This window comes from Spermophilus citellus (assembly GCF_964194105.1).
Source record: "Spermophilus citellus genome assembly, chromosome: 2".
NCBI classification, from domain to species: Eukaryota; Metazoa; Chordata; class Mammalia; order Rodentia; family Sciuridae; genus Spermophilus; species Spermophilus citellus.
In genome coordinates this window covers 3,790,677-3,848,033 of record NC_138183.1, presented here as the reverse complement: position 1 = coordinate 3,848,033, position 57,357 = coordinate 3,790,677, and the positions used below count along the sequence as shown (strand labels likewise).

General features: G+C 58.4%; 2 protein-coding genes across 14 annotated transcripts in view; both read right to left on the bottom strand.

Moving 5' to 3' along the window:
* Positions 1 to 2,799: 2,799 nt before the first annotated feature.
* Positions 2,800 to 44,958, bottom strand: RALGDS (ral guanine nucleotide dissociation stimulator). Of its 4 annotated transcripts, none has more exons than XM_081272852.1 (18): positions 44,651 to 44,958; positions 14,463 to 14,573; positions 13,424 to 13,617; positions 12,847 to 12,942; positions 11,855 to 12,063; positions 11,238 to 11,689; positions 10,358 to 10,573; positions 9,989 to 10,092; positions 9,516 to 9,600; positions 8,109 to 8,177; positions 7,584 to 7,670; positions 7,153 to 7,185; positions 6,840 to 6,961; positions 6,559 to 6,654; positions 6,069 to 6,270; positions 5,651 to 5,893; positions 4,554 to 4,668; positions 2,800 to 3,822 (listed from the first exon to the last, which is right to left on the bottom strand). In XM_081272852.1, exons 1-18 carry the CDS (start codon positions 44,666 to 44,668, stop codon positions 3,647 to 3,649), a joined length of 2,628 nt encoding a protein of 875 aa, XP_081128978.1. In that variant the 5' UTR covers positions 44,669 to 44,958; the 3' UTR covers positions 2,800 to 3,646. The 4 variants fall into 4 exon arrangements, with proteins under 4 accessions (XP_081128978.1, XP_081128975.1, XP_081128976.1 ...); XM_081272849.1 differs by lacking the exon at positions 44,651 to 44,958 and adding an exon at positions 22,569 to 22,870; XM_081272850.1 differs by lacking the exon at positions 44,651 to 44,958 and adding an exon at positions 22,569 to 22,870 and having other exon boundaries at positions 12,847 to 12,906.
* Positions 44,959 to 48,065: 3,107 nt separating this feature from the next.
* GBGT1 (globoside alpha-1,3-N-acetylgalactosaminyltransferase 1 (FORS blood group)) overlaps positions 48,066 to 57,357 on the bottom strand; it is a 9,819-nt gene continuing 527 nt past the window's right edge. Inside the window, exons 1-6 of one of the 10 annotated variants that reach the window (XM_081272894.1) lie at positions 57,147 to 57,278; positions 56,897 to 56,962; positions 50,931 to 50,981; positions 50,822 to 50,857; positions 50,244 to 50,378; positions 48,066 to 49,257 (exon numbers count right to left, since the gene is read on the bottom strand). In XM_081272894.1, the coding sequence (XP_081129020.1) occupies positions 48,573 to 49,257; positions 50,244 to 50,378; positions 50,822 to 50,857; positions 50,931 to 50,981; positions 56,897 to 56,962; positions 57,147 to 57,265 (1,092 nt within the window). In that variant the 5' untranslated portion in view covers positions 57,266 to 57,278 and the 3' untranslated portion in view covers positions 48,066 to 48,572. Of the gene's footprint in view, positions 49,258 to 49,717; positions 49,809 to 50,243; positions 50,379 to 50,787; positions 50,982 to 56,896; positions 56,963 to 57,146; positions 57,279 to 57,357 lie in introns of those variants that run through there. The other 9 variants (XM_081272897.1, XM_081272896.1, XM_081272898.1 and 6 more) reach the window with 9 other exon arrangements.

Genomic DNA, 57,357 nt, shown 5'->3' with positions numbered 1-57,357 from the left:
CTAATTGAAGGACATCATGGGGTTCCCCATGATCCCGTCTTTGACCTGCTGGCTGGTTGTTTACAAGTGTGTTGTCTGAATTCTACAGATTCACCATCAGCCCAGCTCCTTCTGCCGTTGACTTCTCGTTTCTCCCACTCAACTTGGAAAGAGACTCGGCATGCGTCAATCCTTTAGATGTACCCGCTGTTCCTGGCCTCACACACGTGTCTGTCCACATGCATCTGAGAGGACGCACCCTCTGCCGCCGCTTAGGTCCTCTGAGGGTTAGGGTTCATCATCTTGCTCAAGACCTCTGTTCCTCATCCACCTCTGGTTGGCTCTTCTATTCAATATTGGAAGTGAGGCATTGAAGTCTCCCAGTCTGGATTTCTCCCTTCAATTATGTCCATTTTGCCTCTTATATTTTGTGCATGTTATTAGTTGTGCATGTTTCAATTTTATCTTCTTGATGAAACTTCTATCGGTATATACAGACATTCCTTGTCTATTGCTACTTTCTGACATAAAATTTTACCTGATATTATAGCTGTTATTAAAATAAACTATTATTATGGAATATCTTTTCCTATCTTTGTGTCAAAGTGAGTTTCTTTGAATACAGCATGCTTTTCTTTTAAAGCTCATTCTGCCCATCTCTGCCCTTAACCCATTTATATTTACAGCAAGTATTGAGAGGGAAGGTCTCATTTCTGCCATTTAGCTATTTTTTTTCTGTATGTCTAATATGGTCTTTGCTCAGTTCCTCAAATACTGCTTTTTATGGACTTATTTATTTATTTATTTATTTGTGGTGCTGGGAATTGAACCTACGGTCTCTGGCATACCAGGCGAATGCTCTACCACTGACCTACATCCCCAGTCCCTTCAGTTTTCTGTTTTTTGTAATTAACAAAGTATTTTAATGTGTATGTATTTATGTATTTGTGGATGTATTTTTTTTTTGTAGTGTATCTTTTGTTTCTCCTTTTCCTTTACTTCTTTTAGTCATTTTCCTAGTGGTTATCTTTGGGATTACAATTGATTTCTAACCATCTCTTTTCAATACCAACTCAGTGTCAGCAGTACACAAATCCTCATGGATTTCCATTCTTCCCCTTATATCGTTATTGTCATGGACTACATATCTACGTCTACTCACATGGATTCATAATCAGTCTGATGACTTCTGCTTTTAAATCACATATAAAGGAAGAGTTAAGGCCGAGGGCAATCCTGCTGTCTTTTCTGGTCACCTATTGGTGGCTTCTGCCAGCTCTTTATTTCTTTAATGGCTTTGGGTCACAGTCTAAGCCTTTCATTTCAGCCTGAAGGACTAAAAGCCTTTCTTGTAAGGCACCTCTTCTAACAACAGTCTTCCTTACGTGTTTTCATCTGGGAACACCTTCAATTTCTCTTCTATTCTCAAAGGATGTCTTGCTTCCTCTTTCAGCACATCTTGGTCATGTTGTTCCACTGTGTCTAGACTAAAATTGGCTGCTGACCTTACGGAGGATTCCTTGTATATGACAGATTGCTTTTTTCTTCCTACTTTCAGGATTTTCTCTTTTGACAATCTGTCTGTAGTGTGTTTTGGTGTGGATCTCTTTGAATCTACAGTTTGAAACTTACTGAACTTATTAGGTATGCCTATTTACATACTCCAGCAAATTTGTGAATTTGAATAAAAGTTAATAAAAGAAATAAAGGAAAAGGAGAATCAAAATGATACACTACAAAAAACTATTCGAACACTTGGCATGCTAGTTTCCCTCATTCTTTCCTTTCTGCTCCTCATACAGAAGAATTTCAAGGGCCTTATCTTCAAGTGCACCGACTCCTTCTTCTTCCTACTCGGATGTGCTGTTGAATCCCTCCAGTGCATTTTTCATTTTGGTCATTATAGTCTGCAGTTTCAAACTGGCTCCTTTTTATCCTTTCTATCTCCTTATTGAATTGCCCATTGTTATACATAATCCACTGATTTGGGGTCCATGATTCATTGAGCTGACTGAGCATATTTAATGCAAGGATGTGCTATCTCTGGCTACTAATTCCTCAGGAATAGTTTCTATCAAAGCCTTTTTATTTTTCTTCCTGCAAGTGAACCATATTTTCCTTTCTTTATCTGTTTTGTGATCTGGGGAAAACTGAACACTGAGTACTATGATGGGATTGCTCTGAAAAGCAGATGGTCCCTCCCCAGGAGCTGATTCTGTGGCTTGTGGAAGGCTGTCTCCTGTTTCCACCGCGACTCTTGCAGACTGTTTTTGTGAGGACTGTGTCCCGTGTTGTGTGCAGTCTGTCAGTTTTCTGTTCCTTTGTCTCTGGGGTTACCTGTGGTGGAGGTTTCCTGAACTGTTGAATCTCAGCGGTGTCTTCCTTGGTCACTGTGTCTGATCGTGTTCCAAAGCAGGGGATTTCAGTAGTCCCCTCCCACCCCCAACTTGACAGCTGTTTCCCTGGAGAGACTGAACCCTGGAGCTTCCTACTCTGCCATTTTCTGTTGCAAATGCTATTTGTAGACACCAACATTTCAGAGGTTGCTCCACACTCTGTGAAACACCCCGATCTCTAGTCCTAGGAGTTCTCAGGGGCCCTCAGCACACGACCCAGCTTACTGAGACTGAGATGAATGTGTGCCCCATGTACGCTACACACGTTGCCTTCAGCATGCCTGAGAAGAGCGGCTGGCCCTTCTTACATCTACAAAGAATAAACTGAGAATCCCGTGAGATTTCCTATTTCAACATGAAATGTGAAAGTCTGTCCCATTTATGTCAATACAGGCAATGAAAGAACAAAACCATAATGACCAGGTTGTAGTAGAAACAGAATTTTAATATAATATTCAAGTCTAGCATTTTCTATTTACAACAAATAAATATTGCCCCAACCCAATCAGTAAACTTTTTTTTGCTTTTTGCTTTTTATACAAATATTCAACCCCTCCCCCTCCCCCCAAGCCCTCCTTCTCCCCAACCCCGTCTCACGTGGTCTCTAAAGCCCAGGATGCGGTGGTGAATGGCACTTTCAGTGGCAGGAGATTCGACACCCATGGAGCTGTCCTCATGTGCCAGGTGAAGAGTGTGGCCCATGAGAGGGCTTCTCTCTCCGCTCCCAGGGCGGGCGGGGTGTGTGGTGGGTGACACCCTTACTCTCAGTTGGCCCTGGAGGTGGACTCTTTGGTGCAGCCTGAGAAAGGCTAGAGTGGTGGGAGGAGGGGCCGGGACCCCAGGATGGTCACAGGCGAATGCCTGTAGGCACCAGGAGAGAACTGCAGTGGTCAGACCCGCTGGGTGAGGGGTGCCCTGGGGTCCCCGCGGGCACAGGTGGTAGTGACTTGCACCTGAGAAGGTGTCAGGAACTGTACAGAGGGCAGTGGCCAGGGGCAGGCAGAGCACCATGCCCACTGGCAGCGCTTCTTAGCCAAAGTCAGCTAGTCCTCTGTCGCAGAGAGCAGAAGGCACCTAAGGCAGCGGGTGGTCCACGGAGGCCAGGTCAGCCTGTCAACTGGCAGGTGTCAATCCCGGCAGCAGGAGAGATTCAGGTGAACTGGAGTCTGGGGGTGGCCTGGGCTGGCAGGTGGGTAGAAGGGGGCTGCTTGTCCTGAGCCACTCTAGTCTCTGTGCTCAGCCACTGGCCAGCCCACCCGAGGGAGATGTCCTTAGAAGATGCCCTTGGCAATCCTGAGCCCTTTCTGCTTCATGCGAGGGAGGGTGGAGCTGGCTCCGTGCTTGACCTTTGCCCCCTTGGAGAAGGTCCGCTTCTTCAGGACAAAGTCATAGTTGGCGGTGGAGTTCATGGCGTAGAACACATTGGCGTTTTCAGGGATCTTTAGTTCTGGTGAGAGAGGGGCAGAGGGGTGGTCATGGTATTCACAGGCCCCCACAGGATCCACTACCTGAGTCTCCTTTAGGACAGGCCTAAGCCACAGGCCTGAGATCCCCCAGTCCGGCTCCAGGACCACCAGGGACCCCCTGGATGCTCTCTGCCTGAAGACAGACTTTGCCGAGGCCCTGATGGGATCCTGTTTAACAAGGGTCTTGATCTCCAGAATGCCGCGGCTGGGCCTAGAGCTGGCAACGGGTCACCCCATGCCGCCCACAGAGCTGCCTCTGTGGTCCTGGCCCTCCCTAGAGCAGGCTCTGCAGACCCAGCACCTCTCCCGGGTGCTCATGACAATGGCCTCATCCCAGGCCCCCTGTCACCCCACGGGACCCAGGCTGCCAGCAAGTCCTCCCTCTGGGCTGTTTCTTGCCAGTCTCCTCTGGCCTGGAGCCTGCTCTCAATCCTGCTGGGCCGAGTCGTGGGGCTCTGACTGTAGTCCTGGCCTCCCCAGGCCTCAGTCTTTTCCGTAAGGCAGGGGCGCCCCGAATCCTGCGCACCAAACCAAAGTGGTGCGAGGTGCGGGGAGAGGGTCTAGAATGCGACCCGCGGGGATGATGGGTGTCGCTGCTGACTGGGCTAAGGCTGGCGGGGATGTGTCCAGGGCCGCCTTGGGGCAGGCACTGTGTGGCCTGGGGCAGGAGCGGTGCTACCTGTCCCCCCACCCCCGCCATCCTGTCACTCACTGCGGTCCCCTGAGATGATCTGCAGCAGCTCGTAGTCATCGGGCTCCTCCTCGTCCAGGTTGTGTTTGTCCAGGGCCTTGCGAATGACAGTGGGAGCCTTATCCTGGCTGGTCACCTGGGGCAGAGCAGGGGACAGTCCTTCAGGGCACAGGCCCTAGAGTGGCTCCCCAGAGTGCAGTGGCCCCCCAGAGTGCAGTGCCAGGGACCCTCCAGAGTCTCCTGCGCTCTAAGAGCAGGGGCTCACACTTTCATCCCCTCTGGTTCCCTGAGGGTGGCCTCCTTGAAAGGAAGGATGGTCCTTCCCCGCTGTTCCTAGCTCCCTTCTCCCACAACAGAGACTGTTGTGTCCCCCATGTCCCCTGGGGAGCCGTGTGAACCCCAGGGATAACAAGATTGACACATCTGGGGAGCAGATGGCCTCTAATCCAACCCAAGAGAGCTGGGTCTGCTCTGGGCTGGAGGCTGGGGGTGGGTGGCACAGGTCAGAGGCCTGGAGGCCTGGACCCTGAGGGCAGCCAGGGCACAGGCAGGGCTCAGACAAAGGTCATGCAGGTGAGTGCTTACTGACAGCCAGGATACCTCCTGGCAGCAGGAGGCTGGGTGCAGGCTGGCGTGCCATGGGGCATGCCTGACCCAGCAGGGTAGAGGTGGCCGACGGCTCCCTGCAGCCAGAGGCCTGAAAGGCAGACCCCACTGGCTCTGGGTTCAGAGACATCCAGACTCGCACTGCTGCTGGCCCCTCCATGGCTGCCACCATGTGGCTGCCCCCACTCTCTTGGCCTGGATCCCTCCCTGCCCCTTCACCAGCCAGTGCCCCATGGAGGCACCCAGAGTCACTGGTGCCTCCTCTGCTCCAGCCTCCAGAGCTGTATCTCCTTCCTTAGCAAAGTCAAGGTCAAATCCTGCTCCTGTGGGCCCATTCCTCCCCTCCACTCCCTGGGATGAAGCCCTTGGCATTGACCACTTCTTCTTATTCCGTCTCCCTTCTTGGCCCCTAGAACACCGACTCCAGGAGGGCTTGGGATGGTCCTTGGTGCTCAGCATGTCTGCCACCTGGCCAGGTGAGCGCGAGGGGCCACCCCAGCCAGCAGGCTCACCAGGATGCTCTTGTACATGTTGCCGTTGTCCACGTCCAGGCTGACTCGGACGATGCAGCAGTCGCCCACCTGCTGGTTGTAGAGCGGCAGGGAGGAGCTGTAGCTGCAGACCCCCGAGACGGAGCGCTTGTGGGTGCGAGTGGTGGCCACGGGTGTGGTGCAGGCGGACGATGAGGAGGTGCTGCTGGAGGCCGAGCTGATGCCGGAGGTCTCTGGGGAGGACTGGGAGGCCGACTCCCAGAACTGTGGGGGACGGTGACATCAGCAGAAGCCCAGACCCTGTGGGGCACCTGGAGGGCCACTGGAGGGCTGCCAGAGCCGCGTTTGTGAGATGGGATTTCCCGGCCCTCGTGTGGATGCGGGGAGGGGTGGGGATGCTCGCGCCAGGAGGCAGGGTCGGGGACGGGCAGGTGGGCACCTTCTTTTCCTGGCCATCAGGGGACTCTGGCACGAAGCTCAGGTTGATCTCCTCCACGTCGGAGCTGGAGGAGCCGGCCGAGTGCACGCTGAGCGCATCTGTGATGTCCCCGCTGCTGAGGTAGGAGCCACACCTGAGCTGGTCACACGACCTGGAGTGGGAGCTGCTGCTGGTGCTGAGCTCTGTGCTGGGGGCCTGGCGGCTGGATGACACGGCTGGCTTACCAGGGGCCCCTCGTGAGGGACACATCCCACCCTGTCCCTTTCCCCTGCTGCACTCTGTACAGGGGGTACTAGCGAGAGGCTTGGTCAATCACCAAGACCCACCCCTCCCACCTACAGCCGTCTGAGACCATTCAGCAGCGCTGGTTTCCCAGAGGGGGAAACCGGGGCCCTGTCACAGAATGGTCAGAGACGGTGCAGCTCAGTGCTGGCCTGTGTGGCTTGGCCCTGAAGCTCCTCTGGCCCTGGCTGCTGGGTCTGGCACCTACTCGCTCCAGCGCTTCACAATGGCAGTGCTCTTCTTGGTCTTGAGGGTGTTGCTGGCAGACTCAGACGGGGGCTCCAGCTCACAGGACAGGCTGTAGCTACAGGCAGGGACGGTGGTGAGGCCACCAGGAGCTGCATGCGGGCCTCTTCCCAGGACCTTCCCAGAAGCTGGACCTGGGGGCCACCGCCCTCCTGGTCCGACACTGACCAAAATCTCAGGTCCCAACCTCTTGGGAGCCAGTCCAGGCCACCCTCAATGTCCCCAGCTCCTGCCCAGCCTCACCTCTCAGCCTCACTGAGCCGCTCCATGGCCCGGAACCAGGACCCAAAGTGCTCCGCGGGCGCGATGCTGTAATTGTTGCAGGCTGACTGAAGCAGCTTGATCTGCGCAATGACCTCAAACTCCTGGGCAGGGGGCGGACAGGAGGGTGAGAGGCCCTGTCCAGGCACAGGGCAAGGCAGGGGCTGCCCTCTGGGACTTTGCTTGGGTCCCTCTGCCCCTCCAGGACCCTCTGTATCCCACAGCCACTCCTTGGCAGCCAGCCCAGACCCAACTCCTTCCCGCCCTTCTCAGTCACCAAACATGCAATGCTCACCTTCCTTCTCTTCTCGAAGTTGATCAACCTCCCCTGCAAGACAGACAACCAGCATCCCTCAGGGAGCTGCCCTCCACCTTTAAGGCCTCCTGCCTCTGCCCCCCACGAGAGCCGCCAGGAGACGGGGCACCTGCACAGGCACAGGCTCTGGGGATAAGGAGACCGAGGCTTTGGGTGAGGAGGCCCTACGTGGCCACCGCAGGCTGCTGACCTTCACTCATGCCCACAGCCACCCCAGAGCTATTCCGTCCACACCCCACAGCCAGGCAGCCTGTGGCACACAGGAGGGTGGTGCGTTCCCCTGCACGGGGCCACGAAGCTCTCAGCAATACTGCGGGCTCAGGGGCCAGCAAGGGCTCTCTCCTCCCAAGCCTTGGCACCCAGGACCCCAACCCAGTTCCTGCCCTGCCCCCGGCCTTGGGCTCACTCACATACAGATAATCCTTCATGGCAGTGTCCAGCATCACCAGGTCAGTGAGAAACGTGCCCAGGTAGGGGACGGTGCCCTGGATGACACCCTGTGGCATTGGGTGGGGGGTGATAAGTAAGGCCTGGGGCCCTGCCCTGAAGGCTTCTTAGCCTGACCCTAATCCCACGTGGCCTCCCACTGGGAGCAGTCTGGGAACCTTAAGCCACTTCTGTCCCAAGTCCCCCTCCTAGACTCTATGAACCCCAATCTGTCTCTGTGCACCTCCCTGGCTGGCAGGTGCCAGATGCCCAAGGTTATGTGACTCCTGATCACCCCTCCCCACCAAAAACTCTGCCAGACCCTGGGTCTGGGGCTTCAGCTCATTCCCCATGATGCCAGCTGGTCAGGGTGTGGCCCCGCCTGGGTCCAGAGGAGATCAGGTTCAATGGGGCTCAGGGGCAACAGGAGGGAAGGAGTACGGGAGCCCCTTCCTCTCCAACTCCCCCAGCACCCACATCCCTCCCTGGCCTTGGACATGGTCACTCACTGATTCCTTTGGCCGCCTCTGGGTTCTCTTGGGATTCATCTCCAGGGTAGCAAACTTGGAGGTCCCCTCCTGCCAGGGTGGAGGGTGGGGTCAGAGCCTTCCCCTTGCCCCTCATCCATCAGTACCCTGACCTTGGGCCCACGGGCTGGTGCCAAGTTCCTGCTGCCCCAGAACTCACTAGTGGGGACCCTGAGTTGGCAGCCTGGTCTCTCTGTGCCAATTTCCTCATCTACAAAGTGGGGACAGGACTACACCTGGCTAGGGGGCAGAGAGGGCTCGGTGCCACGTTACTGGCACCGGTGCTGTCCCGACTCGCCCTCGGCAGCACAGTCTGCTCAGAGCCCACATGTTCCTTTTCCTCTTGAGCCTCATCACCTCGTGAATTGGCATCTATACTCCTCCATTGGCCAGATGAGAAAACTGAGGCCCGTGGGGGGGTTGGTGCTTGGAGGGCAGGCCGTCCACACCTCTCTGGCCAGTGACGGGGTTCTGTCTTTCCCTCGAGAACACTGACGAGGCTCCCGACACTGTGCTTTCATGCCACACACGGGGATTTCAATGTGGGATGCTTCTTCCTGACCTAGCTAGAAAGCGTCCTTTCTAGGGGCCCTGGGCCACCCTGTCCCACGGAACAAGCCTTTCTCTTCACTCCTCGCTGATCTTAGCTTGCATGCCCAGGGTCTCCAGCTGAGCTGAACCTCAAGTGGGGAGAGGGACAAGGTGTCTGGGTTCCTGCCTGCCCCAGCCCCTAGATGGCTCCCGTCTCCACAGGGCCCTGGCAACATTCCCCTGCAGAAAGCTGTCATTCTCCACTAGGGACTCCTGGGGGCCACTGCAGACTGACCAGGGGTCTGGGGCGGAGACACTCTGCTTTCTCCTTTATAGGGAGGCTTCTGAGGTGGGCTACTTGGCACCTGCCCCTGCTCCAAGGAGTGTGCAACCTCTTGAGGGTTCTATGACCTGTCAGCAGCCTCCGCTCTAGGGGCAGAGCCCAGCGCCACCAGGGCAGCCAGATCTGCCTCTTGAGTCTGAATGTCAGGACCCAAGCCTGGCGGCCCCTTTGGTTGGCTGGCCTGGGCACCCCCTGCAGATTCCCATTCTTGGCAGACCTCTCCCCTGGGTGTGCATTCACGCAGAAGTGGTGGCAGGGGCCTGGGTGGCTCGAGGAAGGAAGCCTTGCCCTCGGTCCACCCTACAGCCTGCGTGAGGCCACATCCCAGCAGACAGCTGCAGGCCTGCTGACCCTGCCTACTACTCCACCCTCAGGAACAGTGGGTCCTCCTGTCTCGAAACAGACCCTCTTCCCTCTGTCCAGAGAGACAGGACTGGAAGTTTTCAAGGAAGCGTTTGATGAGGATCTGACCCCCAGCCTGTCTCCCCCTCCATCCACCCCAGGACCCCCCTGACCTTGATGAGCAGCTCTCTGCTCAAGGAGTAGTTGTTCTCATCAGAGAAGATCTCAGATAGCTTCTGGAATATTCGGAAGCTGTCCCTGTAGGAAGAACGAAGAGGAGATGACACTTGGGAAGGGTGGGGAGGGGTGTGACAGCCTTCCAACTGCCTGGGAAAATGGGCTGCAGATGGGATCCAGGGCCTTACAGCCTGGGGAGGGGAGCTCCTGGCTGGCGCAAGGGGGACCCCATCCATTTCTGCTGAGCAGTGTTTTCATCTGTTCTGATTTCGACTGGACAAAGATTCTGTGGTTACAGGTAAAAACCTGAGCATTGCCCTGCAGGCCCCACCTGGGGTCTGGCGGAGGAGGAAACCAAGGCCTGATGCAGAATGCTGATGGGTCTTGAGACCCTCGGTGCCCGCCAGGGCTCCCGCCCTCAGGGCTGATGCCTGCCCCAGTTCACCGAGCTCCTGGGGAGAGCGCCCACCTGGAGACCTCCTCCCACGTCTTCTTCAGACGGTGGATGGCGTTGCTCTGCAGGGCAGAGAGGATGGCGTAGAGAGAGGAGAAGTTCTTCAGGACTCGGCACTCCTGGGGACAAGGACTCTGTGAGCCACGCCTGGAGCTCCTGCCAGCTCCTGCTGGACTCCTGGGCTGGCCCAGCCCCTGAGATGGTGCCAGGGGAGTCCCTGAGGGATGCCTGGGGTCCTGGGGGAATGAGTGCCCAGGCAGACTCAAGGCCAGCATGGCCCTGGGGAGGAGCGGCCTGGGGTCCATGCAGGGGCTCAGACCATACACCACATTCTGAGAGCAGATAAAGGTGAAGAGGTGTCCCTGGGCTCCTCTCACCACATACCCTGGCCACTTCGACCCAGTGTTCCACCACCCGGGCCCTGTCTGAGGCCTTCATGCTCCGGTCCCCAAGGCAGGTAGTGATGACACAGTTGGCCACACTGTTGAACTGGGTGACGGTGGCACGGATAGTGGGTGCTAGGTGCTCCTTGCCCTTCTTGTCCCTCTGGGACCAGATGGAACCCAGGCAGTGGTAGGGCACCACCTTCTTGAACAGCTCCTGGGGAGGAAGGTCAGGGTCACCCACCTGTGTTGCAGACCACTGTCCCCCAGGCCTGGACTGGAGCCCTGTGGTCAGGGCTGGAGCTCAGGAAGTTGAGGATGTGGCTTGACCTTGTGGGAATCCCTGGGTTTTGTTCCCTGACCACCGAGGACATCCTGCACGTGAGGAACCCAGGGTGAAATCTCAGCAGGAAAGCAAAAATAGCATTTTCTCTGCCAGTCTCTGTCCAAATACCAGGAAGAGGCTTCAGCCTGAGGTCCCAAGGCACCCTCTGCCCTCCATTTCACATGCCCAACTGGGCTTTACCCAGAATCTGCTAGGACAGTACACATCAGGTGCCTAATAAGTGCTGAGGCTGGCAAGGCCTCCTGGGCAGACCCTGGGTGACCTGTGGGCCTGGGGGCTCCATAGTGAGCACCTGTCCTCCCTGAGTCAGGCCCACCAAGCTGTGTCCTGTCTCCTTGTGTCCTTGTATAGTCACCTTATGGAAAGCAGGGGTGTCCCATGGCCCCGAGGGAGTGGGCCTAGGGCATGTATTCTGCACAGGTGGAGCTGGAATTAGGATCGGAACACAGCTCTGGGGCAGGGGATGGAAGGTCTGTGCGTCTGAGGACAGAAGGAAGGCCACTCCCTCCTGCCCAAGCCACACTCAGCTACTCACCGCATCCATCAGCGTGAACTGCTCTGCCACCAGGTCAGGAGGGAATGCTAAGAGGTGAGGCTTCTCCTGGCTCAGCCCATTCTCCGTGGACACAGGCGAAGGCCAGCAAGGTTCCACTGACAGCGCAGGTGCTGAAGTGGGCTCTGGCTCTAGAGTCTGTGACAGGGCCGGTTCCCGTTCTGGAGCAGGTGATGCAACGGGCTCAAGCTCTGGAGCTGGTGCTGGAACTGGCTCCTGATCCAGAACGGGTGCTGGAGCTGCCTGTAGCTCCGAGGCTGGTGCTGCGGACTGCAGCTCTGGAGCGGATGCTGGTGCTGCCACTGGACTGGGTGCCAGGGCTGCTGGTTCTGGAGCTGGCTCTAGCTGTAGCTCTGGAGTTGGTTTCAGAGCCAGCACTGGAGCTGCTGCTAGAGCTGCAGGAGCACAGACCCTACATGACTGCCTGCCTGAGCCTGTCCAAAGACAGAGACATCCCGAGCCCACACAGGACGACCTCCCTGACTGCAGTGCATCCCGACCAGCAAGGCTCATCCTTGCTTCTGGTCCAGCACCAGCCCTGGAGCCTGCTCTCCATAGTGCCCAGCTTGACGCTTCCTCATGTGCCCTCAGACACTCACCCCAGGTCTCCTCGCCCTCGGGCTCAGCCTCGCTGGGCTCCAGGTCCTCCAGCTGGGCCAGAAGAAGGTGGGCACGGCGCTCCAGGTCCGAGCCAGGCATGTTGAGCTGCACATAAGCCACCAGCTGCTTGAGGCAGGGAAAGTCCGGAGGCTGGCAGAAATCCTCCGAGTACTGGTCCAGCCAGGTCCCCAGGATGGAGGAGATGGCGCTGGGGACCGGAGGGTGAGCAGCAATCAGAGGTCTGGCCTCTCCTACCCTATGGCCTCTCACATTCCTATGGGGCTGGGCTCCTGCGCCTCCCCTGTCCCTCTAGAGGCAAGTCCAACCCAGTCCAATCCAAGTCCCTTTGGCTGTACAGGTCACCAGGCAAGGTTACAAAGAACTTCCACTAGAGGGAGCCCTGGGACAATGATCAGACCAACTCCCCTTAAAGGTCTCCAGGGAAGCCTGACACTCCTCTGTCTGCCTCCTACCCCACTCCCCAATGCACACTCCACCACCTCCTTCCAGCACTCACAGGGCCCCATCGACACCTCAGCCTGTGGCTCGTGCTGCCACGCAACCTCATTTTCTGTGAGCTCTGTGTGGGTCTTGTCTCCCGAAGGGCATGGCCTGTCCCCTGCAATCTCTGAGTCCCCCTGGGGACCAGCTGAGAACCCATTATCAAGGAGCTGAGCATGGTCAGCTGTTCCCCAACCCTCCAGTCCAGCCTTGACACAGGACAGGTGGGCAGGCCCGGCTGGGCTGGACTGGGCCAGGGTGGGGATGCATGGCCACAGGCCAGCTCTGGGCCCCAGCCTCCCCTCTGTTCCCAGGGGGCCTGGGACCTCACCCACAGCTCTGTCCTCCTCCTGCAGGCAAAGCCCCAGACCTCAGCCTGCCAGCAGGAATCAAAAGTGGGAGCCAGTGTTTGCCTAGCCCTCCCAAGGCACAGCCTCCGACACCCCCAATTTGGAGACAGAAGCCCTCCCTTGACCCAAAGCTCACTCACTTTTTAAGTTGCTCCTGAGGCCCGCCGTTCTCACTGGAGTAGGGCAGGATGCAGCCATATCTAGGGGAGGCCGTGAGGGCGTCACATCTACCGTACCTGCTTATGACGTCTAGGGTTACTGGCTGACCCCCGACAGGAGGGGCCAGGACCGCAGGGGTCTTCCTGCTCTTTTCACCAGGTGATGCCCAGTGCCTGGAAATGTACTTGCACACAGCAGGCACTGCATAGATGTTTGCTGAATGAATGAGCCCAACCAGCTGCTTCTCCAATAGCCCAGGGGTCCCTGCTGTGGCTACATCTAGTCCCCCGCAACCAGATGGAATCTGGACCCTCCTTTACAAATGGGGAAACTGCTTTGCCCCAGGCAGCGAGCTTCTTCATGGGGGAGGGGCACTCACAGCCCTGGGCGGGCACTCACAGCGCCAGGCTGGGCAGGCACTTCAGACTCATGCCACTTGGTCCTCACTACTCACGAGGGTGGTGCTCTGAGTACCCGCGTTTCCCCAGAGCAAACTGGGGCTCAGAGAGGAGCAGGCGTTCCCATGACCCCGCCTTTGGGCTTGGAGGTGGGGCTCACCTTTTGAAGAGCAGGTCCAGCACCTGCTGGGTAGTAGTGAAGGCTCTGTAGGTGCACAGGAAGACGGTGACATAGGAAAGGTCGCTGCCCTGGAAGGCGGGCACCAGGTGCTCCACCAGCTTCTCCAGCGTGCCCGCCTTCACGGTGCGCACCTTGCAGGTCTCATAGAGGTTCAGCGCCGACTCGTTCTCACCCTGGACAGACAAGGGAGGGGCGGTCTGTGGTAGCACAAGCCTCCAGAGTGGATGGAGCTTAGGCCAAACTCCCAAGTACTCAGCAGCTGTGGCCAGAGTTGGGACAGGAGGGTCTCCAGAGGAAAAGGGGTCTTGGCCTTAAAAGTAGAATTTGAAATGTGGGAGTGATTACAACTACCGATTCCTTTGGGCCAGTGTGAGGGATGTTCACAGCCTCAGATAATGGTGGGCCTCTCCGAGGGAGTCCTAAGGAGCACCCATCCAGAGAGAAGATGGGACTGTCCTAGGGCGGGGGACAGCCTGTCAGGACACACAGGCGGTGTTCCCTCGGTCGCAGAGGGAGGTCGCCACACGGCACAGGAGCACGGGGCTGAACAGCTGCAGCAGTAGCCTCCCTTCTGGAGACTTAGGAGCCGAGTCACACACCCACCCCCATTGACCTGGTGGGGTCTGGGGATGTTCTCTGTGAGGTGGTGACGTGCAGGAAGCGTATGTGACAGCTGTGCCTGTGCTTTTTAGGTGAAGACAGCTGCACTAGGTGTACGAATGCAGGGCTGGGAGAAGGTGCAGTGAGGTCAGCTGACAGCTGTGGGGACACCTGGGAACACGATGCAGCCTGACGAGAGGTGGGACAGAAGTGAGAACATCTTCTCCCACACTTGGCCGCTGTAATCAGGGCCTCGGCACCTGATCAGGTGCTAGGGAGCCCTGGGAGGGATGGGGAGCAAAGGCCCAGAGTCTTCTCAGGTGGGACAGGGCCCTGGTGGCTCTGGGAAGGAGCCTGGCACAGTTGTCATTCGGGATCTGTGTCCTGGGCTTAAGTGGAGACCCTGGCACACGCTTACCCCGAGCCAGCGCTGGCCTTTGCTGGCCCCATGATGCAGCTGCACCTTGCGCAGGGAGATGGAGTAGATGACCCCATTGACCAGCTCCTCACCGATCTCCTGCGTGGAGCTCTGCAAAGACAGTGCCCGGCAGGCGGGCCCTGACGTTAGGGGCCTGCCTGGCCTGAGTAGCCTTCTGTCTCCAAGAGGAGGCACAGATACATGGCCATGCAGACCTCCAGCTCCAGGTAAAATAAAAACATCAGGGCAGGGGCTGCTGCCCCACATTCCCCTTCTCACCCAGCCAGTAACACCCTGGGGTGTGGACAATGGGCCCCTGGGCTCCCAAGCGCCCCACCAGCTGCTCAGGACAGGCCATCTCTCGCTCCATCCTCTCTCCAGGATGGGCACTGTAATTGACCACTTCAGAGATGGGCAGGTGCCGCTAAGAGGAGCAGCTGACCCTTCACTGAGCTGCCTCAGGTAAACAGTGGCTAGAACCCCAAGGCCCTACTTCTGTGGCCCCCCAAGAAGGCAGCTCCTCAGGACAGGGGTGCTGCAGCCATCCTGCTCCCACTTCTCTTCTACCCCACCTGGGGTCCCCAGCTGACCCAGCTATAGTGAAAAGCTGTTCCTGGCCCAGCCCTGGGTCAGCAGCATGGGTCTGGGGCAGGTGTGTGGCATCTCTGAGGGCTACGTCACAGCCACTTCCTTCCCCTCTGCTCATTTATGCCCTTGTGCCCACGTGGGCGACCAGGCGTTCCTATCTCTGTTCCTCTTCGTGGGAGCGTGGCAGATATGAATGGTGGGGCAGATGGGACAGGGGTGGTGCTGGGGTCCACAGAACCCCCTAAACATGGGATATCGGCTGGGGCGGAAAGTGGGGTCCTCTGACTGCTCCCAGGCCCCAGGGAAAGAAGGAAAGGCTTTTATTTTAGGAGCAGACTCTGCCCACCGGGCGGGCTAGCTCAGGGGCTACATCCTGCTCAGCCACGCCACCCCGGCCGCAGGGTGAGCACCCACCTCACTGTCCGGGAAGCGGTGAGCTTGTGCTGGGAGCAGGGACTAGAGGCTGACCCTGAGGGTAGAGGGAGGAGCTGGGAAGCGAGACTGGCACATGGCCATGGATACCCAAAGTCACTGCTCAGGTGGGCGTGGAGCCCGGAGGACCCATGGGAAAGAGCTCTTGGCCCGCCTCTGCAACCCTTCTCTAAGGCCCACACACCATGTGCTGGAACCCGGGCCCTGTGACTCTTGCCCACCCTCAGAGAGACAGCTGTGGACATCACACGGCCTCCTGACCCTCTTCCTCCCTGCTGAAGGGGACTTCCTTTCCATCTCAGGAAAATGAGACAGATGTTCTCCCTCCCTGCACACAAAACTGCCTTGGAGGAGATGAGTTTCAGAGGCCAGGGGTCCTGGGCCCCGACCACCCTGTCTCCTCAGGGGTCCTAAGAGGTCAAGGCTTGGCTGGGGAGTCTCCAGGGATTTTAGCCATACCAGGTCCAGCTGGGAGTCAGTATCTGAGCACCCATCAAGGGCAACAGCTCGAGGATCTCATGTAGGACCCACGTGCCATGGTGCACTGAACCACTCAGGAGCCCAGCACAGTGCCAGTCCACAGCAGGTCTCAGAGATGGGTTCCATCAGCATCTGGTCGGCCAACCCACAGGAGAAGCGGGGCCAGGTGGCCTTGGCCATGCCAAAGCAAGTCTAAATAGCAGCTCCTCAGTGAGCCACTGGCCTGGGCTGGCAGCCCAGCAGCTGGCCCTGGCCCTGTGCAGTGTCATGTGATTCCTGCGCCCTTCCCCCAACCAAGGGGCCTCTCCTGTCAGCTGGGTGGGGGGTGGGGGTGCACGTTGGCACCACACATGCCTGCCCTAGGGGTGTCACCAGTCAGGGGCACAGATGGGGAGCTGCTGCAGCCCCTGCGGAGCTGACCCTGAGCTCCAGGAGGAATAAAGCAGATGCAGGAGCAACGCTGGGCCTCCTACCCCCTTTACCCAGCAGAGACAGCAGCGGGGCCTCCATTCCCTGCTCTGACGCCTCTTCCAGGGACAGAGAGAGAAAGCAGTCAACAGCCCTGGGATCTGTCCCCAGGACCCTCTGGGCCACCAGGCACCCACAGGCCATCCTTTTCTAGCAGAGCTGAGAGCCCATATGGGCAGCCCAAGCCCCCAGGGATCTGGGAGGGACAGGAGGGGAGTGGCCCAGTAAACAGCTGAGGCAGAGAAAATGCCTCCCAAGGGCAGCCACGGTGGGAGGAAAGAATGCGCCAAGGCTGGCTGTTGTGGCCTCAGGGGACGATCTTCCTTCAGCACGCCCAATGTCCCCAGGGCCCTAGGAGCCAGTCAGGAGCTTTGCCTCAGAATAGATGTGGGTCAGTGGACAGGGCAGCGATGCCCTGGGGCCCTGAAGACAGGGCCCCCACACTCTCCTGTCTGTTGGGGCACAGACCAGGGCCCTCGGGACAGGGAGAAGAACAAGGGCCTTGGTGGTTAGTATGTCACCTGACCAGCTGTATCTCCAGCTGTCCCGGAGGGAGCTGTGGCCGGCTGAGCCCCGCGAGCCAGACTCCCTGGAGGTGGAGTCATGGCGGCTACAAGGGGAGCCACGAGGGGAGCCACGGCAGCCCCAGCTCTGTCCTCCCCACAGGGGTTCACGTCCGCACACACTTCAGCCCTGCAGCTCAGTTTCCTGCTCCAACGGCTTTTCCTGTGGAAGCTTCCAACAGGGGTTCCCAGGCGCCTCGGGCCTGCGGACGCTCATGGGGCTCTCTTAAGGAGGCCTGGCTGAGCAGGGGGCTGAGGCTCAGGGAGGAGGCCAAAGCCTGAACCACTGTCTCCTCTCTTCACCTGGAGAGGTCAGCTCCACTTGGGCAGGTGGCACTAAACCCTCAGGGACCCCATTACAACCCCTGGGCTGCTGTCCAGGGCCAGCGAGTCATCAGGGCCATCCTGGAGCCATGGCCAGCCTCTAGTCAGCATCCTGAAACTCTGGGAACACGAGGCCCTGCCCCAGGGCCCACCAGACCTGAATGCCACCCCTCACAAAGAGCCCCGACTCCAGCCAGGTCTAGTGGACGGGGAGAACAGCAGCTCTCCCACAGGTGACGGAGGGGTGGGATTGAGGGCAGGGCCTGGCAGTGTGGGGGGTAGCACCTGACCCGCCACAGCCCCCAGGAGTTGGGAATAAACCCTGGGCAGGAAAACCTCAGGGAACCTGTGTGAGGCCCCCTGAGGCTCTGGAACCTTGTCTGACCCCTGTGCTGGGGCAGCTCCTGGACTTTTAGCCTTTGAGTGGGACGCAGCAACCACAACCAGAACAGAGCAGAGGTATCAGAATGCCAGGCTCTCCAGGTCCTCGGTGGCCAGACACCCTCCTCACTTTATGGGCCCGGAGACAGAGGCCCAGGGGGGCGGGGACGGGCTGTAGAACACATCCGGGTTGGTTCAGTCCCAATGAGGGAGGGGGACCCCAGCATCATGACCCTCCACCCTGGGCCTGCCCCTAACTCTGAGGCCCAGGGCATGAACAGGACCTCAGCAGGGATGTGGGGTCAGCCGCACTCCAGTCCCCACACAGAGCCTCCACGGGCATTACACAGGGTGCCTGGCTGCCATGGCAACAAGTGAGCTGGGCCCACGGCTGCAAAGGCCATGAGGCAGCTCCATGACCCCAGACACTGAAGTCTGGTGACCAGCCTGTGCCGAACCCCCAAAGAGACTGCCCCGCAATCCCAGGACCCTCTCTGCCAGCCTGGGCCCCATGACTTGCCTTGTTAGCATTGGAGACTAAAGAGGCCTCCAGTGGGGTAGGGGAGACCAGCCTTCCAGCTGAGTGTCCACGCTTCTGTCTGTCTGCTAACAGCCAGCTTCTGACTGTCAGGCAACAAGCCACCAGGGCCAGAAGGAGGACTGCAAGGGGACCGAAGGTCCAGATCACCACCACCACCACCACCACCACCATCACCACCACCACAGACCACAGTGTCCAGCACACGTGGGCACTTCTGGTGCCAGGCCCTTCCCGCCCTCATTGCATCTAATCCTCCCAGCACCTCACCTGACAGATGAGGAAACAGCTGGGCAGGGGTGCGCCCAGGTCAGGAGCCAGGAAACGGCAGCCAGGACAGGGATTTGAACCCTGGCCTGTGCAGACACACCCAGGCCTGGTTGCTATTCTGACCACGGTTACAACCTTAAAGCAGGGCCGGGCCCCTGTCATGCACAGGTGGAGGAGGGCAGAGACAAGAAGGGCTCCCTCAGGTCACTCTGCAGGTCAGCGTGACTAGGTCAGTGCTTCACACTTGCACCTCTGAACGGAGATTTGTGGACACCGGGAGAAGGGCTAACAGTACCACAGCCCCAGGTCAGCTGCAAGTACCCGGACTGGGAGGCTCCATGCTGATGGGCCAGTGGTGTGCCCCGGGAGTCCAGGGCACTGGGCAGGCTCGGCTGCTGGCCTGGCACCTGCTCAGGAAACCTAACTGTGGCCGCTGTTGCTTGTCCAGCTCTGATACTGGGCCAGGCACTGTGCAGACTGCTCGTCAGGCCTCCTGCCTCACACGTCCTCACGGGGACCCTGGGGGATGAACCTGCATCATGTCTATGGTATAAATGAGGAAACCAAGGCCCAGACAGCAGTAGGTCAGCTCCAAGGCGCCAGGTTGGTGTTCGAGTGCCCGTTCTAGACCTCAGAGGAGGAGCGCTGACAACACCCACGGTCCAGTGCCCACCAGACAGGCTCCGATCCCCCTGCCTTGCTCATGGACTGTCCCTGCCCTCATCCTCTCCCTCCCGGGGGAACTGGGACTGCTGAAGGCGCAGCTCCTTCCAGGTGGCGGTTTCCAACTTCCATCTCTTGGAGTGGGGCTGGGGAGGGTTGCACCTTGGAGGTGCATCTCTAGGAACACGGCTTTTCTGGGCCTGTGAGGCTGGAGGCCCAGCCCTGGGACAAGGTGGCCATGGTATGGTGGTACTACACTGTGGGAGCCGTCTAAGCAGCTGACCAGTAGCCTCTGGGAGCCTGTCCTCAACTGCCTGGGCGCAGCCTCCTGAAACCTCCCCACTGGCTCCTTCAGAGGCCGTCTGCTATGGGGCAGTGATGAATCTACCTGGACCCTTCTTGCCTGCTACACAGGCAAGGCCTGGAAACTCTGTTCCATCTCCTGGTTGAGGGTCAGGCTCTGCCCTGCCTGCATGCTGCCCGACATCTCTTGAACTTGTCAACAAGGCCATCATCTCCAGAATACCCTACGCCTCCTGGGAAGAGCCCTGCATGCCCAAGTGTCCTCAACCTGGAGCAGGAAAGGGGACCCAGGCCAGCCAACCTGCCTCCCTCCTTCCTCTTTTCCTCAGTCCCCCAAGGAGCAAAGTAAGAGCCAATGGGGGGGGGGGGGTCCTGTGGTTTGTCAGTCCCCTCATGAACTAGATGGGTGATGAAGCTGGGTCTTTGGAAGACTCCTGGAAGACCACAGTACACAGGGGCCCTCAGACTGTGCCCCTGGCTCTCCAGTGGCAGTACTAAGGAGCCCTGGGGTTGAGCTGTAGAGCTGCCCAGTGTGACCAGCTGGCTACACAGCAGGGGAAGGAGGGGAGCATGGGGGAGAAGCCCCTGGGAGTGGAGAAGCCGGGGCCCTGCCCTGGGCCTCCCAGGAAGGCTCCCGGGGCTCCTCTGCCTCCACCAGCTTGCTGCCTGCTGCAGTCTAATTAGTTGTTTCATCTGTCAAATGGGCTATTAATAGTCTTGACCCCACAGGACAAAATGCATGCAAATGACCTAGCACAGGGCCTCCCAGGAGGCACTGCCTCCTTCAAGCCATTTTTTTTTTTCAAACCTGTGGGTCTGATGTGGCCTGCTTCCTTCAGAACCTGTCCTGAGGGTCCTCTGGCCTGCAGCACTTCCACCTTCCTCTGGAACATAAACAACCCTCTCTGCCCCTCACTGACTGCAGTCCTCGGGAGCCCTGGGAGCCCCCAGGTCATGGTCCTCCAGCCAGCTCTGCCCTATGGTGACAGGATTCCCGCATCTCCTACACATGGCAGGCACCCACCGGGGCACAGCCCATGTTCGAGTCCTGGCTGCCACCCTTGGCTGCGTGTGTGACCAGGCCAAGGGCTTCACTTCTCTGCCCCTAGGCTCCTGGAAGGTGGGGTTGGCGCCTTCTGAAGTCTGGTGCAGACTGCGGGAATGACCCACTTCTCTGAATCCTCCCAAACCTTTACAAAGGGTGTTGCACACTTTCTAATCAGGCAGAGATGAATTGCATCCTGGGCCCGAGGGCCCTGTCCTCTCACTGCCTGGACACCTGGCCCCAAGTGCCAGAGACTGGCTATCCCACCTCCTCCGCTGCCCACAGCTCGTAGGTGCTGCAGACCCTCACGCTCCTCTGCCAGACCAAGCAACAATGGATGGCCTCAAGGTAGAGCCTGGACCTGGCGGCCTCAAGAAAGCATGGAACGGCACAGGTCAGACTGGGCCACTGACGGCTTGGCTAAGAGTCAAGAAGACAGGTGGATGCCCAGATGTGCAAAGACATCTGGCACCCCTGCGAGGGAAAGCCCGGCAGAGGCTTGGTGGGAAGAGGGATGGCAGTCGGGAAGCAGCCTGCCTGGTGGTTTCCAGACAGGACAGTGGCCTCAAGCAGGGCTGCTTCGGCTCTGGCACACTGCAGCCACCAGGAAATCAGCCCCAGGATGGGGGGGGGGGTTGGCAGGAATGACAGGGACTTCCCCACCCCCTCCCCAGGCCCATGCTAAATGGTCATTGTGTTTGGTTTCCGGCAGTGGCCTCCTCTCCTGCCAGGACCCTGGCTTTCCTGCCCCAGCCAGAAGCTTCCCCTCTGATTTCTAAACAGCAGCTATGAGCTACACCTCAGTGCTGAGGCCCAGGGAGGGAGAGCGAAGAGCCGTGGACAGCCATGAGGGATGGAGCTCAGCTCTGCCTCTCCCGGGGCTCCTCAGGGATGCAGATGGACAGAGTCAGAGAGAAGCGGCCCTACCCTAGTCAGGAACCTGCCCAGCCCCTTCGAGCACTCTGGCCAGACCCTCCCAGCACACAAAGCCCCAGGCACTGCCAGATGTAATGAAAGCCAGATGAGTGCTGGGCTGGTGTCAGGCCTCCCACCCCCACGCTCCCAGGGGTCCTGCTCCAGCTGACAGAGGACCAAGAGTGCTGGGTGGATGGGGGTCAGGCAGCACGCCTAGCCTGAACACCAGCCAAGCTCTGGAGTTCTCCGGGTCCTGGGGTTCCCCCACAGAGCTCCCAAGTTGGGCAAGAAAACATGCTTTGTCCAGGCCTTGTCTAGGCAGAGAGGGGTGAGGGGGCTGCTTCTCATTCCACTACCCCTGATGCACATCAGGTGCAGTCAGGCTGAGGCAGAGGACATCACCCACTGTCCCAGTGCCCTGCCCCTGTTCTGGGCACATTAGAAACAGGAGTGCCAGCCCTCACCCAGTACTCCTCCTCTATCCATGATGGGCCAGTGAGCCCCCTTCTCTGAATCCTCCCAAATCCTTGTGGATTAAGGATGTAGGCATGTTATCTAATCAGGCTCAAATGAATCACACCCTTGGTCAAGGGTCTTGTCCTCTCACTGCCTAGACACCTGGTCCCACAGGTTGTAGACCAGCTAACCACGCCTGGTTCCCCTGCCTGCTGAGCAGCGCTGATGGGTTCCAGGAGGCCAGACCCATATCTGCTCCAGAAGGCCCCTGCAGTCTTAGCCACCTGGGGGTTCCAGGATTCAGCCACCCCAACCCTTTGCTGGGCACTTGCACTGTGAAGTCTACCAATGTGGAGCAGGCCCTAGCAGGCCAGGCCCCTGCGGTTGGCAAGTTCACAGGCCACAGACATAAAAAGGTGACAGTGCCCAGGGAAAAGGTTTAACTGAGCTGCGGGAGCTGGGGTCGCCACACTGGGCTTGAGCAAACCCAGCTCTTGACCTGAACTGCTAGACAGGCGTGCCAGCAGCCGCCATGCCCACCTTGCTGCCTTGGGGATGAAAAGAGGAGTGGGTTACTGCAAAAGGAACCCCCAACCCACGCACCTACGGTGAAGGAAGGTGGCCAGCTAAGGACGCCGGGCCGCCGTCCAGTCCTCCCTTGAGAGACACAGCTCACCCACCTCGAGGCGCGGCAGATCTGGGTCCAGCTGCGTGAAGCTGTGTAGCACCACCGGGCAGCTGTCGGGGACGCCCACCTCCAGGCGCACCGCGTCCCACACACTGCGGCTTCGCCGGGAGCCCGGGAACAGCGGCTCGGCGCCGCCCGCGGGCCCGGCCGACTCGGCCCACATGCGCTGCACCATGGACTGCTCGTGGCGGCGCGGGCGGCCGGCGGGCCGGGAACCCCGGGGGGCGCGGGCGCGGGCGCGGGGCCGGCCCGGCGCGGCTCCGCGCTGCCTGCGCTCTGCGCCCGCGGCCCGGCCCCGCTGATGTCAGGCAGGGGGCGGACCCAGGAGGAGGCGGACCCAGGAGGAGGCAGACCCAGGAGGGAGGCGGGACCGGCACGAGCGAGGGGCGGGGCCGGCCAGACCAGGCACGTGTGCCAGAGCACCGTGGCACTCGGCGGTGGAGCCAGCCCGCGGGTGCGCGTACGCGCTGGCGCAGTGGGTGTGCTGCATGCGTGAGATGCGTCTTGCCAGGGTGTGCTTAAGTCAGCCCGGCTCCCCCGAGTCCAGTGAAGCCCCTCCCTAGTGTGGCCTCCCCCACCCCCCAGTTGCTTAACCTCGCGGAGCGCGGAGCCTGTTTCTTTTTCTGGAAAACTTGGGTACCGAGAACGACTTCCTCAAAGAGCGTCTGGGAGGGTGGCATTGGGTCATGACGTGCGGCACCGGGCCGATGCCTGCGCGTGGCGTGGCTATGTGCTCACAAGAGCAGTGGAACTGTGGCAGTGGCCTCGGTACACAGCAGCGTTGGGCTGTGTGGTGTGGGGCTGAGGGAGGGCGGTGCCCTACCCTTTCTAGAAAAAGGTCTAGCCCCTTTGGGTATTATGGCCACCCCAGAAGGGGTCCAGGTGGAAGGGCAGCCAGGGATCCGGGAGAGAACCAGAGAGTGGGCTGAGGCCTGCAATACCCAAGGAGGGAGGGATCTAGAGCTACAGATGCCTGGCAGAGCCCCTGGCCCCTGGCCAGGTCAGCTGGAGCTGCTGGTGGCTTAAGCATTCATGGAACTGGGGCAGTAGTTCCCTGGCAGAGCCAGGGAGCCTCAGCTATTCTTTCTGGCAGGCAGGGAGGAGGGAAGCAGGACCAGGCCAGGTTTGGAGAACACGTGTAGAATGGGTGAATGAATGGGTTCCTTCCTCACATTCAGTCTCCTCCTGGCACCTGTGCCATCTTCACAAAGGTGAGGATCTCTGTCAGCAGCCCTTGCAATGTCAACCACCTCTCCACAACTGTCCCAAACCACTGGGCCTGTTTCTCTACGTGTAAAAGGAGAGAGCAGGCGAGAGCAGACCTTCCACAAGCACTCCCTGCACACCTACTGTGCCCAGCCCCACACTTCTGTTGGAGCTGTGAGGCAAGGAAGCCACCCTAGCCCTGTGACCCCACAGACTGGCTGGTTATTTCCAGGTGGGGCTGAGTTCTTACATTTTCTAGTTTTTCTAAAATGTCTTTGTAACCAGGTATGTGTATTAAATGGTGTTTTGTTTTAAAAAGTAAGATGGGGCTAAGATCCCTAGAGGTTGCTAAGGAAGCATCCCAGTCCTGCCTCCATGGAGGGTGAGGTGGGTGGGCACATCAGAGGAGGGACTGGGGACCTGCACATGGCCCTGGGCACAGACTCTTCTCACCTGCTCCTGAGCCAGGTTCTCAGAGCTCTGCAGGAGCTCAGACTCCAGCACCTGCCAGCTGGCTCGATCGCCTGCCCCTCTCTTAACTCATTCTCCCCAGGTGAGCCCCTGCCCCCTCCAGTGAGTCGTGATGCACCTGGCCTTACCACCCCTCCAGCCTTGAAGGTTCAAGTGGGGTGGCCCACGGAGGCTGGAGAGGGGGAGGATCCCCCAATGGCTGGCCTGACCGCCTGCTGGCCCACCACCTGTGCATGATGGATGCAGGGGTCCCCATCGTCTACTAGCCAGTCCCTCTGGCTGTGTCTGCCGGGTTTCACAAAGCCCCCCTCTGGTGAGCCTGTTATGGTTCTTGATGCATACATAGACACACCCTAAGATCCCGGAAGCCCAGCTCCCTTCCTACCCTGTGACCCCCGTCTGCCCCAGGAAGTCACCTTTGTTAAGGGGTAAAAGCTGTTGAGGCAGCAAACAGAAGCTCCTGCCTAGTGTGGGTGCCCAGTGCCTCACCCCTGCAGCCTGAGACGTGGCCACACCATTAGAGGCTGACTCCCTGGGCGCCTCCTGCACACAAGACCCTCTCCCGAGGCTTCACGTGAACACACCTTCCCCCAGAATTCTCCTCACAGGTAGATCCCTTACCCAGGACAGGACCATCTGAAAGAGGAGACAAGGACAGCATGTGCCACAATGGAAGGACAGCACCATGCACATGTGCTTGCCAAAACCCAAAGCATCCAGAAAGGCCTCTGCATGGAACCAACATCCGAGGGGCTCACAGGGGTCAAAGTGACATGTTAGATGCACACTAGAACGCAACCTCCGAAGGCCAGGCTGTGCAAACCTCTACAGACAAACAACCAGTTTCTTCAACAAATACACCTGGGGTGGGGGGGACTATACATTAACAGAAGGGAAGTTACACCAATCAAGTGGAAGGCATGGATTCTGGATCATGATTTGAACAAGGCAACAGTTTAAAAAAGAGAGAGAGAGAGAACTGTGATTACAATGGACCCTCCTTATCTAAGGGGGATACCGTCCAAGACTCCCAGTGGATAACTGAAACTGAGGACAATATTGAACCCAAGCACTACAATACTGCACATCAATCTGATAACCAGGTGGCTCAGTGACTAACAGGCAGGTAGCGTATACAGTGTGGATACACTGGATGAAGGGATGATTTCATGTTCCAGTGGGTAGAAGGGACAGTGAGAGATTTCATCATGCTGCTTAGAACAGCACGAAATATAAAACTCTTCGGTTTTGCATTTCTAGAATCTTCTGTTTAATTTTTTGGGAACTTGGTTGACTTTGGGACACTGAAACCATAGAAAACAAAATTGCTGATAAGGAGTGACCACTGTATTTGAACACTACTGGATATTTGAGGTCATTAGACATAATCATTTTTAAGTGTGATAATGGCACTGTGGTTACTATTAGTCACGTACTGTAGTATCTGTGACCGGAATGAAGTGCCTGGGATTTGTAAATGTTGTCCACTGGGGGATGGTGGGAAACGGGGACAGTCAGGCTGTTAAAGCTGAGTGTCTTTATGTCATTTTTCTGTTTTCATGTCAGTTTGGACTTATGCACAATAACAATCAACAAGAAGGGCTCAACTGGAGACTGACCCTCCTATGCCCCTTAAACTCCCCGCAGCCTTAAAGAGGGCCACAGACTTCAGACCCCAGCCAAGGCAGTGACACTTCACCCTGTACCCAGGACAGAAAAGGCTGGTGGCCCCACTTGGGAGAATGTGAGTCCTAATGTCCAGACAGTGATGTCGGAGGAGGGTGGTGGCTATGTGCAGCCCCAGTGGCCTTGGGAAGGCCTGAGCACAAGGCTAATGCTATCCCTTGCACTTGGGGTACCTGCTAGAAGCAAGCGGAACCAGGGGGAGCACAGGGAGTCCCCCTTGGGAAGTGGGAGGTTAGGGAGCAGTGTCTCTCCCTTCTTCCTCATCACACCCCAGCCCCCCACCCTGGGAGTGCATCTGCCCTTCCTGGGGGGGGGGGTGGAGCATGACAGACCCCGAGAACAAAGCTGTGTGGATCTTGTGCAGCCGCCATGTTCCTCGAAGGGAAATTCTCAAGGCTGTGAACTGACGGCTGGATACTAGAGCCAGGCTGAGTCTGGCTACACGTGTGTTTTGTTTGGCTTGCAAAGTGTTTTTAAAATTTTCGGCCAACAGTAAAAGGTCAGGTGACTTTATATAAAGATCTGTATTTCCGGCTTCTCCTGTAACTTCAAATGACCTGACCACACCAGGTCTGTGTTCCCACATGCCCTGAGAGGCCAGGCGGGAGCTGACGGCCCCTGCTGCCTTTAGCTGAGACATGGGCTTGGAGTTTGCCACAGACACCTGGGCACTGTCCATCACTCACTGGTCCAGAAGGTCCACCTTGGCTCACAGAAAAGGTGTACTCGGGCCCAATGGCTATGTCTGTCTCCTGTCCCTGCACATCAGTGGATTCCCAGACACACAGCATCCAGAGGGGTCCTGACCTTTCAAAGCCCACCCAGCAAGGCTCACATACAACTGCTGCGGGTCCCCAGAGAGCTCTCCGGCACTGCTGGAAGCCTGCCACCTTCCCTGTGGTGAGCACCTGACAGCTGGTTCACACACCACACCCAGTGGACGTTCCAGCCAGGACCCAGGCCTGCTTTTACCCTGGTCCCAGGGAAGAGTGTTCCAGTCCTGGGGTGCAGGCAGCAGTGAGGAGCAAGAACTGAGTACAGGCAACATGGGGGCAACCACAGCCTGGGCATCAGCCCTCCAGCCTGGACTGGGCACAGCCAGCAGGGCAGCAGCAGGCTCCAGACGCAGCCTGGGCGTGGGTGGAAAAGCATTTCTCCTCTTGCCGGGCAGGTGGAGTCACCGCCATCTGCCTGGAGTTCTACATTTAGAGCACGGGGAAGACACAGGGTGTGGCCAGGTCAAGCCCCTCTGTCATTTCCCGGCAGGGACGTCACCATTCCTGGACTGCCTGGGTCCCGGGGTGGCCCTGTGTGGGTGAGTGAGCACACATCATTGGCAGGCCGTGACGCACCTGGGTGAGCAGGGGTGTGCCCAGCACAGTGGGAGGGCCTCCCTGGGCCTCGCCTCCTCTGTGCCCGAGTTCCTGGGGACCACCAGTGGCCTCCTCCTACCCCAGGATGGGCAGGGGTGTCTCTGGGGGCTGAGGTGGAACTCCGAGCTGGTCAGGAAGTGGGAACTGAAGCCCCGGGGAGGCCGCGCAGGGTGGAGGGATGGGGGGTGGTCATCACCCCAGTCTGACCTCACAGGGCGTTCCTGTCGAGGGCTCCACCAAAGCCTGGAGCCCTGGAGTCGGCCCAGGCTGGGGACCTGGAGCCGGGGGCTCAGCGAGGGGCACGTGGGGCCTTGCTGCCCCCTGGAAAGAGTGCTCGCAGCCCAGCCCGCTGCTCTTCGGGTGTCGAGCAGAGCTAGATGGCAGTCCAGGGGTCACCAAGAGAAGTGCTGCCCGTGGTGGGACCTGGGACGGCTGACAACTGTCCCTTAATCCCTGAGGGCTGGCTGTTCATTCCCTGAGAGCCACCGTGTCAACTTGTGATGGGCTGGCCAGAGGTGGAGGGACACAGAAGAGGGGAGGAGAGAGGCAGAGGGGACAGACAGAAAAGGAGACTGACTTGAATTGGGGACAAAAGAGAGGGTGAGGGACCGGGAGACCACAGAGGGACAGTTCTCAGCCCTCCCAGGGAGCAGTCGTGGGAGCACCAGCAGGTGTGGCTGAGGAAGACACCAACCACAGGGGGTCCCACAGTCTCAGCCCCAAACCTATCCCCTAGCCTGGGATCGGGAGGTGGTGACATTGGTCCCAAGCTGTGCAGGGCAGCAGAAGTCAGAACACACTGTCTGAAAAGTGCCCATCATACCCAGCAGGGGCCCAACACTCCACACCCTGTCATCTGCCCTTCCCTGGAGGGTGGGCAGCCAGCTGCCAGCCCTCAGCTCATCCTGTGCCAGCTGGAATCTGTCACCACACAACAGGGACCAGAGGACCAGCCCCAAGGGGCAGACTCTGACTTGAAGTCCAGATTCCGGTTCAAGCTCCTGCTCCGTCTTCTTCTAGCCTCAGCCTCACTTCCCTGAACCCCAGTTCTTGTTAAGAAGATGGGGATGCGATATCGATAGAGCCACCAGCTGCTGAACTCTCGGAGAGCAGAGGTAAGACGGGGCGGAGCCGCGGGAATACCAGGAGCACTCTAGGAGAAGAGCCCTGGAGCTGGCAGCCAAGGCCACCCTGAACTGACCCACTGGGGCCAGGACAGGCATCAAGGCCAGCCAGAGCGTGCACGCAAGGGCACCAGGGCGACATCCCCAACCGCCTCCCCGGCACTGAGGAGGAGTCTGAGGCTCCCGCAGCCTCCAGTCAGACTCCTTGGACCTGTTCTGACAAAGAAGGGCAGGGAGCCCAGGAAGCCGGCACCTGAGCCCAGCCCTGGCTGTGACCCACCCGGCCTCCCGCTCAGACTCACCTCGGTGGCGGGTGCCAGCAGGGGTGTCGGCCAAGGCATGGGGGTTTGGACGGTGGCATGGCGGGCAACAGCCCACCGTCTGGCAGTCACCACTGAGATGCAAGCAAAGAACACAGAGCCTTTCCTCCCCCTGGGCAGGGCGGACCTGGCATGGGCCTGGCCTGCTTCCCGGGCCATGGCAGGGCAGGAGCCTGGGGGACAGAGGGCTCCCCAGGAGGCCCGCAGCCAGTGTGCCTGTTGCCTGCCTGTCCCAGTGGAGTCAAGTGTTCAAGTGCCTAGGCCCGGTGTCACCCACATGGCTGTCATACCTGCTCCTGTGACAGGCAGGGCTAGGAATTCCGGCTTGTACCAGGCCAGGGGGCAGCCAAGGATGAGTGGCTAGGGCCGTCCCAAGCGGGCACAGCAGCTCTGGCCCTAACGCCTCTTCTTGGGCTCTCTCCTCTGCTGCCCAAGGTCCTGTGCCCACTGCTCTGCCCAGGGAGCCTACCCAGTGGCACACAGAGCACAATGATGTACCTGTCCAGGGACTGTGGTGAGGACAGGGCTCACCACCTGTGAGCCCCGCAGTGGCAGGCACTGTGGGAGGAGGCAGGAGAGCCCCTTACTTTTCCTGGAAGTTGGCCCTGCCCACCAGATCGCAGGGCTCCCCTGTCCCTGGCAGCCAACTTGGGATTTCACTTTAACTTGGGGGACTGAGCTAGAGTTGCCAGCTGCTCATGTCACTGGTAGTGACTAAAAATGGGGCATCACCACCATTGCCAGCACTTTGGAAAGGACGCTGGCAAACAGCTGGAGGCTGCGCTGTGGGGAGAAAGGGCGGCAGAGAGAGGGACACTAGGTCAGGGCCGTCCTGCTCCCTCCTCTTGCCTTCTCCCCTGGCTGCAGCGCCTGCCGGACACAGAAACGGAGGCCCACGACCTCCCAGGGGTCCCAGGAAGGCAGGCTGAGAAGCCAGCATACTTCCTTACCCTCCCGGGACCCTGGCCAGGAGGTTGCCCAGATGCTGGGCGCGAGTGGAGGACACTGGGCTGCAGGTGCAGGGCCACGGAGGCAGGGGCTCTGGAGCCTTCCAGAAGGCACATGGGGCCCAGGGCGTGGTGGGGATGGCTGGGACCCTGCGTCACATCCAACACAGCTTGCCAGCACCCTGTTCCTGAGGGTTTCACATGCTCTTCCAGTGGCTTTGTGAGGTGCAGGGGCCTGGCTGAGCAGGCACTTGAGCCAGGGAGCAAGACCCAGTTCCTGTCCCTGCTAGGTGCTGCCTCCCTGGGGGACTTGCAGGTTCCTCTGCTCCCTGAGCCTCGGTTTCCTGATCCGTGATGGGGGGTGGGGAGGGACCTGCAGGAGTTTCAAACTCAAATCTAAACTCCTCCTTCCGCTTCCCAGCAGAGGAGCTGGAGCTCTCCCCCCTGAGGGCTCCTGCATGCCTCCTTCCAGGAAGGAGGAACTTCCCTGGGTGGGCACTCAGGGGTAGGGGAGCTAGGCAGGGCAGGGAGGGGATCAGAGAAATGGAGCCTGGGGTCTCAGGCAGGTGGGCCCTGGAGCAGCCCCGCCCTACAAACACCCCCATCCGTTTCTGTCCCACCTGGAAGATCCAAATCCTCACCTGCCCAGGCCCGGCCACTTAGGCCAGCTCTGATCCCAGCCTCCACACAGGTCCCTGCTTGGAACCAGGCTGTTCCCTGTATTCTCAGCATTTGGCTGTTCAGAGCAGCTTTCTAGGACCCCTGTGACACTGTGACCCCAGTCCTGGCTGTCCCTGCCAGCCTGCCCCTCCCCGCCCTGTTCTTCACTGACAAGCGTCCTGCTCCTTCCAGGCTGGAGGCCATGTCTCCTGTGGTCAGCGTCGCCGAGGTCTCTTGCCCCGCTGACCTTCAACCCTATGAAAGCAGCAGGCTGAAGAGCTACCGGCGGCTGGGTTTCAGACCCCCCTCGCCAGATGAAGCAGGAAGGTCTCTGGGCCTGCTTTCTCATCTGGAAAACGGCACAAGGGCACGGGGGATGTAGGGTGATGTAAGGAGGATCGTGGCCACGCCTGTGGAAGCTGTGTGCGTGGACTGGGCTCTGCAGCACGGAGGGGTCCTGTAGGGTGGCCCACACTGGACAGACAGCAGATGTTGGTGGGTGCGGCTGGTGCCCTAGGAGTGCCTCAGCCTGGCTCCCACTGCAGGGCTCTGCAGCAGGGTCTCTCTGTGCGCAGAGGGGCCCCCACTTGGGGGAACTCAGGGGTGTCTGCTGATGTAAAAGCAAACACAAGAGGGTGCTCGGCCCGGGAGAGGGGAGGCTGGGGGTGGCAGGCACGCAGGCCCTGGTCCAGTCCCCAGGGGCTGAGCCCTGGCAGGCTTCACAGATCTGCACCCCACCACTCCCCCAGAGCTGGACTGTCCTTGCCCTCAGTCTCTCCCCCATCATTAAAGGCTTGGACATGTGACAGTGGGCGTGGCTTGGCGAGGCTGGGCTGCAGTGGCAGCTTTACTAGGGAGCTTCTGAACGCAAGGCAGGAGGCCGGAGGGCCTTCCCTCTGCCTCAGTTTCTTTGTCGGTGAAGTGTGACTTCTGGGCCCAGTGCCACGGAAAGGGTGAGGGGGCTGGAAAGGGGTGTCGACCGCAGCCACGTGTTTGGGCTTAAGAGAGGCCTGTAGAGGAGGCACCCAGCTTCATGAGCAGAGGAGGGGCAGGGGACCAAGAGGGACCAGTCTGCTTTTGGGTGTGTGTTAGTTCCTCTGACGGCCAGGCATTTATTGAATGCCACCAGGGACCAGGCCCCACACAGGCCCACATCTCCAACACAGGCTCCCTGTCCTTCTCTAAGAGCCACCAGCTTCCCAAATCCATGGCCCTGGGGTTCCCCCCTCAACCTCGTGGCCTGGCCTGGGGCCGACCCAGGCGACTCCTTCCCAGCAAGGCCAGGTGCCCTGGGGCGGCAGACACTGAGCTTGGGAAGGGCTGGGAAGGCCCAAGGGCCTGAGTCACAGAGTCGAAGAGGCAGGACCAGCTGCTGCTCAGAAGCCCGGGAGCCACAGGATGGGTGGCGCCCATCAGGAGGGGAGGAGCCAGTGGCCGCCACCCCCCCACCCCCCCCCAGCGAGGGGGAGAGCAGGCCCTTTGTTCCCAGCCAGCCTGGTGCCACATGATGCACCATATCACTGTCACTGCCTGGAACGGAGACGAGCCCGCTGGGGGCTGGGGGCAGCCAGGGGAGCTCCGCCTGCACCCCCACCACTCAGGTCCCCTGAGCAGTGAAGACAGCACTGCCGGGCAGCACCTGGCCAGTGCTGCAGGTCGCCAAGGTGCTCTGCCCCCAGCCAGCTGGGATAGTGCACTGGCCATGCCCACACAGGCCCAGACTCCTGGAGACGCCCGCACAGCCTTTCCTGGGGGCCAGCTACTGCATCCGGGCTCTGCTCCCCTTCCAGGTGGGGGTAGGCCTGGCCGGTGCGAGCCTTGTTTGTAAACACTCGTGGCTGTCGCTAGGAGCTGTGACTCAGAGCCGGAACAATGACTCCTCCATGAGCTGTTTACTCAGCACAACATCCTGTCCAGGAAGCAGACAGCGGTGGCCTGGGCTTTCTGCTCCTCTTCCTGCAGCCTGCTGACCTGACTTGGGTCCTGCAGGGAGTCAAACCCAGCTCCCTTCCCTGGTTTCTGGGAACTGGATCCATCATGAAGTCACTCAACACACACTGCCGGCCAGGCTGGCTCTGCTATGGAGGGGCGTGCTGCACCCTACAGGAGACACACCTAGCTCCGGGGCGGGTACAGGGTGCATCCAGGCCTCTGAGGCTTTGACTGCTAGACTCCCAGGGACCAGGGCTCTGAACACATCTGTACCTTGCTTACCCACTCACAGTTAGAAGCTTTGGAGGCAGAGTAGCTCCTGATGCCCTTTGTTCCTCAGAGCCCTGCCTTCAGCACCCTTCAGTGAGAACAAAGCATTTCTCTACACAGCCATCTGTCACACAAGTGATGCCACAGTCACCGAGGCCCAAAGAGAGCAAACAACTTGCCTGAGGTCACACAGCATATCAGTGCCAAGTTCAGAAGTAAACCCAGGTCTCTCTGGCCCCAGGTTGCTTATTTTCCTTTATTCTTTTCTCTACTCTGCACTGAGTTAAAGATCACAAATGATCTGTAAGCTGGGCAATGTGGCACGCAACTGTGATCCCAGCCTCTTGGGAGGCTGAGGCAGGAGGATGTCAAGCTCAAGGCCAGAGTGGGAAACTTAGTGAGACCCTGTCTAAAAACCAAATAAAAAGGTCTGGAAGTGCAGTCCAGTGCTTTCCTAGTGTGTGTGAGGCCCTGGGTTCAATCCTCAGAACCACAAAAATAACACAACAAAAACCCTACAGATCTGTGCCCCACAAAACACAGGCAGAGGTGGGGCTGTGGATGCTGGGCTGGGGCAAGTGGTCTGTCCCACTTAAGCCCAGGCTCAGGACTCTGACTTCCTCGACCCCTGATCACTGCGGCCCAGGCCTGGTGCCTAACTGGACCACAGCATTCCTGCTAGGCACTGCCGGAGGGAATGACATTTATCACCCAAGGTCGGGCTTGGCTGACAGGCCTGGGGCAGCAGCTCAGGGACAACAAAACTCACCTAGAGTCACACAGCAGAGCAGTGCTCTGATCTGGCCTGGACTTGCAGCTGGCATTTCCATCTGCCCTCCTGTGACTTGACCTTCCTGGTGCCTTCTCTGGGCAGGGGGAGGACCTCAGGGTCCTGGTTTACAGGAAGGCCAATAGGGTGGGGACAGAGTCTCAGAGGGACTGGTGGAAGGCTGCATACCTCAATGGGGTGGCCCCTTCCCCTGCTCCAGGCCAAGGAGAACAGGGCCCCTGGGGATGGTGCCAACACAGGACGCCCCTGCAGAGGCTGCGGGAGCTGGGAAAGGCCACACGGGGCTGCACTTGCCCTGGCAGCTGAGGGTGCCCTGCCCTGGGCAGAACCGCAACCCCTGGGCTGACTCACCCACCACAGGGCTCCCCTGCCCGCCCGCCTGCTTGCCTACCCGCCCACCTGCTTGCCTGCCCGCTGCCCTCTAGGAGCCACTGGTCCTGTGGCTCACCCAGAAGCCAGGGCTCCGAGGATCCAGCCCGGCAGGATCCAGCAGCACCAAGGGCACAGGCAGCTCCCTACCCCATGCTGGGCCTGCCCCTCAGGAAGCCCTGAGAGTCCCAACGCCCAGCGGGAAGTATCCAGGAGCAGCTGTGGGCTGGGGGTTCAAGTCTGAACCCCAGCTGCTCATGTGCTTGTTGGGTGAGATTGTCAGAGGCTGGGCGGTTACTGTCCCTTGCTGCACCTTGGTCTTGGCCCACAAAGGGGACTAAAATCTGCCTCAAACAGGCTGCAGAGTGAAAGGAATATTCATTGGGAAGCGCCTAGGACGGGGCCTGCATGGGCCTCGTGTTCAGTATACGGGCCCTTTTTATTTCGGGGCCTGAGGATTGGACTCAGGGGCTTTCCTGAGCCACACAGCAGCCCTTTTTACTTTGAAACAGAGTCTTGCTAAGTTGCTCAGGCTGGCTTCAAATTTGGGGTCCTCCTGCCTCGGCCTCCCAATCTCTGGGATCACAGGCGTGCACCGTGCGGAACTGGGTTCTCACTTTTATTTTATTTATTTATTTTTTAAAAATATTTAGAACTTCAAGATGATGACCAGAGAGCATTAAACCCCAAACACAAGGTCTGTTTCCAGCCAGAGATTCTTTTTTTTTAAAGAGTGAGAGAGGAGAGAGAGAGAGAGAGAGAATTTTTTAATTTTATTTTCCATTTCTCGGCGGACACATCTTTGTTGGTATGTGGTGCTGAGGATCGAACCCGGGCCGCATGCATGCCAGGCGAGCGCGCTACGGCTTGAGCCACATCCCCAGCCCTGGGTTCTCACTTTTAATTCAGAACTGGACGAGACTTCTGCAAGCCGCGCCTGAAGTACTGTAGCGATGTCGGGTGGCCGTGCGAGTCTCTAAGCACTGTCAACTTGTTTGTGTACAGGACGGGCAACAGGATTCACAGCTGGCACCATCTAAATACAACAGAGCGCCCCGGGGCACAATGACCATTCACGTGGCTGTGGCATGAATTTACCGAGCACCTACTAGGTGTTGGGCACTGTTCCAAGGCTGGCGATATTTCCGGGAACAAAACTGATAAAAACCACCTCTGCCCCTGGGGGTGTAATAGGTGAAACAGGCTTGAAGGTGAGGCGGCCACAGAACAGGGCAAGAGCACTGGCACAGGGAGGGGACTGTGTGACCTCCTCATGGGCCAGGTGAGCTGTGGGAACAGCAGGGTGGGGGCTCCAAGGAGGGCCCTGAAAACTAACTCATCTACTGTGGGGTCACTTGCTTCCTGCCTCGGGCACACAGAGTGGCACGAAGATCCCTGGGCAGCCACGTGAGTGCTGTTCGCCCATCTATGCCCAAGTGCCCAGCATGATGCCTAGCCTAGGGAGGGCCTGGCCACCATGAGTGGCCAACGGGTGAGTCCACACAACCACACACCAGAGGGAGGAGCATTGGTTCCAACCCTGGCTCCTTCCCTCTTTAAAATGGGCAGGTGGGGATTTGGGACGCAAGCTCCTGGAGAGCAGGGACTCTTGCCCACGCACAGCTGCCTGGCCTGGTCCCTGGCACAGCGGGCTCTGACCAAATGCCCACATCAACAAGTGGACTCCATGGTCCTGAGGGCTCCTGCAGCCTCAGAATGCCTGGACTCTAGAATATTCAGAATTCCTCCTGGGAGGTCACCAGGGGAGCCTGGAAGCTGAGCAAGGCTGGCGGGAGCTGAGTGGCCGCAGGGAAGGGTCCACGTGCCTGCCCAGCCATCCCCACCGACGGGCCTTCCAGAGCCAGGCTGAGAGCCAGAGGCAGGAGAGCCCGGCAGCAGGTGGGAGGAGGTGCAGCCAGGCCTTCTGGGAAGCAGGAGCCCTTTTTCTTAGAAGCTGGGCCTAGAGGTTCCTGGAAGCCAGCCTACCCTGGATGTCAGCAGGGCAGGTGGGAGGTCAGGTCAGCCCTGGCTCGGTGCAGGGGATGCCCCCTTAGATTTCCGGCCAGGAGCAGCTCTTGGGGAGTGGGTCCCCGCCGTTGGCTTAGCCTGGAGAGGCAGAGGGTGCAGGGCTGAGCTCAGGGTCAGGCACTCGTGTCCAGCAGGCCTGGTCACCCGGTGCTCTGGGCCAGAAGAGTCAGGACAAATGGGCCCTTGTGGTGCAGGGAGCTGCCTGCTATGCCAGGGACGCTGCATGCCCAGGGTTGCTACCAGCCTGCTGCTTGGGCCTGGGAAGCAGGGCTACCCTCTCAGAACCTCTCAAAAGGGGACCTCCTAAGCTGCACTGGCCTCTGGAGAGGGCTCGGGACTCAGCTGGCTGCTGGGAGGTGGGGCTGGTGCCCACTGCCCTCTTTCTCACAGTCCTTTTCCAGCAAGGACATCCCCCAGGCTGGGAGGTGGCGGTGCCTTGGGCTGTGAAGCCGAGTGCTGCTTTCCTGCCCTCCTGCCACGGCTCTCCACACCAGTGCCACCCCCCCTTTCCTCGGCTTCTTCCTGGGAGGGAGGCTCTCAGCTCTAGGCCTCTGTGCTCACCCTGGAAGGCCCAGCAGGGGATGCAGCGCACTGGGTGCCCTTGCCTGCCTGGCACCCTCCAGAAGCTGCCTGTCCCTAGCCTCTGTCTGTGTGTCCCAGGCACTGTGCCAAGCACTTTCTCACCATCACAACCCGGGAGCCGGGCACAGTTACTGATCAGATGATAAACTGACACTCAGGGGCTGAGGGCAGTGCTGAGATGTCGGGATTCCCCATGGCCAAGGCTTGGGCTCGGTGCTTTGAAAAAGCAAAGTCACGCATGTGCGTGTGCAACCCCCCCCCCCCACACACACACTTGGGATCATGGGCTCTCCATCCCCAGGCCCCAGCCAGGTGTCCCCACATGCAGCCTTACTGGTCCCTTCACGTGAGCTTCCTTAGCCACCTATAGCATGCAGAACCCAGGTATGTGCCCACCCTGGCACACATCTCTCAAACCTAGGCATGGCCATCCAAAGTCAGGGAGATGCTCCCAAGACCGACACATACACACCATGGGCACACCCCTCATGTCCGTCACAGGACAGGAGCACAGCCTGCCCCTGCAGGCCCAGAGGCCCCGGATGTACAACCTTGCCCTGCACATCTGCCAAAAATGAATGGGACCCAGAACACATTCCCCAGCGCCTGTAGCCAGCTCCTGTGCCTGTCACTGCCGGCCCCTGGCAGGGCTGTCGAAGGGGCAGGGGCTGGTGCTCTACCAGGGATCTCCTGGCCCAGCTCCTGGGGAGGAAATCCTCTTGGAAACCCAAAGAACTTCAAGCGTCTGCTCCGAGGAACAGGGGGTGGTGCTGCCAGCTCAGCCCTTCCCATGGGCACAACCTGCCTGGCCCTGCCCCCAGCCTCAGCTGTCACTCTCTGCCCACACAGGGGGCGGGCTGCCTCACCCCTGAACTCCAGCTCTGGGCAGCTAGAGGGTCAGGAGCTTGGACATGGCCCCAGAGAAGGGGGATCAGGTGGGGCTCCCAGAGACGGGCCATTCACTCAGCATTTGTCTGAAAACACTAGTGGATTCGATTCAGGGTCAGCACGTGTCCGTCTCTTGCCTGCACCCAGCTCCCCAAGACTGGCCACCTGCCTTGGGTGTGGGGGGGCAGACATCCCTGCACCTGTGGAGGGCCTGCAGGTGCCATAGGAACACCCCACACATTCCACATCTAAGCCTCTGCAGGTGAGGTGCTGGGGCTTCTCCTCCTCCTGCCCCTTGACCTCAGCACAGCCCAGACCTCCTGGGGACTGCTGTTCCTCGCAGACAGGTGACAGATGACTGAGATAATTAGGGCTGGGCCACATTTCCACATTGGTGGGGTTGGAGCAAGAATCTCTTTGGAATGGATTCAGTTCAGGTGGTGGCAGCCCTAGGGGCTTAACTCCCCAGCCCACCTTCTGGCCCTTCCAGTTTGAGCTTGACATTTACAGGAAAAGGGTATGACCCCCCCACCCCCAAGTTCCTGGAATAAGATGCCTGGGGTCAGGATGGAGTCCTAAGTGGGAGGGGGGAGGGGGAGCTCCTGGACTCAGGGCCACTCACTGGCCAAGGGTCCTCCTGACTGGACACACCCTCCCCTCCCCACAGTGCTTGGTACACAGAGGTTGCAGGGGCACCTGGGACCTCAGGTGATGTCCGGAGGAGGTCCATCTTCTAGGGCACGCAAACAACAAAAGCTGTCAAAGCGACCTTGAGGCTGTGTCTTTGGTTATTTGAAGCATTTCCAGTTTTTTAAAATATGGTTTATGTTATATATTTTCTATTAGTTTGGAGGGGACAGTCTGGGAGAGGGCGGCTTCTCTGGGTTGTCCTGCTTCCTCATTTCCTGGGCTCCTTCCTCTGCTGAGCGCAGACGCACATCCAGTCTGGTGAGCACAGCGCCTGCTCTCTGGGTGGGGGGCGTTCACAGTGCTGTGTACTTTGGCACTGCTGGTGTGAGGTGAGTTCATGCCAACTGGGGGGGGGCAGGGAGAGAGAAGAGCCTGGTGCCCTCCCCAGGGGAGCCGATTCTGGATCCCAGCCCAGAGAGAGGGAAGGAGGACGGGAGAAGGGATGCCCCAGTCTGCGGTGCAGGCCCCCCCCCCCCCCCCCCCCCCCCCCCCGCCACCGGGGCCTGAGCAGTCTTCAAGGGATCAGCTGCGCAGGTGGTGATGCAAGTGCCAGGCAGGGCCAGGAGGCCAACTGGTGCAGAGGGTGGGTGAGGGCTGTGCCCTCAAAGCTCTTCCTACCCTAGCTGTGGCTCACGGTGCTGGCCTGAGTGCTCTGGGGGCATCCAGCATGAATATGGGGCACTCCGCCTCCCAGGCCACCATCTGCAAGCCTCAGCCCGCTCCTGTGCCTACTTGCAATCCATCTGGTGCCCCAATGGTCACACATGCACCTGGCACTGGCAGAGGCAGAAGAGATGAGGGTACCAGAGCCTCTGGACTCTGGAGCTGGGCATGTCTCTCCTGTCCAGGGAGGCTCAGGGGTGAGGTCATAGCACAAGGTCACAGAGACCAGTTGAGTCAGACTAGAATCCTGGCTCTGCAGGGCACAGGGAAACCCTGTGGGTGCAATGGTCACAACAGTCACGCCCCTCACTGCCATCCCCAGGGAGATGGTCTGAGGGCAAGTGGACTCGCATCTCACTCTCTGAGGTCCAGCCTGCCTGGCCTGCCCCCTCTGCCTTCTCTCCTCCCTCTGCTGTCGGCCCTTTCCCTCGGCAGGGGCTGCAGGGCCTTGCTCCCTCCCAGTTAACACCCTGTGTCCTCAGGCAGCCCTCCAGCACACAGGTGGGGCCCACAGGGCCAGGCCTCCTGACCCCCTTAGGCAGGCAGGTATTTTCCTCCTGGGCAGGGAGGGGAAAGGACAGGGGCTGGGAAGGGGACACACAGGTGCAGAGAGTTTCTAGGACACCCAGTAAGAAGCACAAGCTGGGATTCCCACCCAGGGTCCTGCTCCGCAGCCTGTGGCTAACTGGCACAGTGCTCCCCTGAGGGCCTGGTCTGCTGCCGAGATGGACTGGGCAAGGTGGAGGGCAGGCCCTGGCCCCCACCCTCGAATCCCAAGGCCCCAGAAGAGGGGTAGATGGGACACAGATGGGGAAACTGCGGCCAGGGAGAAGGAACACGCTAAAGTCAGTCTCAAAGCTGGCCCAGAACCATGGCTCTACTGCAGGGCTGCACCTGAGCCACACCTACCCTACCATTCTGTGCCACGTCCAGGGAGCTCAGGGCTGGGGGGGCAAGGCATCATGCCTGCCATCCCCCACCTGGCTGGCACTGGCCCCATTCACTGTGCCTTCTGACTGAATGTTCTGACTCCCACACCATCAACTGTCGAAAAGGTACACAGGAAATGGCCTCCATTGCTAGGGGACTGGCCCAGTGTCAGGAGGCTGGCAGGGCAGGGTGATGGGGAGCAGGAGAGAACGGGGGTTCCCTCAGGAAGGATCCAGGGGGCGGGTGGTGGACCAGCTATGAGAAATACCTTGCAAACTCAGAACTGCGGGCCACACACAGGCCACTGGAAAGCCCCTAGCCCTGAGCCTTCCTGCAGGCAAGTATTTTGGGGGCCTTAAGTTGCCTAGCAACTGTTTCAGGTTGCCACGGGAACGATCTCTTCTTCTGGGGCTTGTCATTTTTAGGGGGTGCCGAGATGCTTCCCACACCCTTTCCTCTGACAGCCTCACCCCAGCCTAGCTGCCCTGAGAAGGGACACAGAGGGTTCCTAAGCTCACCCCACTCCCTGAGGGCCCCTCCCAGTCCTGGCCCCAGAAGCCTCTGAAGCTCTAACCCAAGAACCTGAGAAAATGCAGAGAGAGAGAGTCCAAGGTCTTCCTGAGGGTGGGAAGGGAGGAGAGGCCCCCAAGGCCTTCATCTGCATTCACTGCTGACCCACCTTGGGGGCTCCAGCCCCGCCCGCCCGCCCCACCCTGACCACTGGAGGCCCTCTGTAGTTGGAAGGAATGTGGTCCCAACCCTGGTGCCTGGCCTGGATGGGGCTTGTCTGAAAACAGGCTCCCACCTTGCTGTGGAATCCCTTCCCCTTCGGGTGCCTGGGGTGCCTGGTGTCCCCACCAGAGCAAGGATGCCAGCCTGGCATATCTCAGGGTGCCAGGCAGATATGCAAGACCAGGTGCTGGGACAGTGGGAGGGGCTTTCATGACAGGTACCTCCAGAGCCCAGGACAGAGGTATAGACGGGCCTGGGAAGAACCCTGCAGAACATGGCTCCTTGCTTGGTGTGGGAGTGTGACCTGCTACACTGCCGATGGCAGAACCAAGGTGGCCCCAGGTCCCGAGGCTCCCATCCACAGCTCTCCACAGAGCGGCTGCCCACCCCACACCCCGGCTCTGCACTCTTTTTACGCCTTGTCCTGAGTCAGGGGCCTAGGTGCTCTGCACAAGAGTCCCCCTGGAAGGCTGCTGGGAATCAACCAAGGACCAGCAGCCCAGGGGCTGAGACAGTGAAAGGGGCAGGGGTGGGGTGGGGATGATGACAAGAATGGCCTCCACTCCCGGGGGGCACTCTGCCCCATCTCACTGATGTCCACAGGAGCCCTGCCATGGTGGGGGGCCCAGGCTGTACCTCAGCCCACACTGGCCTACCCCTCCTGCATTTCTAGGAGGATCATGCTGAGCCCTACCAGGTATAGCATGGCAAAGTGGGCAGCACCAGGCCCTGCATGGACAGCCTACCGGGCCCGTGGCCACCTTCCATGGGTCCCCAAATGTGGGACCTGAGGATGTTCTGCTGTAACAGGAGAGTTGTTTGGAAACCTCAGGTGTAATGTAGCTGCAGCGCCCCTGGAAAGGCTTGCAGGTGCAGAGAAAGAGGATTGCAAACTCCCAGCCCTGGCTCTGGCCCCTCCCTGCCTTCCTTTCTGTTCCTTCCTCTGATACAGGCTCAGCAATAAGTGATCCTCTGTGCTACAGGAGCCGTCCTCTCCACCCCAGCTTCCCTCACCAAGTAGCCACCCAGCCACCACCCCATGGCCATCCTGGCTTGATGTCCTTCTGCATGTGTCATCAAGAATTGACTATGCTCTGGGCCTGTTCACTGCGAGGTGCTGCCTTCTGGACGCTACCAGCCGGACCTTTTGTCTGCAGCAGCCCAGTGCCTGCTGGGGCCGCCACACGGGTCACAGCGCCACCTGCTGGTGCTGATGGAATAGCCAAAGCAGGCCCCAGTCAGGCCCCCACAATGCCTAGCCAGGGGCTGATTCTGCCACATCCTCAGACCCCCCACTGCTTTCCAACCCCCCACGGACACCTGGCCTTCAGGAGGTGAATCATTCCTGAGACTTGTTATAGGTTGAACTGTGTCCCTCCAAAAGACCCCTGGTAAAAGAGACCTCTTTTAGAAATAGGGTCCTTGCAGATAGTATGAATGTGACTTCATACTGCATTAGTGAGGGCCACTAACTGTGTCCTCACAGTAACAGAAAACCTGACACACACGCAGAGGCAGCCAGGTGGAGCCACACCTGGAGTGACACATTTATAGGACAAGGACCTAGAGCTAGGGATTGCCAGCAGCCACCAGAGGTTGGAAGAAGCAGAAAGGATCCTCCCTGGAGCCCTCCGAGAGCACAGCCCTGCCGAACCTTGACCTCACACCTGTGGCCTCCAGGACTGGGAGCGTGCCATCCTGCTGAGGGGAGCTGGCACTTCATCACAGCTCCAGGACAGTGACAGACACCAGGCCCCACCTGCGAAGAGCCAACCCTGACCACGGGACGCCTCCTTGCAGAAGCCCTCTCAGCGCCCACCCAGGTGGACACCACCTCTCCCAGCCCTGACACCTTTGGGAATGATCCTCATGGCCTCCTCTGGTGGCCCAGGCCAGGAAACCTGTACCCTCTGAATGAATGAATGAATTCCTTCCTGACTCTGTCATCTTCAGAGGTCCATAAAAGTCCAGGGACAGTGGTGATGGGCTGAAGGGAAGCAAGAGGGTGATGGCAGGTGAGGAGGGGCTGCCTGAGGGGACTCTGGATACCACATCCCCAGCCCCAAGGCTCAGGAGGCAAAGTCATTCAGGTCACCTGTCCTCCTTGTGGCCATTTCTGTGACCCTGGGCTGGTCATTGGTCTCAGGGCCTGCTCATCCCCCTGTCCCACATACAATGGGAGTCACTCTAACATCTGCTTCCCTGGGAAACGATGGTGTGTGTGCGAGATGGTGGGCTCAAGTCCCCGGGGGCCACTGCACAAACTCAGAAGTGGAAGACACACAAGGAGGGCAGGACTTGAGCACAGAATGCAACCCACGCCAGGCCTGGCTCTGGGGCTGTGCTCCTAAGTGATTTCCTGGTCTGCACCCAAGGTGGGTGAGAAGTGAGCAAACCTGTATCACAGCTTGCAGCCTAAGCCTCCCAGGGGGCCCCCGTACATTCAGGCTCAAACCCAAGTCTTCATCTTAGACCCTACCAAGGCTCCCAGTGACAACTGCCTCCTGGCACACAAGTCCTTGAGTAATCTGCTCTCCTGAGGTGCACTGGATTTGGTTGTGTTCAGGATTTCTGAACAGTTCAGTAAGTGACGTGAGGCCACTACCAAGATTCCCAAAAAACTGTCGTGGTTTTCCTTGGTTGCCTCATTCTGGGCCAGCAAGTGCTGATATCATGCCTGCTACAGAGGTTATGACCCCCACAGAGGATCCCAGACAATGGATACAAGGGATCTAGCCCAAGCTGGACCCTGCCAACGGAACAAGCTCAGAGGTGGGTCCTCCAGCCCAGCCTTGGTAGAGGCTGCAGCCCAGCCTCCTGAGAGTCCTGGAGGAGATATTCTGGGCTGAGACCTCACCTAATCACACACACCTGCTACGTAGTGAGAAGTGAATTAGGGGGATGCTGCCACACAGCCAGGGACAACTAGAGAGCCTGTGCCTCTTCATACACACAGGTCCTGTAGGGCAGGGCCCATGGCGGTCACTTTAAGGGTCACATCCAGGACCCACATGGTCCTTGCCTGGGGCGAGTGCTCCCGCATAGTATTTAGGGAAAAGATGAGAGGAGGTCTGAGCCCCTCCACACCCCTGAGCAGCTCACACTGTGGGCAGGGATACTAGTGATGGAGGTCCCTGGGTGGAAGGCAGGGCAAATAGACCATGACCCTGGGCACTCTTTCCTGGCTGCACTTCCTTCATTGGCACTTCTGCCCCCTGGTGGCCAGCGCTAGCACTGCAGCCCAGGCAAGAAACCCAGAAAACAAAACACACACCTTTGTTTGGATGTTGTCAAGGCAGCAGCTCTCCCAGGCCCCAGGAGGCAAAGGAGCAGGACCCAAGGCTCCAAGAGGAACAGGAAGGACCTCAGCAGCCTCACTTGCTCCCCTGTGTCCCTCTGCTGGCCCGAGGTGTCACGCTCACTCAGGAGGCCTCCTCACCCAGCTAGGACAGTGACCCTGCCCACTTCCAAAGGAGGACCCCAGGCTCCAACAGGGACAGTCTCTTCCCTGGACCTGAGATGCTGGACCAGTGTGGGGCAACACTCTGCATGACCCCTACTGTCCTCAGTCCTCCAAGGCCCCCGCCTACTGTGTTCAGAAGGACCTCTAGAGAGGACAAAGCATTTTCCAAGGGGCTTGGTGGACAGTGGGTCACTGATGGAGAACTAAGGCCATCAGAAACTTCTGGGAGTCTGTGGGACCCTGGAGTCACAAAGGCCAACCACCTCAATTTTCAAAGGGGAAACTAAGACCTCCCCTGTGGCCACCTCCACACCAGGGAAGGACTGCTTGGCCTAATTCTAGGTGTCCAGAGTAGTGGACAGGACCCTGGCCCTGTCCTCTCCAGGCTGCCCTGGGAATGTCCCATGCCAGGCATACTGGGGAATCTTGAGTACCCAGCTGCCTATCAGCAGGGTATGTCCCCACCTCCCAAGCAATGAATCCCTGGCATGTTGCTCCTACCCCTAAGGGTAACTCCAACCTCTTCCTTCTTTTCCCTTGTCACCTCCCCAGTGTCCCATCCTTCTGATACCTAGGAAGTCTGCGTGGTAGGCGTGCGCGTGGATGTCCAGAGTAAAGAGCCCGCCTGGAGGGGGTGGGCAGGGGATTCCCAGGATTTTAGGGGCTCTCATTCCCAAAGCAAACCCCAAAGGAGGACTGAGCCGCGGCCCAGGAAGCGGGAGCCTTTCCTTCGCGGCTGGACTCTGCCACCTGGCGTGCCCTGGCCGGTCCCTCGAGACCCTGCCTCTTTTCTGGCTCAGTTTCCCAATTGTACCAGGAGCTGTGGACGCGGAACTGCGTAAGCGCGCGCTCTGCGTGGACGCGGCGCCGGCTCCCTCCCCCGGTGGGCGTGGGCGGGGGTTGCGGGCCGCCTCCACCCGCGGGCGGCCGGCCGGCTGGCGCGGACTCACCTGGCAATCTACCATCATCCTCAGCCTCCGCAGCTCATCGCCGGCCCCAGGGCGGGCCCGGGGCTCGCAGAGACCGTTCGCCTCGGCCCGCGCGCGGCGCAGGGGGGCGTCCGGCTGCGGGGCTCATGGCGCGGCCTCGCGTCCCCGCCGGGCCCGAGGCTCCGCGGCCGTCGCCGTCGCCGCCAGCGCTGCTCCCATTGTCTGCGCCTGCCGCGCTGCCGGCCGCTCGGGCCCCGCGCTCGGTTCCGCCCGGGCTCCCGGGGCTCCGGCCGGGTGGGCGGGGACAGCGGGGACAGCACGGCCCCGCCCCGGCCCCGCCCCGGCCGTCGCAGGTGCGAGGCGCGGGCCCGCTCGCGAGCTCGGGGGCGCGCTCGGCCTCCCTGCGTCGGGCGCACGCGGCTGGACCCCGCGCTGCGCGTCCAGCCTTGCGTCCACTGCCCGGCGCGCACACGGGGCCTGCGCGGGACCGCGGGCGGCGCGGCGCGCGCACGTGACCCCGCCTCGCGCCGCGCACGCGTCACGCACCGAGTGCTCGGCTTGGCCGGTCTCACATGTCCTTCCTCCCTAGCCGCCTGCGCTGTTCCCCAACCCTCTGCGACCTAGGACCACTGTCACCGTCGCCAGGTGGGGACTGCTGAGCTGGGTGCCCCTGCAGAGCCTGCAGTCGCCAATTATACACCCTCACCCTGTCAGGCGCGTACCCAGTGCCACCTGCTGGGTGGATGGCTGGGGTCAGGGGAACTTGAGACCAGATTCAGGTCAGGTCAGGTAGCCCCCTCCTCTCCTATTCGCCCATCCTTTCCCTTCTGTGACACGACTAGATCCAGCCTGTCCCATAGGTGTAAGGGGGACAATTGGGAACCTGGGAGGAGGGGATCTGTAACTGGTGCTGGGCTGGTGTGGGTCTCACGTTACTAGGGAAACCTGGGGCCATAAGCACTCAAGGCCACTTAGCTCTGAGTGACCACACCAGCTGTGGGTGGGGGATTAGGAAGCAGTTCTCTTCTTCATCACTCATCCAGGACAGAGGCTCCATCTGGTCTGGTGACAGGGATGTCACGCAGGGGACCTCCTGGGTCCAGCCTCTTGGGCACCTTTGTCTCCCTGTTTTACTCCCAACACACTCTTATGGGGGGCAGTCACTGGCTCATTTTGATCAAGGGAACTGAGGCTCTGAGAAGTCACTCCGGAGCCTATCACAGGGCTGTGCAGGTCCAGTGTGGACCTCAGGGCAGCAGACCTCAAGGGTGAACTCCACATAGGAGCTGAGAAGGTGGCCTGTAGCCCAGTGTGAGTCCACCGTTGATGGGGACTTGAGGGGCAGGGCCTGGGGAGTCCCCCTGGGTGAGGAAAGCTCCAGGAAGGAACTTGGGGTGTGGGTGCCCCTGGGGACAACGTCTGGACCAGATGCACAGGATTCAATTTCAGACAGGGCTCACTGCAGATTAGGGGCCAGGGGACCCCATCCAGGCAGTTTCCTAGGAACTGTGGCCTTGTGGAGCTTCAGGGGCTGAGTAGACACGTCACCCACCCAAGATGGACTCAGAGCACCTGTCTCAGTGCCCTCTTGCTAACTAGGGTGTCCCAGAGCTGGCAACACATGAAGGCAGCTGCCCAAGAAGGGTGGGTGCTCAGAGGCCTCCCAGCCATAATCTGATTTACTCCTGCCCCTTGGCTCAGAGAGGTGGAGTGACCTGCCCAGTATCCCACAGGCTCTAGGACAGAGCTCTAAACTAGTGTTCGGTCCCCCCGCCTCCGTCATGCATGCAGCAGACGGTCGTGGAGCGCTTCCTGGGTGCTGGTTCCGGGGGAAACCCAGCTGGCCATGGCCCATCAGTGCCCTCTCAGAGCTTACTGCCTGGGGACAGGGTGGGAGGGGCACAAATCACTGAAAATGGTGACACAGGGTGAGGAGGGTGAACGGGAAGCAGAAAGGTGCCCACTCTGGAGGGGAGACGGCTCCAGGCCGGCTTCCCTGAGGAGGTGGTATCAGGAGCAGGTCCCAGGGAACTGGTCCAGTGGTGGGTTGTGCTGGCCTGGTCTGTGGGCAGTGTGACCACAGGTGTGTGGGACAGGCCCTGTGGGGCAAACGATGACGTTGGACTGTATCTGATGTAATCCTGCAGGCCATGAAGGGGCTGAAGTCTAAGCCTGTGGGGCCTCTGGCTGTGGTCCTCAGACACTTGCAATGTCTATTTCTTGAAGTGCTTCCTCTGCAATTTAAAAAGCTTCAGAGCCCACAGAACCCCATGCTGCCTGCAAATCTGGCACCTGTAGTTAAAGGGAGCTTAGATCTGATCTTGCCAGGTGGGACGCTGTCCCTGGCCTCCTTATGCTGGCCCAGTCTCCACTCCTTTTTGGAGAGCAGCCAGGTCTGTAGCTTGGTTCCAGGAGTTGGGTTCTGTCTCTCAGGTTGTGTCTGAGGGCCATGCTCAGGACCACGGTTGGCCAATGTGCCAGGGACTTGGGCCCAGGTTGAGAAGGCCCATAGCTAGGTCTGGCTGGACACCACGGCTTGGCATGGACCCAGAGCAAGGCTGGCATAAGCTGGGAGCAGCGTCTCCCCTGCAAGGCTGACCTGCCCAGGTCCCAGGGTCCCCTCCTCATGAGGCCTTCCCCGTCTTCACATTCCAGGAGCCACCTCCTGCTGCAGACAAGTGGCTTTTCACAGAGCTCTCCCAGCCCAGGCAGCCCGGGCACGCTCCCTCTCAGGATGGAGAGGCCATGGTCCATTCTCGACCCGAAGAGCCAGGGCCTCTCCCGACTTGGGTCCTCTCCAACCCATGCTGTGTTTTCACACTCGTGACTCCACCTGCCCACCATCTGGGATCTGTCCCTGCTTGCTGGCTAAACTACAGGTGATGTAGGAAGAGTGGGCTCAGGGGGTAGGTTACAGAGCATCTGACTGTTTTCGGATGACCACAGTGCACCCCACACCTACTCCATGTCTCCTCCATCCACAGAGAAGATGCTGCTGCCCCAGGGAAGTGGCCCTCAACCCACACCCAGCCCAGCTCTGCCTGGCTGGGCAGACAGATGGCTGTGGGCCTCAGGCCCCCTGGGTTCATGCTGGATCAGTGCCCCAACAGGTTCTCTGCTCCTGGCCTGCACCACTGCCCTGGAACCCCATGCCCACCAGTGGCTTCCAGGGCTGAGGTGACCTTGGATACAGGAGGGCGACAGACACTCCCTGTACTCAGGGACAAGAGCCCATGGGGTTCTCCTGCTGACCGACTCAGCCTGTCCCCACCCATGCAGGGTTGCAGCAAACCTCTCAGGACTCCCACTTCTCCCTGGCTCCCCAGAAAAGGAGAATGAGCTCCTGCCGGTGGCAGCAGCCAGCTTTAGCCTGGATCTTCCGGAATAACTGTCCGCCTGGTGTATCCCCGGAGTCTGCGGAACAGTGTCAGGTAACTCTGGTTAGGGCCAAGCAATGTGCCCCCTTTATTGAAAACTATTACAGAGGCAGCGGCTACTCCGTGAGAGTGGCTCCCCAACGTCTGCAGGAACCCAGAGGGAGCCTAGACCAGGTCCATTTCCAAGGGTCCCAAATGAGGAACTCGCTGCATATGGCTGAGGGGACATCATGATACCCAGGCAGCCAGAGAGAGGGGTCCATGTGCCTTTCACACAGTGGTGTTAAATTGCAACTTCAAGGGGGCGGAGACGCCAGGGCCTGCCTGTCGGAAGGTGCACCCGCTGGATGAGGCCCCATCTCTCTAACCACTTCCTCTTCCCCTCCGACCATCCCTGTGCCAGACCACTGCACCATCAGGGGTGCGCCTCCCTCACCCCTTTCCCAGCTGGAATCTCCTGGTAGCTGGAGGTAGGCAGGACAGGCCTGCTTCCCATCTAAAGCTTGGACAGGGGCAGGTGGCTGCAGGGCTTTGGGTCCCCATTCATGGTGGCCCCAGCTCTGCTGTCAGCTCCTCAACCAGCTGGTATCCTTGTTGACTGTAGAAAAGCGGATCAGCTTTAGGCTGGGCGGCTGGGGCTTCCTGTCATCCCAGATGTACTCCGGGGACAGCACCTTGGATGGCTTGTGTGAGATAAAGTGGCGGTTCAGGTGGCTCTCCTCTTGCCAGATGGCCATGATGCCATTGGCTTTGTCTGTCAGGATGGCCATATGGCAGACCCTGGTAAATTCATATACACTGGCCACTCGCCCCCCAAAGACTGCCCCACCATAATAGAAGTCTCCCTCGCTGTCGGCCACAAAGGCAGTGGAGGCTCTCCTCCGCTCGTAGGGGAACTGCTGGCGGGAGGCAGTGAAGTAGCCAGGGTGAATGGCAGCCACAAGGTCCCCCAAGGTCTCAGGACCCCACAGGTTCCTGAACACCATGTCTACATCAAGGCAGAAGAGGTAGTCTACCTCCCGGTGTGCCCTCTTGGCTATGTGCAGGCTGATGGTCTCCATCCGGCGTGTGGAAATCTCCTCCCAGTGAGAGTGACACCTGATGGGGATGATGCTGAGCAGCCGGCCAGCGCCCAGCGGGACCCTGGGAATGGCTGCAGGGTCGTGGGTGAAGATGTAGTAGTGTACGCGGTAGCCACGCATGAAGAACTCCTCGGCCGAGTCCAGGAAGTGCTGGACAAAGTGGGTGTACCTGGTGGCGACAATCCTGCCATCCACTGCTGCCCTTCAGGGCCACTGCCTGGTCCCCACCATGTGCTGGCATCATGTGGGCCACAGGTTTTGGGCTGTCAGGCCGGGGTCCACTTGCTGGCTGCCTCCCTCCCGCCGTCACTCAGGTGACCCTGGGCTCTCGTCTGTCAAGTGCCCACAATCCTACTTCAGCTGAGCATTCCCGACCTGAAAACCTGACTGCAGAGTCTTATTTTTTAATTTTTTTTTTTTGGTACTGGAGATTAAACCCAGGGTGCTTTACTACTGAGCTGCATCCCCAGCCCTTTTTATTTTTTACTTTGATACCGGGTCTTGCTAAATTGCTGTGAGCCTTGCTGTTTGAACTCTTGATCCTCCTGCCTCAGCCTCCTGAGCCACTGGGATCACAGGCAGGTGCCACCGTGACTGGTTAAACACACTGTCTTTCATTGTGCACTTACTATAAGTGCCAATGTTCTCGGAGAGTCTCGTGATGTTCTCATAGTTGCCTACAGGAATGCCCATCTTATAGGCAGCACCACTGAGGCTAAGCTGGAAGAAAGGAGCCGAGAAGCAAGTAGGTGGCAGAGGGAAGGGAACGTGGGTGGTGGATGCTGGGTACAAGGAGTGGGCGTGGGTGGCCTGACCCCGCAGGGGCCATTCATCATCTGGTCTGTGCCTTAGACCTCGGGCCCCATCGGGGTCCCAGTGGTAGCTCCTAAAGGAAGGGCCAGGTAGAGTCAAGAAGAGGAGAGCGGGCAGGGCTGAGGCCAGGATAGGGAGGCCGGCGCCTCCTGCTGCTCCACCTGGGCTGTTCCACCTCACCTTCCATGCCAGGCCCCGCCTTGCCCCAGCAAGCCCACCCCATCACCCTTCGCCCTGCACCTTCCTTGGCCTGGCACCTGTGCCCTACAGGGCCTGCCTTCCCCTGCACTGGGAGCTCCCGTGGCTCAGGGAGACCCGCCCGCCCACTCACCCCCCACTCACTTCCCCACGGCAAACACGGTGACTCCGATGGTCAGGTTCAGTGGCTGGTAGATGAGCTGCAGCAACTCTGGGTTGAAGGTCCCCTCGGAGACAATGGGCGCCAACCAGGGCGTGAGTGTCAGCAGCTCCGTGGGCCTGGTGGCAGGGGAGGGGCCAGTGCTGAGGGCCTCCCTGGGTGGAAGCCTTGGCCACGTCCTGACCCGCCTCTTGTGCTGTGTTACCGGGGGCAACCCCGTGCCTGCCTCTGGGTCTCGGGTTCCCCATGTGGAAAGTGGGGTGGCACCAGCTACCTCACAGCAGGACAGGGAGGACCGGAGCTGGCACCAGCATGGGGCACGTCTAGAGGAGCCAGGTGAGACCCCGTGGGCTGGTATCATCTGCTCCTCCAGCCTCCTGTGGGGCAGGGGCTATGATCCCCTGCACAGGAGAAGCTCCGCGCCATGGGCTAACCTGCCCGAGGTCATGCGGCCAGTGACAGGACTGGGTCCCAGGCCACCCAGACATGAGCACCTCCAACAACTTACAAATCAGTGCTGTCACCCACCCCTGCCGATGCCAGGTCTCTCTGTGCCTCCTACCTCTGCTCCAGCAGCTTGGGCTGAGGGTACAGAGGCCTGCAACCAAGAAGGGCCAGTGTGAGGGGAGGCAGCCCCCCTGGGACGGGAAGGGGAAATGACAATCTCTTACTGTGCCACAGGCTGGAGGGGCTCCTCCCCCTTGTGCTGCAGCTTCAGGTTGCTGTGCAGAGGTGAGAGAGAGAGAGAGAGAACACGCGGTTAGTTCCTGGCAGGAGGGGGACCGCCTGGGCTGGGCCGACTCCTGCTGACCTCCCCACAGCTTCGTTTTGGGCTCCTAGGGTGCGGCCTGCCCAGGGCCAGAGGGAGCAAGCACTAAATTGCCTAGTCTGGCCTCACGCTTGCTGTCCTCCTGCCCTAGCCTCCATAGTAGCTGGGATTATGGACATGCACCACTACCTCCAGCTCTCAGTTGGTTTTATATAAAGGAATTCGTCCTAGGTAACCCGGTGGGCCTAGTCACGTTAGTCGAAGGACCGCAAGGACATAACTGAGGAAAAAGACGTGTGGCCTTGGACCGCAGGGTTGGCTCCTGCCAGTGAGTCCAGCCTGCCCGGAGGCCCTCGCCAGCACAGGTGCCCATTCTGGGTCTCCGTGGCTGAGACTGACACCTTTCTCCCTGGCTGAGACTGACACCTTTCCTCATCTGTGGAACAGGAGCCATCCTGACCCAAGTGGCTGTGTGAACAGGAGCCAGCCATCCAACAGGAGGAAGGACGTGCCCAGCATTGGCCAGCACTCAAGAGAGGGCAGTTGTCCTGGCCACTTCAGTGTCCACTAGCTCCAACAAAGGTCACACTGAGTGCAGAAGTCACAGGAGGTAGCAGGGCTGCAGGCCTGGCCCTGGGCTTGGTGCCAGCAGACTGAGGGGCCTGGGCCAGACCCTGACTCCACGGGCTCCTGTCCCTCCTCTGCCTGCCACAGGGAGTGGGCTAAGGCTCAGAGAGGTTAGAGGCCTGCCCAAGGCTGCCCAGCAAGCAGTGGTGGTAGAACTGGCTCCAAGAGGCCGGGTAGACAGCCAGGAGGTGGTCCCAAGGGTCAGGGACCAGAGACGGGTCACATAAGAGGATGGCTGCAGCCTCCTTGAGTTCTCCCACCCCTAGTCTGGGGCTTCCTTTCATGTGGCAAAACATACGAACGTGAGATCTGCCATTTTAACCATTCTTAAGCATACAGTTCAGTGGCACTAAGCACGCCCATGTCGTGGTGCCACCCAAAGGCACTTGGTCCCCAGTGCAGCGGTGTTGAGAGGGGGGGCTCTCGGGAGGGGACGGGATCCTGCACGCTTGACCTCTCCGTGGATGAGTCCCTCGGTAGATTCCTGGCTCATGGTGTTAGTGGCAGGTGGTAGAAACCGGCAGGTGGGCCCAGTGGAGGGAAAGTCCCTGGTGTGCCCTGGAGGGGCATTTCTTGTCCCCACCGTCTCTGTTCTCTCTGCTCACTGGCTCCCATGAAGCGAGCACCTCTGGTCTGCCACGTCCTTCTGCCATGAGGTCCTGCCACACCAGAGACAGTGCGGCCATCAACCATGGACCAAAACCTCTGAACCCTGAAGCCAGAATAAAGGCTCCTCGTTTGAGGACTTTCCTGGGTACTTTTGTCCCAGCAACAAAAAGCCGACTGATACGACTGCTCTGTGTGTCTAGAATGTTCCCTTCACCCCAGACAGAAACGTGGCACCTGTTAACAGTAGCTCCCTATGGCCTTGTCCCCAGGAAAAGGACCACCGTGTCACTAGTGACCGTTGTCTAACTCTGCTTCCTGAATCTGACTACCACAGGGACCTCTTTTAGGTGGACCCACAGTCCTCGTCCTTTTGTGATCGGTCTCTACTTTGTTATCTCTTTGGTCGTGGGGATGAACCCAGGAGCACCCTACCATTGAGCTACAGCCCCAGCACTTTTAAAATTTCATTTTGAGACAGGGTCTCGCCAGGTTGCTGGTGACTAAAACACTCAAGGTCATTCCAAGGGATGTGGGCTGTGCGAAATAACCACACAAGAGACAGAAATACGTTTTTCTTTGGGGGGTCCTGTGATGGCTCCTCTGACCTTAAGGGTCCGCAGAGAGAGAGAAAAAGAGAGAGAGAGAGAGCGAGAGCGTGCGCGCAAGAGCATGAGAGCGAACACGCTGACCCCTTTTTTTGAGGAGAAGTATTCAAATGAGGCCAGGGGTCAGGTTTCAGGGGGCTGAGTCTATCCTCATGATGTCCACTAGCAGGTTGACTGACATGTAGAAGGACTACACCCAAGGACAGAGTAAGAGAAGGGGACACACAAAAGGCGTCTCCATGGAACATTCTATCCCAAACAGGGCAAGGGGTAATATCACAAAGGAACAGGTGAGCACAGCTCCACACATGGGGCTGTAGGAAGGTGATCCCCCACTCACTGTCTTGTCAGGGTCACCCTGAGGATGAATATGCTGGCCAAGCCACGCTGGTTGGTGGGAAACCAAAACCATGAGACCCTTTTTATGTAATTGGGACTTTGCATTTTCATGCTGATGTTTCTGACAGGAGGCATGAGTATGCTAAATGCCAAACAAATAAATTTCAGATGGCTAGAACATAACAGGTAGTTCATGCCTTGGAGGCTGTTCTACTACCCCTCAGCATATCAAGGACAAAGTAGAAGGCTCTTCTTCTATCTCAGTACATTGTGGACAACAATCACCCTTTGAAAGGTCATGAGAATTTTAGGCCCCACATCGATTATATCAACTAGAACCCAAGCCCATATTTCCAGCCTCTTAGAAAACCTGATCATTTTGCTTATTTTACAAAGTTCACCACATGCAGTCTCATTTTTACATTTAGGAAAGTTAAAACATATAAAGATATATTCCTCTCTTTTTATAAACCCTTTCTTACTTTACATAGGGATATATGATGAGCATAGTTAATATTGGTGGAAAGTGGATTGATGTTCAGAACTTACTTTCTATTGAGAAAGATTATAAAGACATGAGAACTAGTGCACCTTGACTGAGAAACAAAGAAACTCTTTGAGAAAGCAGCTCAACCAGTTTTATGAGAATAAATTTAGGAATTAACTAAAATAGCTTTATAAGACACAGTTTTAGAATAATGTTAGAAATATTATTTTATTTAGATTCTTAAGTTTAGAAATTCTTAAGTTTTTAGTTGTATAGGTTTCTGATATGTTTTAAGAATGATTCATAAACTTTAAGATATTTTAAATATAAGATTTAAAGGGACTTTTTAAATGGGAATTTTAGATTAGAAATGAAGTACAAGTGTACTTTAAACTTAAAGGTTAATGATTGGTTAGGAGACTTAGAGTCTGGTTACGTAGTTTGGCATTAGTTAATAAGAAAATAACATATCTTGGGAAAAATAGTAAATCTTGGGAAAACCTGAAAAATGTAAATTAGTGACATATTTTATTAATGACTCTGTACTTTTAATAATTATATAACTGAAGGACGTATCCTGGAAAAATGTAAATTAATGTTACATTTTTTGTACCCCCAGTCATGGTTAAGGGAATGTCATGTCTTGGCAAAGTTTTAAATTATATAATCAATGACGTATTCTGAATCTATAATGATGAGAAAAATTGTAATAAAAGATGGCCCAGAGAAAGCTGCATTAGCTCTCTCTCTGGAGATTGCTCCAACGGAACGACTCCTGTCTCATCTTTTCACCGACGCCACTCATCCTTCAGGACTCCCTGGACCCGCTAGGGCAGGACCCCCGGCAGGGGATGTAGGAAGGCACGACCATGCACGAAGACACTGTCACGTGAACCCTAAAGATCGGGGCTATCGTCTGGGTTCCCTAGGCAACCAGATCACAGAGTGACCGACAATGCCACACCACTCAGAAGGGGAGACAGACACAGTCACGTGCTAGTCGGCCTCCCACACGGTCTCACTTAGTTGCCCAAGATGGCCTCAATCTTGGGATCCTCCTGCCTCAGCCTCCTGAAAAGCTGGCAATCTAGGCGTGTGCCACTGTGTCCAGCTGAGTCTCTCTTCTTGAACTGATGAATTTTCAAATTCAGCTCATCTATTTGGACCTCTGCCCTCGTTTCTTACAACAGCACTTCAGGTCTCTTCTCTCCACAAGTACAAATAGGCACCAGCCACACTGCGGCCTCAGACCCAGGAACATAAAAGCTGGGTCTGGGGGTGCAGCTCAGTGGCAGGGCATCTGCTTAGCATGAGTGAGGCCCTGGGTTCCACCACCCAGCACCAAAACAAAAAAACCCCAAACACTTCATATTTCTAAGCCTCTGAAGGTAGTAAATGGAAAGTAAAGGAATCCAAAGGAAGAAAGAACTAAAACAGACACAGGTTTTCAGTCTATCATAGAACCATCCAACAGAACCAAGAGGCACCCTGGAAGAAAGAAGGAGCAGCCGCCCTCCGCGCCAAGGCTGAGGTGGCGCACGACAGATGCGACCAGGACAGACCAGGACAGAAGAGGAAATGCAAGTGACGCCCGCCATGGGGGGGGGGCTTGTGGGTGGTCAGGGGAGTGGAGCTTAAACCAGAGAGGACACGGCCACCTCCGGAATCAGCATGGTGGCTCTCTTTTTCTCCGCAGCACTAGCGGGGGTGTGGTAGAGGGTGGGCTCGCTGGACAGGCAGGGTGGGGGCAGGGCGGGTGGGTGGGTGGTGGTTCGCCTTTTCTTTTGTCTTTTCTGTTTCCCAGCTTCCCAGTTGCTAGGGCTGGACACTGTGTGAGTGTTGAAATGTGACCCCTGTTGAGAGGCAGGAAGAGGCTGGACACTGAGCCCACCATGGCGTTCAGCAGTGGGCCTCAGGGAGGCCATCAGGGTTGCTTAAGGTGACCAAGGTGGGGCCCCGCGAGTGCATCTGCTGGCTTTACAAGGGGGTGAGAGACCAGGAGGTGCACATGCACCCCGTCTCTCGCCACGACTCTCGCCACGGTCCTCTTGTGCTGTCTGGGAACTCTGTCCACAGGAAGGCTGTTGCTGGGAGTCTCCCTGAGAACTCCCCGGGCCTTTCAAACATGGCGGCTATAACTCCCTGGGCCTTTCAGATAAGGAGCCCCTAATGCAACATGGCGGCAGGCAAGTTGCCAGTGGGCGGATAACAAGTTGTATTGAAAACCTTCTAATTGGTCCTCCCATCTTCCGTGATCGTGGACAACTCGTGCCCCCCATGAATCTTATGCAGGGTGGACGTGCGTGCACCGTGGGTGATGATCTGACCTTTACTATGATTGGCCCTGGGGAGCTTCCTGGTTTAAGATAACTGACTCTCACTTTCTATATAAGCTAGAACCAGCTTGCAGTAAAGTGCTTCATCTTTGTCACTGCTATCTGTGTGTGTGTTTTAATTTCCGATGAACCTTGGCCTTTCAGCTGTGACCTGATGCAGCCCTTTGCCCTTGGACTAGAACCCTGAGCCAACATAAGCCTCTTCTTTTTAACTGGCCAGCCTGTGGAGGTGTGTAATTAGCAACAGAAGTGACCATGGACCACGGCCCTAATTTACTACAGTCTCTGTTTATAACAGTGCAACCTGCCTTGCTGCTCACTGGCTGACCATCCAGATGTGTGACTTCCTGTGGCTGTGGAGTCAAAAGCCCCCAGGGCCCAGATGCCCCTTTGAGTTGTCCCAACTCATTTGTTCACTCTTAGCTGTTAAAAAAGCAGAGTCGCCAAATGAGGAAGGTGTTAGTCAAATGTCAGTTTGTTCCTGAAGTCCTCATGGAACACATTGAGTGAAAAGCCGTGTCCTGAGAACACTGTCTACTGGCCACCTGCTCTGCACCAGGGCAACGCCAGGCTACGTCACCACATCCAGGTTCTGTGTGGCCCAGGAGGGGACCCTCACCCATCCCATTTTAGAGCTGTGCAGCCTATATAAGGCCAAAGCACACAGGGCACAAAGATGCGCCAACTCAAGTGGCCATCTCGCGCCACATCTGTGGTAGCCCGTACATCCCTAGACACCACAGCAGTTCAGCAGAACACCAGCTTAGGACCCAGGAACTGCAGACAACATGCCCCTAAAATCACCTGTGTCTCTCGAAATGTGAGCATCCCCCAGGGGCCCCAATTCTCATAGCCCCATACTTACAAGATCTCTGGGCAGGGGAGGTAGTAGGGCACATAGGAGACGGGCGGCCAGTTCCTGACATAGGCCCTGGGAAGGAAAGACACCTGTTGACCCAGGCTGACACCCACGTGGTGCACGTTACTGGAAGTGAAGAATACCAGTGGTGCATTTGGGGGATCCCCTGTCATTCTAAAGCCTGGTGGTCTTTAGGACAAGGTCTCCTGGAATTCCCCGTGGACACCAAAGGGCCCTGATGTAGCTATTTGCTCACCCATACCAATTTATTCCTGGGGCATGCATGGGCTTGACCAGTTGCCCACAAAGCAGTGGGGTGAGGCGCAGCCCCAGGAGCTTCTCAGAAGGGTATACTGGGGGTGAACTTGGGAGCATGAACAGGAGCTGCTCACCGACACGGGTAGAAGGATGGTCTAGGCAGAGCAGATTTCAGGACAAAGGTGGGAGGACCGTACACGGCAAAATTC

Bases quoted from the DNA above. Each gene is read 5' to 3' on its own strand.
- RALGDS (XM_081272849.1), bottom strand. From the start codon at position 22,751: ATGGTGCAGCGCATGTGGGCCGAGTCGGCCGGGCCCGCGGGCGGCGCC. The intron at 8,178-9,515 runs GTCAGGGGGGTC...CCACCCTGGCAG, and splicing joins GCAGAGAGCTGCTCATCAAG to GAGGGGACCTCCAAGTTTGC. The intron at 5,894-6,068 runs GTGCCCACCTGC...CGTCCCCCACAG, and splicing joins CTGATGGCCAGGAAAAGAAG to TTCTGGGAGTCGGCCTCCCA.